This window comes from Microtus oregoni, unplaced genomic scaffold, assembly GCF_018167655.1.
Source record: "Microtus oregoni isolate MIOR12 unplaced genomic scaffold, Mior012 000017F_ref0000208, whole genome shotgun sequence".
NCBI lineage: Eukaryota > Metazoa > Chordata > Mammalia > Rodentia > Cricetidae > Microtus > Microtus oregoni.
The window spans coordinates 6,010,827-6,077,476 of NW_024543076.1; the positions used below are offsets into that span (position 1 = coordinate 6,010,827).

The 66,650-nt window shown below is 50.3% G+C and overlaps 8 protein-coding genes across 23 annotated transcripts in view; 5 read left to right on the forward strand and 3 right to left on the reverse strand.

Moving 5' to 3' along the window:
• The window catches only part of LOC121458428 (C-C motif chemokine 27-like), a 4,483-nt gene extending 1,977 nt beyond the window's left edge, over positions 1-2,506 (forward strand). For 2 of the 8 annotated variants that reach the window (XM_041667717.1, XM_041667714.1), the window contains exons 4-6: positions 837-916; positions 2,025-2,157; positions 2,332-2,506. In XM_041667717.1, the coding sequence (XP_041523651.1) occupies positions 837-916; positions 2,025-2,157; positions 2,332-2,488 (370 nt within the window). In that variant the 3' untranslated portion in view covers positions 2,489-2,506. Of the gene's footprint in view, positions 1-761; positions 917-952; positions 1,898-2,024; positions 2,158-2,331 lie in introns of those variants that run through there. The other 6 variants (XM_041667718.1, XM_041667715.1, XM_041667716.1 and 3 more) reach the window with 5 other exon arrangements.
• A 10-nt stretch (positions 2,507-2,516) lies between these two features.
• Positions 2,517-12,067, reverse strand: Il11ra (interleukin 11 receptor subunit alpha). Of its 5 annotated transcripts, none has more exons than XM_041667729.1 (13): positions 11,971-12,067; positions 8,849-8,948; positions 8,501-8,561; positions 7,474-7,643; positions 7,233-7,347; positions 7,045-7,077; positions 6,774-6,940; positions 5,622-5,785; positions 4,448-4,589; positions 3,997-4,110; positions 3,789-3,885; positions 3,456-3,470; positions 2,517-2,924 (listed from the first exon to the last, which is right to left on the reverse strand). In XM_041667729.1, the coding sequence occupies exons 2-13, from the start codon at positions 8,946-8,948 to the stop codon at positions 2,849-2,851; spliced, it is 1,254 nt and encodes a 417-aa protein (XP_041523663.1). In that variant the 5' UTR covers positions 11,971-12,067; the 3' UTR covers positions 2,517-2,848. The 5 variants fall into 5 exon arrangements, with proteins under 5 accessions (XP_041523663.1, XP_041523660.1, XP_041523661.1 ...); XM_041667726.1 differs by having other exon boundaries at positions 3,456-3,538; XM_041667727.1 differs by lacking the exon at positions 11,971-12,067 and adding an exon at positions 10,066-10,089 and having other exon boundaries at positions 3,456-3,538.
• Positions 12,068-14,076: 2,009 nt separating this feature from the next.
• Galt (galactose-1-phosphate uridylyltransferase) lies at positions 14,077-17,270 on the reverse strand. Of its 3 annotated transcripts, none has more exons than XM_041667594.1 (11): positions 17,096-17,270; positions 16,620-16,789; positions 16,326-16,401; positions 16,187-16,235; positions 15,944-16,073; positions 15,761-15,817; positions 15,477-15,599; positions 15,124-15,256; positions 14,940-15,023; positions 14,527-14,681; positions 14,077-14,258 (listed from the first exon to the last, which is right to left on the reverse strand). In XM_041667594.1, the coding sequence occupies exons 1-11, from the start codon at positions 17,175-17,177 to the stop codon at positions 14,178-14,180; spliced, it is 1,140 nt and encodes a 379-aa protein (XP_041523528.1). In that variant the 5' UTR covers positions 17,178-17,270; the 3' UTR covers positions 14,077-14,177. The 3 variants fall into 3 exon arrangements, with proteins under 3 accessions (XP_041523528.1, XP_041523530.1, XP_041523531.1); XM_041667596.1 differs by lacking the exon at positions 17,096-17,270 and adding an exon at positions 16,947-17,086; XM_041667597.1 differs by lacking the exon at positions 17,096-17,270 and having other exon boundaries at positions 16,326-16,404; positions 16,620-16,761.
• A 5,606-nt stretch (positions 17,271-22,876) lies between these two features.
• Sigmar1 (sigma non-opioid intracellular receptor 1) lies at positions 22,877-25,118 on the forward strand. Its single transcript, XM_041667536.1, has 4 exons — positions 22,877-23,132; positions 23,264-23,464; positions 23,592-23,684; positions 24,736-25,118. Exons 1-4 carry the CDS (start codon positions 22,970-22,972, stop codon positions 24,960-24,962), a joined length of 684 nt encoding a protein of 227 aa, XP_041523470.1. The 5' UTR covers positions 22,877-22,969; the 3' UTR covers positions 24,963-25,118.
• A 4,319-nt stretch (positions 25,119-29,437) lies between these two features.
• Positions 29,438-31,772, reverse strand: LOC121458539 (nucleolin-like). The gene has a single exon (XM_041667867.1). It carries the CDS (start codon positions 31,685-31,687, stop codon positions 29,534-29,536), a length of 2,154 nt encoding a protein of 717 aa, XP_041523801.1. The 5' UTR covers positions 31,688-31,772; the 3' UTR covers positions 29,438-29,533.
• A 6,492-nt stretch (positions 31,773-38,264) lies between these two features.
• On the forward strand, positions 38,265-44,346 carry Arid3c (AT-rich interaction domain 3C). Of its 3 annotated transcripts, XM_041667881.1 has the most exons (7): positions 38,265-38,573; positions 40,272-40,344; positions 42,000-42,183; positions 42,317-42,606; positions 43,124-43,306; positions 43,519-43,608; positions 44,036-44,346. In XM_041667881.1, the coding sequence occupies exons 1-7, from the start codon at positions 38,265-38,267 to the stop codon at positions 44,134-44,136; spliced, it is 1,230 nt and encodes a 409-aa protein (XP_041523815.1). In that variant the 3' UTR covers positions 44,137-44,346. The 3 variants fall into 3 exon arrangements, with proteins under 3 accessions (XP_041523815.1, XP_041523816.1, XP_041523817.1); XM_041667882.1 differs by lacking the exon at positions 43,519-43,608; XM_041667883.1 differs by lacking the exon at positions 43,124-43,306.
• An 896-nt stretch (positions 44,347-45,242) lies between these two features.
• Positions 45,243-53,377, forward strand: Dctn3 (dynactin subunit 3). The gene is made up of 7 exons (XM_041667787.1): positions 45,243-45,388; positions 46,947-47,031; positions 47,827-47,913; positions 50,872-50,955; positions 51,884-51,942; positions 52,836-52,895; positions 53,063-53,377. The coding sequence occupies exons 1-7, from the start codon at positions 45,293-45,295 to the stop codon at positions 53,150-53,152; spliced, it is 561 nt and encodes a 186-aa protein (XP_041523721.1). The 5' UTR covers positions 45,243-45,292; the 3' UTR covers positions 53,153-53,377.
• Positions 53,378-53,524: 147 nt separating this feature from the next.
• On the forward strand, positions 53,525-56,147 carry Rpp25l (ribonuclease P/MRP subunit p25 like). The gene is made up of 2 exons (XM_041667788.1): positions 53,525-54,704; positions 55,348-56,147. Exon 2 carries the CDS (start codon positions 55,388-55,390, stop codon positions 55,877-55,879), a length of 492 nt encoding a protein of 163 aa, XP_041523722.1. The 5' UTR covers positions 53,525-54,704; positions 55,348-55,387; the 3' UTR covers positions 55,880-56,147.
• Positions 56,148-66,650: the final 10,503 nt, after the last annotated feature.

Sequence of the window (66,650 nt, forward strand, 5' to 3'; positions counted from 1 at the left end):
CTCTAGATTGACAAGTCCAGAAGAGCTCACAAATAGCAGGCAGCTAGCTAACAAAACAAATAGACAGGATGATACAACTGGGGATTTGGGGGGGGGGGGGGGCGGTGCTACATCCAAGCCATGGAACAAAGGTCTAGAAAGGGATTAAGAGATACCCTGAAGCTTCGGGTATCAAAACTTCAGGACGAGTAGCCTCTAGGATGTGGTTACTTCCAAATACCTAAAACTGTGCAAACTTTAGCTGTCTCCTCACGGTGTTTGCATCAAAGACCCCTTCAAAGGCTTTGTCTAGCACTGGGCCTCATCCTTCCAGACAGCCAGAGGCCTCTGAGACAGTGTCCAGAGGGCCTTTGGGTCTCACCCTCTTCAAGAGGAAGCAAGACTTAGATTCTCAGCCTAGCTATAGCAGAACAAGCTGCCCAAAGATCATGGCAGTCCAAGAGCTCTATCTACAGATGACTGACCTCCGAGCAGAAAACACAACATATAGATAAGGGGTGGATTCTTAGGGTTATGGCTCAGTTTGTATTTCAAATCCAGAACAAGACTTGAAAATTGAAGTTCCCAGATTATGCGTCTGGACCATTAACCCGACCAGCGTGCCCCACCCCCAGCAGATTATAGCTTTCCAGAAAGAACTGCCTCAAGATGAGCGGGGCTTTTGCCTGGAAGAGAAGGAAGGGAATAGTAGAATGGGGTGCTCAGAGTTTGGGGAAATGGGTATTTCTGAACCTGGGTTGGAAGGTGTATGTTCCTTCAAGCCCAGAGTGTAAAGAGGATGCAATTTGAATCAAAAGAGACCTAACTTAGTTCTTGAGTCTGATGTCTCCAACAAGCCAGAGACTAAGTCTGGAAACCCCCAGGCTCCCACTGACAAGCTGGCATCCGTGGAACAAGACCAAGCAGAAGCAAGAAGGTGAGATTTGGGGGAGGGGCCTTTTCATCGTCTGAGAGTTTTGTTTGTTGAGACAGGTTCTCATTATGTAGCCCAGGCTGCCCTGGAACTCACTATGTAGACCAGGCTAGCCTCAAACTCAGAGAGTGATTTGCTTCTACCTCTCAAATGCTGGAAATAAAGACCTGCGCCACGATATCCCTCCCCCTTTTGCCTGTTTTAACATCAGCAGTCAGGCATCAGAGAGCTTTTATTTCTCCTCATCCATCACCCTTTACCTCCTCTTCATGGCGAAAGTCTCCCCCCTTCACCAAGGAGAGTCTGTTTTAGGGACCCAGCCCTATCAATTTCTCCCGATAAGTAGGCAGGCCAGGGCAGAGAGTAAGGAGGAGAAGATAAAGGCAGGTTAGTGCTGGCCTGCCTTCGTTCCTACCCACTCATAAACTCTTCTGTCAGAATATGTAATACGATAGCACAGAGGGATGGTGGTGGAGATGCAAATGTATTGCAGTGGGACTTTGGGGGATAACTGGAGCTGTATGATTTTGTCTATGATTGTACAGTCATGGGTGTGACTTTATGAGGTTACGTGACCAACGTATGACTGGTGAATGTGTGGCTACGCGCATGATTGTAAATGCCTATTAGTAGATATCCCAGTGATCGTGGCTGCCCTAAGCCGCTGTAGCATCAGCCCCTACGTCACTCACTACCCCTCTTCAGTGTTCTCTCTTCGGGGCTTAGGAACCCCTGGGAAATGATGATGGTCCGAGAAAGGGCTGGCTGGGGACAGTGACAGCGGGCCAAGAGCTGTCACAAGATAAGCAAGGTATTGCCACCTGTCTCTGACTCACCTAGTGCCCCAGGCAAAATGCAACTAGATAAAAGGTAGGGAGAGGAGGAGAAAGAAGCTAGCAAGGAGGCTGAGCGGCATGGAGGGGCTCTCGCCCACCAGCAGCCTCCTGTTGATATTGTTGCTTCTGAGCCCAGAACCTGGAACAGGTAAGTTCCCGGAGGGTATAGAACGATGAATGGATGGACTAGAAGGGATGGGACGCAGAGAGTTCAACTTTCATGGAGCAGCTGTGGCTCCAGACCTTTCTGAAGACAGGGCCCTGTTGTTCTGCAGGCTTGCCACTGCCCTCCAGCTCTACCTGCTGTACGCAGCTCTATAGACAACCGCTCCCCAACAGGCTACTGAGGAAGATCCTCCATGTGGAACTGCAGGAGGCCGATGGGGACTGTCACCTTCAGGCTATTGTGTGAGCTCTGCCCCCAACCCTGCTACCTCTAACTGCCTCTAACTCCTAATCCCAGCCCCAATGCTAATTCTGGTGCCTCCTCAAGTTTTCATCTGTCTCTTGCCCCTAACCCCTGAACCCCACCTAAGCTCATACCCCAAACCTGGGCATAGCTTTGGACTTTTCCCTCCCCAGGCTTCACCTGCCTCGGCGCACTGTTTGTGTCCACCCTCAGAACGGCAGCCTGGCTCGGTGGTTTGAGCGCCATGGGAAGAGTCTCCAGGGGACTCTATCCAACTTAAATCTGGAACTACAAATGAAAATGTACTCGAGCCCCCAGCAGCAAAACTAATAAAACAACATTAGACAACAATCCAAAAACTTCTTCAGTCTCTTTATTTCAACTCTTCACAGTCCCCACAAGGGCCAAGGCCAAGGTCTGCACACACTCTCCAAGCATCTATATACACACATACAGAGAATGTCTGTTCCTTATCTCACGTATGCACAGTCACAGGTGGACACAGACATGCACATCTCTACACACTCCTCGGTGAACTTCCACCTCAAGGATGACATCAGAAGTCCAGGCACCATTCAGCTGGCAGCAAGCTTGGAGTATAGGGTCTCAAAGAAAAGGGCTTCAGACTTCCAGCTGAGACCTCCATCCTTAGGGGTCCACACTGCTCTGCCTCCTTTTCTGCCCGTCCGTTTAACCACCCCAGCCGGACAGGATCACAGGTGCAATCAGCTGAAGTTCTCCTGGGTCCTCTGCAGGTTTGGAGTGCCTAGAAGAGCGGGGAGCAAGTCAGACAGCAGGACTGGGTCCCCGGCGTGTGGGGAGGGAGAGTGGTGCTCAGTGGGTGAGGTGTGTGCCGGACAAGCAAGTCTAATGACTTGGGTTCAATCCCTGGGACCCATGTAAAGGTGGAAAAGAGAACTCCACAAGTTCTCTGGCCTCCCAGCATATGACACATGTCATACACACACACATAACACACAGTAATAATACAATTCAATTTTTCAAGTCAGGGAGAGGAGCAAACATCTATCCAAGACATTTAAGGGGGAAGGGGTGATACCCAGTTCTGAGACCTTGAAAATGAAGCTACCTGGTATTCCCAATACTCCAGGAGGGAAGAGACCCATTTCTGAGACCAGAACTGAAAAATGAAAGGTCTACCCTTTCTCCTCTTGCCTAGATATAAAAATGAGGAGCACCCAACTCCAGTGATCCCCAGTACCCATAAAATTGCTAGGGCATCAAATTCTTAAGCCAGACACTCGAGTGGGGGCATGCATTACTTAGTGCTACTCACCTGGAATCCTGTCCACTGGAATCATTGGTGCCAAGAACCCAGGTTTTTGAGGTCCATCCTTCCCACCCCGTCTCAGCCTCAGCCTGAAGCATAAAAGGGCAGCTGTCTCCCCAGGACCATGTCTTTTGGAGGATTTATTAGCAAAAGGGGTGAGAAATGAGTAAAAATCATGAGGGAAAGGACAGTTGGGGGAGAAGTGATTCCCAAATCAGACAGGTTCAGTAGGCAATCAGCAGGAGGCCCTTCGGGTGGGAATGGATGTGGTCTCTGGGCATCACAGCAGCTGTTGGGGTGGGGGGTCACAGCTAAGGAACCAGTGGCACTCTCACTCACCAGAGCCCCAGTGCTAGGGCTCCAACAGCCAGGCCAAGGAAAGAGAAGATTCCCAAAGATGCTAACACAGCCACTTGCTCCAAGGGGTCTCTGTGATCTGAGGGAGAAGGCCATGTGTCACTGGGAGAGAACGTTAGCTGTGCCTGGTGACACCTTCTCTCTTGGACTTTTATCCTCCATATGCCTTTACCAATCAGCCCGAACTTACCAAGCGGTCTTGGGTCTGGCTGCAAGGATGGCCTTGGAGGGGTGGGACCGTCCTCCTGACCTACTACCTCTTGCTGCTGTTTGTTCCCATCAGACATCTCATTCTGCAGGGGACCTGAAGGAAGACAAAACCTGAGAAGGGTACTTAGAAGCTTCTGCCTCTAGAAGGCAGGGCAGGGACTAGAACCTAAGTTTGAGGTGGGGGCCTAAGAAGCAGTTTCAGAGGGTATGGTCAGTTTGTGGGGATCTGGCTTGTAGACTTGCAGACATAGAGTCTAGAAGTGCAGCAGTAGGGACTCCGGGCTATAGTTAGGACAGGGCTGCAGGCCACCAAGGCTATAGCGTAGGACAGCAATAGCAGTGCCTGAAGGAGCCTGACAAGGGGATGTGTAAGCTGTCTAGCTGACAGCTGATTTGGGGGTAAGGGCTCTGCCCTTTTCTTTGTCTCTCACCAGTGCTAGGAGTACCCCAGGCCTCTGGGCTCCAGGCACTCCAGGTGCCAGCATCCAGAAAGTCCCTGGCACTGACTCGTACCGCATGGGGCAGCCCAGCCACGGCATCCGTTATCACCTCCTCCAAGCCAACTGGCTCGACCTGGAGGCAAAAATGGTTCCTCAGGATGTGGTTCAAGCTGTTAGTAGAGAGCCTGCCCAGCCCCAGCCACACTGCCCCCATCTCACACTGCCCCCATCATCAGGTAGAGGGTCTAGGCCAGGCTGGGTGGCTGGTGGGACAGATTCTATGTCTGGGGTTAGGAAAATGGAAGCCTGCAGTGGTCACTTTGAGGGACTATTGTATCAGTCTGTCTATGTTCAAAACCTTGTTAAGCTACTTGCTGAGTGGTTTGGGGTCTCTCTATATCTTGAATTCTTCATTTGTAAAATAGGAGTGAATACCTCACAGAGGTAACATATATAAAATGCATAGCAAGGTACTCTGCAGGCAGACAGCTCTGAATGCAGATTATAAACAAGTGGGGTTCCTCCCAGGACAGATGCCGACCACTCTGTGGGGAGATTCACTAGTTTCAGCTAGACATGAGTGTTTATATGAGGGGTTCTCTGGGTGAGATATACCCGCTTTCCTAGAAGTTATTATTGTCTGGTGTGTATGTGTTCGCACGCACACGTGAGCAAACCCAGCATGCATGTGGTTGTCAGAGGACGAACTCTGGAGTAAGACTTTTGGTGTCTACGTTGTTTGAAACAGGTTGCTGTTCTTAGCTGCATAGCCAGGCTGGCCGGCCCAGGAACTTCCTGAGATTCTGGTGGATTTGCCTCCCATCTCTCCATGGGAGCACATGGCGTCACCTGGCTTTATGTGGGTTCTGAGGATCCAAACTCAATGCTTGCACAGCAATTGCTTTCCACGCTCATCCATTTCCCCAGTCCCTATAAGTGATTCTTAAACCCATTTCTGTCTTCTCACACATGCTTGCATTATTGTTAGTTACCCAGGACAGAAGTTTCTGTCCTGCCAGGGGCAACTCCAGCCTGGGAACACTATAAAGGGGGAAACCGGGTCTTCTGAGACCTGCCCATGCCTGGAAGCTATACATACTATTCAAGATCTCAAAACAAGACACAGAACCTGAAGAGAAAGATTGAGACACACTGCAGACCTCACCGTGGACCATGCTGGATGCTGTGCTGGACGATATTGTAGCCGGAACCTGAGCAGGAAGTAGGGTTGGCGGCGCCAGGAAGCAGGGTATGTCCAGCTTGCATGCAGGCGTCTTGGGTAACCAGGTACTGATTCCACCCGCAGTCCCTGGGGTGGATCAGGACGCACTAAGGGTAGCCAGACACGAAGTTCAAGGTGAGTGACGAGTATTCACCCCTTCCTCACTATTTCCCCCACAGTGTATGCGGTGTATACCATGTGTGCTGTGTGTGTGTAAAGACGCGTTAGTCAGACACTCCCAGGAGGGCGGGAAAATGTCAAATTTGGTTACTCATCTAGCTTCAGGACCTATCTGTTATCCTTGTTATAAAATAAGCAGACATTTGATAAGTTTGAGTGATAAGGGATTCTTCTTTGCATCCACAGAAGATTCACTAGTCCAAATTCCAACCTAGTTTTATGGCCATCTCCCCTCCCACACGCAGATCAAGAGAAAGGGACCAGCAAGCCTTTCCCCTGGGCAGGGAGAGCATGAGACTGGACTGCCCTCAGCATAGGGTCTAGAAGCAGGAGTTACCTAGGCAGCCAAGAAGATAGTTAGCAACTAACTTGTAGAGAGTGGTAGCAACCTCCAGAGCAGTGGTTCTCAGCCTTCCTAATGCTGCAATCCTTTAACACAGTTCCTCATGTGGGGGTGACCCCCCACACACCATAAAATTATTTTCATTGTGCCGGGCAGTGGTGGCACACAACTTTAATCTCAGCACTCAGAAGGCAGAGGCAGGCAGAGCTTTGTGAGTTTAAGGCCAACCTGGTTGACATTGTGAGTTCCAGGCTAGGCAAAGCTACACAGAGAAACCCTGTCTTGAAAAAACAAAACAAAAAAAAAAAAAGTAAAAAAAAATGTTTTTGTTGCTACTCTATAACTGTAATTTTGCAACTGTTATGAACTGTGATGTAAATATCTGATACGCAGGATGTCTGATGTGTGATCACCCACTGGGTCGCGAACCACTGCCCTGGCATGTGTACCCATCCCTGTGACTACTTGCTCTTTATGTACGAGAGGGAGAGGACCAGTTGGAAGTTGGGGCAGGGAGGGTGGGAGTCTGTTTGGAGTCTCTGTGATGGGAGTCTGGGGGTTGGGGTACTCACAGATGCTCTGTAATCTCACGTCCAGTAGGCATGTGCTGGCACCCAGTGGGTTCACCTCAGTCACATTGATCCGGTACTCACTCCAGAACTCTGCCCCATGGACCACACATCGGAAAGCCTCTAGAGGGTCCTGTGGGCATGGCCAAGGCCCTGTGGATGAACTTTCCCTAGGAGGGAGGATATGGTTTTGCAAATAGGTCACAAGTTAGAGTACTCTTTCTCTCTCTCTCTCTCTCTCTCTCTCTCTCTCTCTCTCTCTCTCTCGTCCTACCTCTCACTCTCAGTTCCTGGTAGGATCTTCTTCCTGATGGAAAGGGTGTCATGTGAGGTCAGGAGGAAAAGAGAGCCCCCTGCCTTCTCTGAGAATTTGTCAGAACTTCCCTCCCTTGCCCGCCACACCCATATCGTGCCAGCATCCCAAGCTGCATGAGCACACATACTACACATGCACACACATACCTGTAGGAAGTAAGGTAGCGGGTGGGCAAACCGCTGACCTGGCTGGGACTCCAAGTACAGGAGAAGTTTTCATAGTCTACTGCTTGGCAGGAAACCTCGGGACGAGCTGGGGGAACTAGACACACAGGGTACCGCTACAGACTGAGGCATCCCTAGCTCCTCCCTATCCCAGAGAGCTTGTTCAGGTCCCAGGGCCCCTTGGGAATCCAATGGCCCCTCACTGCCACCTTCCCTAACTCACAGCCCAGCTTCAGGGTCACCATGCCCCCAAATACACCATCCACGGTCTGGCAGACGTAAGTGCCCTCGTCAGTGCTGTCCACATGGGCCAAGAACAGTCTGTGTCCTAGTCCGGAGTCAGGTCCCTGAAGCAGCCTTAACTCCCCATCCCGAAACCAGGACACTGGCGTCCTGAAGGTGAGATGAAGTGATGATACAGAGAGAGGAAGTCAGGCCAGGCAACTGTCCTCGCAGAACCTCTAAGCACACTTGCAATAAACCACACCCCCATGCCTGGTGCGGTGGTACATGCCAATTATTTCAGGAAGCTGAAGCAGGAGACTCATGAGTTTGAGGCCAGTCTGGGCCACAGAGCAAGTTCCAGACCATTCCCAGGTAGCAAAATAAATAGATAAAGTAATAAAGTAAATGCAAAAAGAGACTAAACCCAAATCCAAATCCCCTTCGCTTTATGCTTTATCAAGCCCCTTGTGGTCTAGCCTTTGCCTTCCTTTCCTGGCTCCCTCACCCTTCCCTCCCCACAGGCCACATTCTTTTCCTCAGTTCTTTGTTACTAAGGTCAGTCCCACCTCAGGGCATTTTCACAAGCTGTGGCCAGGTCAGGAGTGTGCCTCCTCTAACCTGTGCATGCCTGCTCCTTTTAGACCTAGCAAGATTCTTGAGTGCTTACTGTCTGTCCTCCTCACTAGGATGCAACCTCTTGAGGACGTGCATTTTGCAGTTATCTCAGAGCCTGCAATAAACAGACCAGGCACTTAGCAGGTACGCAAACACTACTGGCTAGCTAACTAAGTGATGATTTTTGGCACTAGTATCAACCCCAAGGCCTTAGATGTGCCAGACAGGAGCTCTAACATGGAGCTACATCCCCAACACTGGCTGAATTTTCTACTGAATAAGTACAGTTGGAGGGTGAGGACACAGAGGCAAGAACTATGACAGAAGAAGCAAGTGTCGGAGGAAATGAGGTCTGGGCAGGGTCAAGGAAGGGCCGTTCATATGAGATTAGCGGGTAGGTGAACACTTACCCCGCATCCACTCCAGGACAACACAGCATCACGGACCTGCCCAGCTGCCCATACTGGACCCCTGTGGAGGACATTCCTGGGGTGAAGCACTTCTTTTAAACTCCCCTCCCATTTATGAGACTGGTAAGGGTAAGGAGCAGGCTGCTAAGCCCTGGGTGGGGTCACTGTGTCAAAATATTAAGTTATACTTGCAAGCCAGAGATGGGACAAGCCAGAGAAGGGACCCAGGTTGTCAGAAATGGTGTGTGTGTGGGGGGGGGGGGGGGTCTAAATTAGGCCACAGGAATGGGCCAGAGTGAGAACAGTAAGTTTCCTAAGGCGGTCACAGGGTGGGTGGCATTTTCTTACCTGGAGGACCCCAGGCTTGGGGGCAGGGGGAGGAGGAAGACACCAGGGCTGTAGCCACGGCCACCAGGACCCTGCTCAGCCCTGAGCAGCTGCTGCTCATCTGTGGAGAAAAGGGGGGCTTAGGAGTTCCCCATCCATGAGCTGCATCGAGAGAAACGAAGCTATTGGAAATGACTGAGGATTCTAACCTGAAGTCCCCTTTCCCACCAAATGCCCAGCGCTGTATAGATTTGTCCTTGTGTGTGTACGAGTATGCACACGAGAGCACACACACACAAACACAAAGTTCATCTCAGTTCTGGGCTTAGGGCCCAGAACAAAAGCCAGCGGCAACAGACTGTGCCAGGATTACATACACACGCACACATACACACACACACACACACACACACACACACACACACATCACCTTTGGCGCCCACCCCTGGCACTAAGGACTGGCACTGGCTCAGCCTCTCCCATTAACCCGTGCAGTCCAGCTGCTGGGAATTCTGGCTTTCACCCCCAAGCTGACCAAGGCTAATTACTGCCTCTGGCCAACACACAGCAGTGAGATAAGACTTCATCACTTTAAGATAAAGAGCTGACAAGATGGGTCCAAATGCACCCATAATCGCAACAGGAGGCCTAGCCTTGCTCTGGCTGCCAAGCCTCTGGCCTGAGTCTGGCTTCTTACTTCAGTACTTGGGCCACTCCGATGGGCCTGGCTTGAAATCTTGTTGGTCTCAGCCTGTGGGGCTGGATCGAGCTAGGGTGCCGGCTGGGGCTGCAGAGTTAAGCGGATCCAGATGCCCTGGCTGCTGCCAGAGGCAGAGAAACGGGCCAGGAGCCAGCAGATGGAGATGGAGTCGGGGTGGCGGAGAAGCGAGGGGAGCTGGGAGCCTACAGCAGCAGGCGCCTGGTGTGGGGGGCCATAGCACCAAGTAGGGGTTAAAAGAACAGTGTTTAGGACCCAAGGCAATGGTGGTAAAGGCCAGTGTGCAAAAGTCTGCAGTGGGGGCAGCAGAAACGCAGTCTGAGAAATGTCCATATAGAGGAGCGGGGTGCTGGAAGGAAGGACTCTGGGCTGGAGGTGAGCAGCAGACTGAAGGCAGTAACGACGGGGTACTCCAGAGTAGAACAGAATAAGGCCTCCACATATCTGTGTCACCCTGAATGTCTTATTGACCCACCCCCAGGGTCCCCAGTCCCATTTACCCCGTGTAGCCACACCCTACCTCGATAATCACAGTGGCTGAGTGTCCATGGCCTCCAAGACTTCCTCCTACAGCCTCCAGCACTGTTTCCTCTCCACTCAGTCCTGGGACCCCAGAACCATCCCCTCCTTCCCATTCCCTGCCCCGCCCCCTCTGGGCCTTGAGCTTAGCCACCCCTAGCCAGGCCCCCTCCTCCCACCCCTTCCTCTTCCCTCCTCTCTCATTCCCTCCCACCCCAGGGCCTGGGAAGGGAAAAGGCCTCCCCCCTCAAGCTGGAGAAGGAAGCCAGAGACACAGCCAGGACCAAGGGAGAGAGGAGAGCTGGCTGCTTCTGCCTATATCCCTGTCGCTAGAAGATTAACTGTGTTTTCACAGAGCCACCCAAACCATATTTACTCAGGCACTCACTAGGTACAGTGAACTAACACACATGTGGACACAATTTTAAAAAATTAACGCACACACACACTCATTCCTATTCTTTCCATTCTCCAACGGATGTTTCCTAAGGGCACAGCTGACTGTGTTTCCAGGGGAAAACAGGCCTCACACTGGAGAATATAAAGAAAGGCCAGAGTCCAGTTCCCCACTTCCCTGGAAGTTCGGGTCATTTCTATTCTCCCCTTTCACCCGTTGGGCCTCAGCACCAGGAAATGCCTTTGATCCCTTGGTGCCAGATATACAAGACTCACGGCTACAAGACTCAGACTCATATTCTTGGATACGATCACTCACAGTCACCCTGACACACTCAGACCCAGACACATTTACACATCTCAGTCTCCTAGTGGTCCCACTGACACAATGACACACGTGTTAAAAGCAACTCCTCACCACAAGGAGCTCACAAGAACTCTTAGTGACAGATCAGCATCGTACCAAGGTTACAAGCCCTGTGTGGCCAGGAACAAGAGCAAACAGGGAAGCCAAGCAGAGGGACCGAGAGACGGCTTGGCCACACAGCTCGGAAAGCAGAAACACGGAGACACCTGGGAGGAAAGCTGTAGGGAGACACAGAAAGCTCTCCGGAAAGATAATCGTGGGGATGAGGCATGAAGCAGAAACTTCAGTAGACCAGGGACCTAGGGATATAGCTCACTTGGGAGAGCTCGCCTCACATGCACAAAACCCTAGGTTTGATGTCCAGCACCATATAAAAACAGATGTGCCACACCTGTAATCCCAGCAATCCCGGGGCTTGGAGTCCATGTGGCCCTGTCTCAAATAGGAGCCCCCAGTGATAAGACTTATTTCTCAGCACTGCAGACGCAACCCAGGCCCTGGCTCACCCTAGGCAAGCACTTTACTGCTGAGCTGCATTCTCAAACCTCCCCCCCCCCCCACCACCACCCCGCAAATCTTGGGCAGGGGAAGATGGAGAGCCATGTGCACTGGGGGTGGATCTGTCTATGTTGCAGGCCCCGTAGAAAAGTCAGTCTCCCTCAACAACTGAAGTTTCCCGGAATATAAGAACACAGCTTCACTCCCACACCGTCTAGGCGAGGACACGGGACACACTGCAGTCACAAGTCTCTTGCTCTCCCACTTCTGACGTCGCACGTTATCACACAGAAACCCAGCCATCCACTCTCACACTGGCAGACCCCACAGGGCTTCCCAAAACACATTCCCTGGTGTGGTCACAGCCCCTCTCACAAACGAACACCCACCAAAAATTACCCACTGACTGCTGTGCCACAAGCAGACACAGCTACAGTCACACTCTCAGACAGACGCAGCCACATTCGCTGACAGACACACCAGACGACAGCAGTTTCGGAGCCTCCACACACTGACATCGTCACATACAGACAGACACTCACGATCCATCAGCCACTCTCCGCCCTTCAGATCACACACCACCCTGCCCCGCCCCCTCTTGGCAGGACTTGCGAGTCAACACACCCGGGTCCCTGCAGGTCTCACCTTCCGCGGCAGCCGCCGCCAGCGCCCTCCACCCTCGCCCTCTGCCCCGGCCACTACTCCCTCCTGAGCTGGGCTCCCGCAAGTCGGGGCGGCTCCTCCAGGCGCCAATAGAACGAGAGAGGTGAAGAGAGGGGGCTCTCGGCCCATTGGAGCCTCCAACTGCCAATCACTTCCACCTCCTCCGGACACTTCCTGTCCCGTCTGGAACTTGAGAGGAGAGAGTACCAGAGTAGGATTCCTAGGACAAAACCTGAAGCTGCATTCCTTATACCTCTCGTGAAGGCCTGTCCTCCCCGGGACTGCAGGCCTGAAGGTGCTCAGGCTCTTCCCCTCCCAGCCGTCCACGCAGCCTCAGGTCCTCTACTGAACCACTGGGCAGCTGACTGCATTTGTTGAAGGTGCCCTGACTTCAGATAAGATAGGAAACGGAGGGTTGGTTTAGTTCTCAAACGTTGTCGAGTATCGTACCTTTAAAACAGTCAGGTCCCATTCCATGCCAGCTAAATCACAATCTCTGCTTGTTGCATCCAGACCCCAGTACTGTTTTTAGAACTCCTCAGGCGATCCCAAATACAGGCAAGGTTGGGGGTTTTTATGTATGCCCTAAGAAACCAGCTAACTACCCGGGGAGTGTCAAGGGAGATGCCTACTTTGATTTCCCAGACCTTCACAGTACTCCCAATCCCAGGCACCCTTCATTTCTCCAAGGTCTCAGGAGGAAGGGCCCTAGGTTAGAAGGCAGGAAAAGGAAGCCAGGGTTCTTCTAGGTCAGCCGTCACTTGTCCAGGTTTTATGTGCGGACTTCTCATCCCTACGACCCAGTTCCCATGGGAAACAAAGGAAGAAAGGCATTCTAGCCTCCCTGACGTCACTCACAACTCTCAACCTTGCCTTAGAATCTGGAGAACACTGCGTTACATCTGCTGTCATAAACTGAAAAGCCTTTGTTCCTCCACTATCTCAAGGAGGAAAAAACCCCAACAGATCCAGAAAGGAGAGGGCAGCCTCTGGGGCTACCCTGGCGTCCTCTCCATGCCTGAGCAGCTACTGTTTTATCAGCACAGCTGAAGCCACATACACTGCACATAGAGGCTTGAGGAAGCCAAGAACACCAAGCCACATGCACACTCCCAACCCGCCCCTTTAGCCCCTGTGGTCTGGAGCAGAGTCTAGCTGTGGCCACTCACAAAACCAGGGTTCTGGCCAGCAGCCCAGCGTCTGGACTGACCTCTGGGACTAGGATTCTGTTCACCCTCTCCCCACCAAGCTTTGAGGCCCAGGCTTGGTGAGCTGACAGTAATAAACTCGGTGATACGAAGGACACTGACCTTCCCGAAGACTCTGCAAAGCTAAGAGCATGGGATTTTAAAATAGTCTCCAAAATTAGAATGATGTTTATATCACAAGAGGATCAGATATAATAGTGAATATTCTTCAGAGATCAAAGGTACAATTTTTTTCCCCAAAAAAACTAAGCATTGAACACAGAGCCTCACATATACCAGAGAAATACTCTATCACTAAGCTATTTCTCAAGACAGTCTCTCTAAGCTACCCAGGCTTGCCTTGAATTTGCAATCCTCCTGCCTCGGCCTCCTGGGTAGCTGGGATTGCAGACCTGCACCACTAGGCCCAGTTTGGCTTTGGTTTCAGAGATTAGGTGTTGCTAGGCAACCCACGCTGGCTTCAAACTCACAGTCCTACTTCAGTCTCTAAGGTGGTAGAATTACAGGTGTGCACCATCCCTCTGGCTTGGGAGGGAATTCTTTTTTTTTAATATTTATTTATTTGTTTATTTATTATGTATACAATATTCTGTCTCTATGCCTGCAGGCCAGAAGAGGGCACCAGACCCCATTACAGATGGTTGTGAGCCATCATGTGGTTGCTGGGAATTGAACTCAGGACCTTTGGTAGAACAGGCAATGCTCTCTTAACCTCTGAGCCATCTCTCCAGCCCTTGGGAGGGAATTATTGCATCAAATCTTTCTGGCCTACATTGTCAACACCTGTAGGCAGGAAAGAATGTGTTTGGAGTCACACTTAGCCTTGCCCCTAGCCTCCAGTATGTAAGAGTTCACACTCTTCTGGTGTCAGAAAACATGGTTGAAATCTGAGATGGAGTTTTTATTGATGTCACAGTTGCCCAAACTCCAGGTCCCAGTTCTCTCGGGCAGAAAGATTCAAGGCTCTGCTGTCATCACAAGTCAAGCCTTGGTTGCTGTTTCCTTGTCTTTCTTTGCCAGGCGATAATGTACCTCAGGGAGCGCCCTTAATCTTTCTGCAGCCTAGAAGGGGACAAGGAGAAAACACGGAGAGTAAGGGTCCCCCAGAATGGTATGGGGTTCTGGGCCCCAGAATTACTGGGGAGTGCTTATGGTATTGGAAGACTGGTAACAAGGACAGCTGAAGTCACAGGGGTTGGGGTTGAGCAGCAACCGAGTTCTTAGGAATACCTGTGTTTTCTATGAGGACCCCCAGAATCATGACTGTTGAGGTCCCTTGAGAAAATTTAGGTGAAAGGGGCTATGAAGACCCAGGATGCTGAGCCCTGACCTGTTCAGGAGTTAGGTCCCGCTGAGCCTGGGCAAGCATTTCATAGCCGACCATGAACTTGCGGACAGTAGCAGAACGTAGCAGTGGGGGGTAGTAATGCGCATGCAGTTGCCAGTGCTCATAGGTGGCTCCTGTCTTTAATCCCGTGGGAGCCCCTGGCAAGAGAAAGATGGAGACGATCCGGAAGGCTCTTTTTCAAGTCTTCAGTCTGGTCCCTCCCCTAAAGTAGGCCAGGTACCTAAATACTACAGTTCCCAGTATTTTCCACTAGGGAACAATTTCATCAAGTGACTCCACCCTCAGTCCCAGCACCCCTGCTCTGGATATGTCCACCAAAAGTTTTAATGCCTGGTAGGATGCAGTTCCCTAAGCCAGAAATAGTACTAGGGCTACCCTACCACCAAAAGTCTTACCATGCCAGCCCATGGAGTAGGGAAAAGATGTCTCAAATAGGTTGTCATATTTGGTCAAGAGCTTCTTCATGATGGAAGCTAGATCTGGAATCAGAGCCTGGTTTTCAACCTGGAAATAGGTGCTGGACCCATTAGGGTCCGTCTATTCAGCACCCAGTCCCAGGGTCCTATGTGGGATCCTTACCATCACGTTCAGCAGGGGTCAGCTCAGGCAGCCGCCGCACATGCCGCCGGGGCAGCAGTAGAGTCTGGAAAGGCCACACTGCCCAGAAGGGGACCAGGACGAGCCAATGCTCACTGGATAGGACCAAGCGTTCCTGGACACACAGAATGGAAATGGGGTGTACATGTAAGAGGGGGAAGGGGACGAGTATCAGGAAGGCAAAAGGGAAGGATCTGATTGTGTCTCTCCACTTTCGCCACCACCCTCGTCTACCTTCCCGTAGGTGACTGCAGGAAGTCCATCCCCCTTCTGTGCACTTTGACAGTCAAAGGGTTAGAGACTCCTTGGGAACACAGGGCCTGGAGCTCCCCCACCTTCCTGAGGAGCTCTTGGTGGCCATATTCCAACAACAGAGGCTTTCCATGCTGGCTGTGAAAGCTTTGCTGAGATCGCTCTTCACGCTGGGCAACATCTGGCAGGAAGCTGCTGGCCCAGACCTGTCAAGGGGCAAGAGCAAAGAAGGGCAAGCGAGTCCGTTAGCGCTAAGCCTCCACATTGCTAATGCATTCCTTTTGATCCGTCCCTTAATCTAGTTCTGTCCACAATGTCGGCATGGAGACTCGGCCAGGAAAGCCATTACCAGCCCTGACATACTGACCTGGCAGTGGGGGTGGGGGTTAGAACAACCCATCATGGCTCCTTTGTTTTCAAAGATCTATTGGGTATAAGTAGAGAGGGTTAATAGTCGAAGAGACATCAAGTCAACCCGCTCCTGACTACACCCGGTGGAAGCAGTAATGGTACTCCCCCCAAACCAAAGTTCTACCTCCCCCTCACAGACCTGCACCCAAGGGTACTGGGCACCCAGCTCCTCTGTGACTGAGGCCCAGGCATCGATGACAGCTCGGATCTCAGGGATGGACATGAGTGGCAGCGTCACATCCGACCAGGGGTGGAAGCACATGACTTTACTGCGTGGGGAGGGGAGACGGGAAGACAGAGAGATAGGGATTGGTTGGTCCAAGTCCAGGTCTTAGTCTTTGACCCTGGGCTGGAGGTTGTAAACGGGGCAATCCATAGTTACCAAACTCCTCTGGCGGCCTCTGCACGGAAAAGAGGATGATCACTGGGTCCTGAGATAAAGGAGCATTACTCTCTGCGGCACAAGTTCCCCTGAGAGAGCCAGTCTCCCTTGTCCCCAACACTGGTTAGATTGACGGTACCTGGATCTGGAGCATTGGGCTGCAGAGCTGGGAAGTCATTGTCAAACAGGAAGGTGCCATCATAGAGTGGATTTACCTACTGACAAGAAGAGGCTAGAAATACTACCACCTGGCGGGCTTCAAGGCCCTACACAAGCTGCTAGAGGGCGAGGAAGGCCCACTCTAGGGATCAAAAATTGCTTGACGGGATATGACCCAAAAAGAGGCGCACTGCTCCCTCTTGTGGATGAAGGGCAGCAAAAAGAGAGAACGATTTCCTCCTATCTCACTAGGGGGCTGTGCATTCGTGCTTACCTCCCCGTTGGCTCGTGTGGCCCCGGGACACAGCGGGTTGAGTGGGTCATGGCGAGGCACTGTCTCCAAAGGCTGAGGCTCCACTTGTCCTTGCCAGGGCCGCTTCATGCGATGGGCCGACACTAACACCCACTCGTCCTGGAGCGGATTGTAGCGAATATGCTGGTGTTCTGGGGACGGTCAGTCAAGATCAATTAGTAAAGCTCCCTGTCTCCCACTTCTTCCCTGAATGGCTCTAACGCCCTAGCAGACCCAAGCTCAGGGGCGCTCGCTGGGCGAAGTGTTTCTAAAGGCTGACGGAGGGAAGTTAAAAGGTTAAACCCTTACAGTGCCACATGGGCCAAGCCCTTCCTTCCCTCGGCCGGTCACCCGAGCTTCGGGTGGGAGTGCCGACCTTGACGTTGGGACCAGAACTTCCTACAGAAAAGGTAGGCTCGGCTGCACGCCGCAGTGGGTCCAGGCCGCCCCGCAATTACCGCTCGCCCGGAAGGTCACTGCCATGGCATCCGCTTCTGACGCCTGCTGGCTCTGCTCAGGATCAGCTCCGTTTTGCGACATTAAGCCACCCGAAATGACCTGAATTCAGACAGGATTGTCCGCTAGGCCAGAAGCACCCTTCGTTTGCTGTTTCTTGCCCCGCCCTTCCTAGATGATTGGCTAGCCGCCAACATGTGACGGGGTCCGCCTGACACTTAGGGGCGGGGCTCAGGACCGCCACCAGCTGGCCACACGGTTTTAAAAGAGAACCCCCTCTTCGTCGGGTAGGAGCCACTTCTCTGGGAAGTGTCTGTGGAAAACTGGTTGCTGTACCCATTCGTCTGGCCATGAATTCAGCAAATATTTACTGAGGGGGCAGGGAAATTTTCACACACGAATGTAATGACTTTTGGTCACCCACTGGAACTTTTCTTCCCAGTAAGCCTCCCTACTTTCAATTCTTTTTCTTTCTTTTACTTATTATTATTATTATTATTATTATTATTATTATTATTATTATTTGGTCTTTTGTGACCCACTGAAATTAGTTAGGGTTGCTTGCCTGAGCACAGAGGAGGGTATTTATTGGAGCATGGACTACGTATCAGCTACACCACTGAAGAACACTACTCCTGCCAGCAACCTTTAACTGCCAATAGCCCCTCAAGGAGGGTGGAGCCTCATGAGTCCTTCCCCCATCCCCATCCAGTAAGAAAAACTGATGAGCCAAATCTCGGATTTTTTGCAGGTAACCACAGTTGCAGTGAGTGCAATGGCCCAGTCATGTCAAGAAGACATTGCTTTTACCAAACATCTGTTTTTCACCATAGCCACTCAGCAGGTGACCCAGGTCTTTGTGAGCCCAGGATGCTACTGTTCTTTGCCCAGGGGCATCTCTATATTCTACATAGAACCTAGGTGTCTGATATATGGTTAAAATGTTTAGTAAAGCTGGGCCATGCAGGCCTTTAATCCTAGCACTCTGGAGGCAGAGGCAGGCGGATCTCTGTGAGTTCAAGGCCAGCCTGGTCTACAGAGCAGGTTAGGGTAGAAGGGACTTCATACTTACAGATGAAGCCTGGTCCTTCAGTATTGCCTGGAGGTGGGAGTACTTCATTGTAACAATACTTCCATCCTCATCTGCAGTCTTGGTTTAAAAAAAAAAAAGAGCTAAGTAATGGAGCGTGAAGTGTGGTGGTGTACACCTCTCTCTAATCCCAGCCCTCTGGAGACAGAGACAATAAGCTTACAAGTTCAAGTTCAGCCTGCACAGTTCTACACAGCAAGACCCAATCTATAAATAAATAACAAAAGTGATATATATATATATATATGCATATGCCAGGCACAGTGTTGTGTTTGCCTGTAGTTTCAACTACTCTAGAAGCTGAGTCAGAAGATCATTTGAGCCCACGAGTTCTAGACCATCCTGGCCAATATAGTGAAGTCAGTCTCAAAAACAAACAAAAGTCCAGACAAGGAAGTACATACTGGCGTTTGGAAGGCAGAGGCAGGTGGATCTCTCTGAGTAACCTGGTCTACAAAGAGGGTGCTAGGCAGCCAAAACTACTTAAAAGAGACCCTGCCTCAGACAATCAAATAAATGGGGGAATAAATAAATATAAAAGAATCTAGGAAATAAAAAATATTTTAAAAAATCTCTTTTTTATGATTTGTTTATCTTACTTTATGTGTGTGAGTGTTATACCTGTGCATCCTGGAACTGAAGACGGAGGTGAGCCACCATATGGGTGATGGGAATTGAACCCAGATGCTCTCTAAGAACAACAAATGCCTTAACTACTGAGCCATCTCTCAGGGCCCCCAGAGGTATTTTCTATAGAAAGTTTGATTTTGTTTGAAGGGAACTTTTTTTTTTGAGTTGTTTTCATTTCTTGTGAGACAGCATCTTATATCTCCCAGACTAGCCTTGAACTCTCTGTGTGAAAGCATGAATTTGAACCCCTAATCTCCCCGATTCCACCCCTGACTACTGGTATTATAGGTATGTCTCACTATTCCATTTCTGCAGGCTACACAGAGGCAGGCATACTGGAAGCTGAGCTGCAAGCATTGGGACATTGGTGTTGACCTCTGCCCTAGAATCCTCGGTCTGGAATGTGAAGAGACCATTAGGTAGAGGGCAGAGGGCATGAACTGCAATATGAGTTTTACCAGGCCAGCGGCTACTCAAAGTACATCAGAGGATGAGGACAGGAAGAGGGAACACGCTCTCTATCCCTTTAGCTGTCTCTCAGTGACTAGACTGTGGCATTGCATTTACGCAGGAAGAGCGATGCTTCAGTGTCATTCCCTAGATCATGCCAACTGACTCTTGCCACCCGTCAGGAACATCTTCATGCCTCTTCTCTCTGTGTCTTTCCAGACACCTCTAGTGGGGGAAGAGGAGGATGGTCTAGATAGGGCCTATCTGGTCCTCTCCCTCCCAGAACCCAAATATAGGATCTCTGCTGTGACGTGAGGAGAAAGTGGCTGTCATTCTCATCCCCTCAGTTCCCTCCTGGAGTCACGCAATGGCATAGGGTTTTCTTTAAAAAAAAATATTTATTATGTATACAATATTCTGTCTGTATGTATGCCTGCAGACCGGAACCATCCGTAATGGGGTCTGGTGTCCTCTTCTGGCCTGCAGGCATACACACAGACAGAATATAGTATACATAATAAATAAATAAATATTTTTTAAAAAGAAAAGGGAATTAACTAGAGGGTTCTCAGTGGTTTTAGAGGATGGTCCATTTAGGAAGGACATCAAAGCCAGAGACTTCAAAACTTGTTTCCTCAGTCTTCCATCCTACACTAAATTTCTCAAAACCAAACAAAGACACCATAATCCATCTCCCCGGCCTTTACTCTGAGCTGCACATTATTTTGCAATGTGGAAAAACCAAGGGGCAAGAGAGAAGAATTTATTAGAATAACCTACAGGCTGTGGTCCAGCTCGTTCGACAATGGCTGTCTACTAATGGAAGGACCAAGAATCCAGTAAGTGTTCAGTCCACAAGGCTGAATGTCTCATCTGGTCTTCAAAATACACTGGAATCCAAAGAAGAAGGCTCTAATGCCAGTGAAGGTGATGGCACTCTCCTGCCATCGAGAGTGAGCAAGCAGAAATGAGAGAGCAAGCTTCCTGCCTCCATGTCCTTTATATAGGCTGCCAGTAGAAGGTGTGGTCCAGATTCACAGTTATCTTCCTACCTCAAAGATCCAGATTAGAAGTAGGTCTTCCCTCTTCAACTGATTTAATTAACAATAATAATAATAATAATAATAAACCCTCACAGGTGTGCCCAATCATTTGGGTTTTAGTAAATTCCACATGTAGTCAAGTTGACAGACAAGAGCAGACATCATGATACGCGTTGTGTAACAGTTTCCTCCTGGGATTGAAATGTCCCATCCTGCAGGAAGCTCCTTAAGCAAGAAGGTAAACAACTCAAACCAGTTTCAGGAAGTCCCTGAAACCTACCTAATTCACTAGGCCCTGCCTTGCCATAGTAAGCAGTAAAAGCTGGGCGTCTCTCTTAGCTAAAGTGAAGCTGAGCTGCGAAGAAAACTCTGAAGAGTAGACCAGTTTCCTGGAAGAAGCAGAAGCAGCTAAGCTGCCTGGAAGAGATTTGAACTGACTGAGTTACTTGGAAACGACGCTCTCCAGCCTGCTGAACTATCTGTAGACTGCAGTGTGCTTCAGATGCCCAGCTTTTTTGAGATGTCAGTCCTGTTGGAGTGGGCTTTGGTGATGCAACTGTCTTTTAGTCATTTTTTTCTCCTGTAAGTAATCCCAATAAAACTCATTGGTTCATCAAATTGGATTTTGGTGGGTTTTGTACTTTGGTCTGCCGTGGGTTCCCTATCTGGGGTGAGTAGACTTGTGTTTTGTGCCTCTCCAGGAGACATTTCGTCACACAACAATAGGCCTTTTTTAACTGGTCAAAGGTGAAAAGAAAAAAGAGGTGTGATAGAATTTCACGGTCTTTTAAATTTTATGTGTATTGGTGTTTTACCTGCATGTATGTCAGTGCACCATGTGTGTGCAGTTCCCACAGAGGCCAGCGTCGGCGCCACTGGAACTGGAGTTACACACAGCTGTGAGCCACCATGCGCATGCTGGCCATCAAACAGGGTCTTCTGGAAGAGCAGCAGTGTTCTTAACTACTGAGTCATCTCTCCGGCCCCAAGAGGTCACATGCTTTTAGAAACTAGACCTGGAAATGTTATACGGTGTTTCTGCTCCCATTTTACGGTCCAGAATAAAATCGCATGGCACATGGCCCTATCTGACTATAGTGGAGATTGTGGAATGTACTCTGATTGCTCGAGAGCAAAAAGAAATGTCGCTGCAGGGCTGGGGAGATGGCTCAGCGGTTAAGAGCACTGGTTGTTCTTCCAGAGGACCCAGGTTCAATTCCCAGCACCCACATGACAGTTAACAACTGTCTGTAACTCCAGTTTCTGGGGATCTGATATCTTCACACCAATTCACATAAACTAAAGTTAAATATATATATATATATATATATATATATATATATATATATATATATATAGAAACGTCCCTGCTGTATACTCCTACTGAAGAATCTGATCGGCATTTCCAAGTGTTTCCTGAATCCCTCCATTACATTTGACTACTGTGATCCTTCATTCCCTCACTTCTGTGTAGAAGTCTAATTTCTTCTAGTTCTTTATGGTTTCTGTTGCTGTTCTTGTTGTCTCCTGTGACCTATGCTGACTCTGTAGCTAAGGGTGACCTTGGACCTTTACTTCCCAAGTTCTAGGATTACAGATGTGTGCCACCACTCTCAGCCTTATGTTGTCTTTTTCTAACTAACACATAATCCTAACCATGTGCCAGGCACTAATCTCATCATAATAAATGTATGGGCTATGAAGCAGATACTTTGTATTCGTTTATTCTATGTTACAGATAAAGCTGCCCATATATGCTCTTAAATGCTGAGACATCTGGGCAGTGTCCAGAGTTAGTTAATTTGTTTAGTGAAACAAGATCTCTCTAGGTAGTACTAACGGGTCTCTTACTTGGACCCTAGTCCAATTTTGCTCCCCTCCAAATGAAGCCCAGTACCATTCTGTGGCAAAATTGAATCCCATAGCTCCCCAGTGGATAAATTTATCGGTTTACAAGGCCTTTCGCATTTTTGTGCTTCAGAACATAGAAGAATAAACTAACTGTAGGCTCAGAGAAAACACTACTCTAAAGAAGCATGGTGGTGCACGCCTTTAATCCCAGCACAGGAAAGGCAGAGAGGCAGGAAACTCCCGGTGAGTTAGAGGTCAGCCTAGTCTACACTGCGAGTTCCAGGCCAGCTAAGGCTACGTTGTGAGACCCTATCTACAAATATATCTACATACTCCTCCCTCTTTGACTCCTGGAATGCTTCCCATCAGCAGCAAAAGCCCTTACTTATCTCATAAACACTTCACGTGGCCTTTCCCAGTGGCACTATCTCCTCCCTGCTTCTGTACTAGCAATCACGAGTCCTAGAAAGTTCTACTTCTGGAACAGCCAGTCCAGGTGGATCAGTCCATTCTGGGTCTCCCCGCAGCTCTCCCCCACAGAGTGTGGTACCGGGGGACACCAGGACAGAAAACTCTAGGGCTACAGCCAGGAGGTCCCGCCCCCTCACCTCTCGTTTGGACCGCGCCACCCAACCTATGCTCTCCCCGTTATAAAATGGTTCAATCCAGAGGGCGGTGCTAGGTGCCCCGGACATTCCGATTGGCCCAGGCGAGCCGTACCATGGCGGCGGGGGCGACCGTGGGCAGCGGTTTTTGAGTCTGTATGTGCTTAACCTGAAGCCATAGCTGTCTCCTACGCTGGTGGTGCCAGGATGCCCGCCAGGATGCAGTGGGCCGTGGGCCGGCGGTGGGCATGGATCGCCCTATTTCTGGCTGCCCTCGCGGTGCTGACCCAGGCCGTTTGGCTATGGCTGGGTACGCAGAGCTTCGTCTTCCAGCGAGAAGAGATAGCGCAGCTTGCTCGACAGTACGCTGGTGAGCGGGTGAGGGCGGGGAGCCGGGTGGGCCGGCCTGGAGCGGCTCGGAGCTGCGTTTCCCGAGGGCTCCTTCCCCGCCGAGCCCCGACCGGGGACTGGTCCCACCCACGCCACTCCTCTTTGCATCAGGACTGGACCATGAGCTGGCCTTCTCTCGGCTGATCGTGGAGCTGCGGAGACTGCACCCAGGCCACGTGCTGCCGGATGAGGAGCTGCAGTGGGTGTTTGTGAACGCGGGCGGCTGGATGGGCGCCATGTGTCTTTTGCACGCCTCGCTGTCTGAGTACGTGCTGCTCTTCGGCACCGCCCTGGGCTCCCGTGGCCATTCGGGTCAGTGCTGGCGGTGGGCCGGGTTGGGAGGCTGTTCGAGGGCCGATGCCCTCTATTCTGAGGTTTGGCTGGGCGGTGTGTTGACTAGGATACCCTGATGGACGGTGTCTATTTTACTGTCACTCAGGGCGATACTGGGCTGAGATTTCTGACACCATCATCTCTGGCACCTTCCACCAATGGAGAGAGGGCACCACGAAAAGTGAGGTCTTCTACCCAGGTAAGGAAGTTCTGTCCGAGGGGGCGCCCTCTAGGCTAGGGAAAGGCCGAGAATGCGAGGAAAGGGCGTCCCGAGAAGGCCTACCCAGATATCCTTCTTTCCCTCCGGTAAGCCACAGGTGTTTGGTTAGGATAGACCTGAGGAGGAACCCTGTCGCTTTCAGTTGTTAAAGGGAAACAAAACAAGGCAGTTCCCCCTCCTAGGGGGCTGATTTTACACAGCCATTATTTCAGCAATTGTTTGGGAGATACTCTAATGGTTTCCCATCCTTATTTTTAACGTAGTGAGACAGTTGTGGGTTTTGTAATTTTGTTGTTGTTTTTCAAATGTTTATTTACTTTTACGCCTGTGGGTGTTTTGCCTTCTTGTGTGTTTGTGCACCTCTTCAGTCAGTGCCTGGTGCTTTCAAAGGCCAGAAGAGGGCGTCTGATCCCTGAGACTGGAGTTAGAAAGTGTTGTGACCCATCATGTGGGTGCTGGGTCCCCTGGAAGAGCAGCCAAGTGCCCTTAACACTGAGCCATCTCTCCAACTCCTGTTGTTTTTTTAAACGGACTTCTGCATCCATATAAAAGAAAAGGTTTGGACTTGCCGGGGTAAGGCTAATCATTAAACTTTGTGATCGAACAGCTGAGTTTCCCAGAAAAGCCTGGCAAGCCTTGTAGCCCGCGCCCTTTCAAATTAGCCCAGCTCAGGGGTTAACAATATTTCTGTTTTATATGAGTGAGACTTGGGAATGCAGATGCCCATGGCTTCTATATATTAGCCTTCTATATATTAGATAGCCCTCCATAGTCTTCCCCAAGAGAGGACATGGGCCAGGTGGTGCCATAGGATATTTAGAAGTGGGCGGGGTTTTTTTTTTTTTTTGTGTGTGTGTGTGTGTGTGTGTGTCTTCCCCCTCTGATTAGACAGCCAGGCCAATGGGGTTTTGGTTTTTGTTTTCCTTTCTCGAAACTGTCTTTTCATTCCTCACCTCTACATAGAGAGCTCATAGGCTGTGGAAAGGTCAGGGCTGGGCTCCTCACGAGGATCCTTCCTGTCTGTCCCCAGGAGAGACAGTTGTGCATGGCCCTGGAGAGGCAACGGCTGTGGAGTGGGGACCAAACACATGGATGGTGGAGTACGGCCGGGGTGTCATCCCGTCCACGTTGGCGTTTGCCCTGGCTGACACTGTCTTCAGCACCCAGGACTTCCTCACTCTCTTCTATACCCTTCGCTCCTACGCTCGGGGCCTCCGGCTTGAGCTCACCACCTACCTCTTTGGCCAAGACCCCTGACCAGCCAGGACTGAGGAAGACCTGTGGATGGACAGGAGCGGGCAGGACCACACCCATCTCCTTGCTGGAACTCATGTGCACCGACAGCAGCATATACCACGCATATTAAGTTCCTGCTGTATGAGGAAGGACATGCATAGTTATACATCCAGATACAGCTCTTTGGGAGCAAATGAGACGCATAGAGATGCTAAGATTTGTATGTACTGTAAGGTCATGCACTCCCATCCATCCAGAGAGGGTCCCTACATATATACCAAGGGGGTCTATCACGTCTGAACACCTATCACAAGCTTGACTCGCTGACTCAGGCTTTTCCAGAGCTTCCTGTGGGCATTCAGGGCTCTGGGATTAAGGATTGGGGTGGATGTTACATTCTTCCTTACTCTGATGCCTCAATCCAGTAGTGATTTCGGGCGAAGGAAAAGTGGAGCTGCCCCTGGGAGGCCCCCTTCACCGGCAGCCGTGATGTCCTTCCCTTCATCTCCCCTTCCCTCACCATATGCCTTAGCTCCATTCCACTCCCCTGCTATGCAACTGCCCTCTGGCTTCTCCTCCATGTCCTCAGCCACCCAGCTCGGCTGGCTGGGAAAACAGAGGAATGTACAGAATGCTGAAGAGAAGGTCTTCCATCTCAGAGATCCCTGTTGGGGGTGTACGGAAAATGCTGGCCTCAACCCCGGGCCTGCCCCCAAGAAGAGGGCCTGGAAAAGGAATCCTGGGTCCAAGGAGCCACCTGAGCCCAAAAAAGCCTTTAGTGTATGTGCATACCCCTCCGTTTCCAGACATTTCTGTTACATTCTCTGTCTACCTGTCTGTCTCTGTCAATAAAACTTGTTAAACAGTTCGTTTCCTTGTGTGTGTGAATATCAGGAAAGACCACAGCCTCCTGGGACACTTGAAGAAGGCCTCCTGTGCAGTCCAGTCTGCAGGGCTTGTTCTGGACAGAAGGGGCTATATATTTGAATGTGTTTTAAAGAATTACCTAGGAGTCAGCCTTTGTAGAGGTGGGTGGTGTTGGAGTAAGGTCTTACTATACAATAAGTTTACTTACTTACAGTATACTATACTATACAGCCTTGGCCTCCTGGAACTCAGAAATCTGCCTGCCATTCCCTTCTGAGTGCTGGAGCTAAAAGTGAGCACCACCATATGCAGCTTTTATTTTTTTAAGCTCAAGATGCGTTGAATTTATGAAGTTGAAATCCTGATCCTCCTGCTTCCTTCCTAGGGCTGAGGATTAAGGCCAAAGAACTTCATGCATACTAGGCTAGCATTGTACTGACCACAACCCTAGAGGGCCCCGAGTCTCCTGCTGGCTGGGCTGCATCTATAGAGGTCAGTTTTGTAATATGAGGAATTGAATCGGGTGAGGTGTGACTACTGCTCTAGCCAGTTCAGTTCTGAGGATGGTCCTGAGAACTTAACCATATGTGGCCATGGGGTGGCACTATACTCCCACGTTTGAGTTGAAACAGTCTCAGCTAGCTTTTTGGGGGCTCCCAGAATATGGAGTGCAACTCTATGTGAAACAATAGGACCTCTGCTCTAGTTTGCCTTTTACCCAGCACCTAGGGGAGCCCTTGCATGGGGGTGGGAACCAGGCACCGTGCACAGGCAGACCGAGCCAAAAGACACTCTTTCCTAAGGATCTCAACAACAAAAAGCATCAACAGTTTAAATGTGTGACTCTGAATGAATGTGAAATTCAGGCAAACTGGCCATCTTGATACCCTCCCCAGCCCTCACTACCACCATGTTGGCTGTGACAAGCCCTGGCTGAAGTCTCTCTCGATCATTAGGGGTCTTCCCCTACATGGTACCCAGCTCTGGCTCTAGTCTAGGAACACATGTATCTCAGTGAGGTCCAAATAGCCCATCACCCATCTTATAAAGAACTCTCCTTCCAGTCACCACCATTTTTGTTGTTAAAGCCAGTGGTCATTTCAAAGGTCTTACCTTTTCTATTGATACTGGGTTCAAATCCAAGGTCTTGTACACACTAAGCTCATGCTCTACCACTGAGGTAGTCTCGTGGCCCTCAACTCCTGTTTCGAAATTCCTAAAATTTGGCTTCAAGGACATTTTTTCTTTATTGATAGTTTTTTTAAATTTATGTACAGATCTTTATCTCTGTAACTTTAAACGCCATCTACAGGGCTGAAGAGATGGCTCAGGAAGTAAAAGTACATGCTACAAAGGCATGAGGGCCTGAATTCAGATCCGAACACCCTTGTAAAAAGCAAGGCATTAGCCATGCACGTACCTATAACCCCAGTGATGTGAACAGTGTAGATAAGGTTGTTGCTGGGATTTGCCAGTCCACAGCCTACTTCAGAGACACACCCTGTCTCAAGGGGAAAAGGCAGAAAGTGGGCGGAACCCATGTCATCCTCTGAATTCAGAAGATGCGCACAACATACACTCAAATAAGTAACATCTACATATCTTTTCTTCTCTCATGCAATACACCCGACCCCAATTGCCCCTCTCTCCACCCCTCCCGGTCCCCAACCTTCCCTCTCCCCCAGATCACCTCCTCCTCCCATTTCCCTTCAGAAAAGAGCAGGTCTCCCAGGGGTATCAACCAAACACATAACAAGTTACAATAAGACTCATATCAAGGCTGTATGAGGCAACCCAGTACAAGGAAAAGGGTCCCAATAGCAGACAAAAGTGTCAGAGACACCCCCCTACTCCCACTGTTGGGGGAGACCCACAAGAACACCGAGCTACACAACCATAACGTATATGCATAGGACCTAGCTCAGCCCCATGCAGGCTCATGATTGACACTTCAGTCTCTGTGAGATGAGACCCTATGAGCCTTGCTTAGTTGATTCTGTGGGCCTTACTCCCCCTCTTCTGAGGGGTTCCCAGAACTACATCTACGTATCTTGACTCCTATGCTGTGTTAGCCTAAATCTCTTCCCCAAGCTTCAGTTTTGGATGTCTTAGTCTCTTTACTCCAAATCTCCACTTGATGGTTTAATAGGCATCTCAAACTTAGAATGTCCAAAGCAAACTGATTTCTCTCCCGATCCTATGTGACCCCACCACCATGCAGTATTTGCTGTCTTGGACTAAACGCTTTGAAATCCTGATGGTCTCACAACCCACATTCAGTCCATCTACAAATCCTCAGTTTTATCTTGACGACATATCCAGACCTCACTGGGCATGGTGGCACACGGTGGGTATGCAGAAGCCTGTGATCCTAGCACACAAAAGCAGGAGAATTCTGAGTCCAGGCCCCGCCTGTCCTACAAAATGAATTCTGGACTGGGCTGGGATATATAGGAAGATCCTGTCTTGAAATAACAATAAAACAATATGCAAATTCTAACCATTTCTTGCCATCTCCGTGCTTATAAGTCTGGTTGAGGATACCATCCTCTATTAATCATGCTTGCCTCTATAGTGGAGGTGCCTCACAAAAACTAGAAGCAGACATTCATTTTGAAATGTTCTCACTGGCTTTCCATCTCGTTTGGTTCCTCTTTTCCCACCACTCTACCCCAAGGCCAAAGTGACCTGTGACCAAATTTCCAGCTACTCACCCCCAGATGCCCACTGCCAGCCCCTGACCTCTGATTTTCTTTCAACCCATTAGACACCCCTCCACCTCAGGATATCTGCACTGGCTGTTCTAATGTCGAAGCTCTTACTAAGATACCCATATAGCTTTCCTTCCCTCAATTTCTCCTAGTGAGTCTCTCCTTTAACACAGCAACACCTAACATCCTTTCTGCAGTGGGTTCCAAATACTTCCTCGTGTGCGTGCATGCGTGTGTGTGTGTGTGTGTGTGCATCTGTGTGTGTGCATCTGTGTGTGTATGTGTGCATCTGTGTGTGTGCATCTGTGTGTGTGTGTGCATCTGTGTGTGTGTGCATCTGTGTGTGTGCATCTGTGTGTGTGTCTGTGTGTGCATCTGTGTGTGTGTATCTGTGTGTGTGTGCATCTGTGTGCGTGTGCATCTGTGTGTGTCTGTGTGTGCATCTGTGTGTGTGCATCTGTGTGTGTATGTGTGCATCTGTGTGTGTGCATCTGTGTGTGTGTGCATCTGTGTGTGTGTGCATCTGTGTGTGTGCATCTGTGTGTGTGTGCATCTGTGTGTGTGTATCTGTGTGTGTGTGCATCTGTGTGCGTGTGCATCTGTGTGTGTCTGTGTGTGCATCTGTGTGTGTGTGTGCATGTGTGTGTGTATCTGTGTGTGTGTATCTGTGTGTGTGTATCTGTGTGTGTGCATCTGTGTGTGTGTGTGCGCGTTATGTGTAGGCCAGAGATCTACTCAGAGTGTCTTCTTCAGTCTTTCTCTACCCTATTTTTTTTTTCAGAGTTTAGGACTTTTAATTTGTCCTAAAGTCACTGAAGCAAAAAAACAAAACAAAACAAAAAAACCATGATAAACATTCTTTTACAACCCCCAACGCAAAAAGAAAAAAAGACTGTAGGAAAAAAAAACTTCTGGAAATGTCCTTAAAAGGCTCTGTCATTTTTAACAGGTAACAGTGTAAAACCCCAGAGTCCTTTCTTTAAAATGAATCGGGAAAGATTGGGATGGAAGGAATTATTCAAACTTCGTCTTCTTTCCTTGTGGCTTGAAGTCTCCCCCTCCTCCTCCTCCTCTGCCACCTCGGAAGCCTCCTCGACCTCCAAAGCCTCCCCGGCCTCCTCTGCTGCCAAATCCGCCTCTTCCTCCTCTGCCACCGCCTCGTCCTCCGAAACCTCCTCTGCCTCCTCCTCGGCCACCAAAACCACCCTCACCCTTAGGTTTGGCCCAGTCCAAAGTAACTTTGTTTCCATCAATTTCTCCATCTTCCATGGCCTCCTTGGCAGCTTTGGCATCTTCCTCACTATTGAAATCTACAAAACCAAACCCTTTAGAGGAACCTGTTTCCCGATCTGTGACGATTCTTGCACGAACAGAGCCCTCAAATGATTCTTTTAAGGTCTCCTCAGTGGTATCTTCAGAAAGACCTTTGACAAACAGAGTTTTGGATGGCTGACTTCTTGCATTAGCTGATCCCCTGGGTCCTTGTAATTCCAGCCTGATTGTTCTGCCCTCGATTTCCATTTTATTACAGGAGCTTAAAGCTTCTTTAGCATCTTCAAATGAAGCAAATTCTATAAATGCATACCCTTTAGATTTGCCTTGTTGGTTCTGGGGCACTTTGATAAAAGTTGCTTTCTCAAATACCTCCTGAAGAGTTTCTTCTGTTGCACTGTAGGAAAGGTTACTTAAAACCAAAGTTTTTGATTCACCACTCCAAGTGCTATTCTTTCCAGGTCTTTCTTGCCTTTGTTGTCCTTTCTCCCCAGTGTAGTAGAGTGAAACAGACTGCCCATCAATTTCTGTCCCCTGCTTCTCTTCAAGGTTTTTCTGTGCATCAGCTTCAGACTTAAATTCAATGTAAGCAATCCCTTTACACCTCCCATCTTGGGTAACCATTCTGATCTCCACAGCATCTTCAAATGCTTCTTTTAAATCATCCTCAGTGATGTTGAATGAAAGGTTTTTTGCTAAAAGTGTTCTTGCAGCTCGAACTTTCTTACTATCTCTTCCTTTTGGTTTTTCTAGTTTAATTTCATTGCCAAACACTTTTAAACCAGTGAGTTCCAAAGCCTTTTCTTGGTCTTCAGCAGACTCAAAGTCCACATAGCCAAATTTCCTATTTGTACCAGTTCTGACATCCACAACAGCAAGATCATTTTTAGCAAAAAGTTCACTGATGGCATCTTTTAATTCTGCAACAGACTTGTTTGGATTAAGGTTTCCAATGAAGAGATTGTAAGGTGTTGTTGATTCCGAGCCTTCCACCACTTTCTGTTTCTTGGCTTCGGGGACTTCTTTCTGCTTGGTCATTTCCTTCTTCCTTTTTCCAGGTGCTACTTTAACAGGCTCTTCCTCCTCTTCTTCATCTTCATCATCCTCTTCTTCATCTTCTTCCTCCTCTTCATCATCATCCTCATCATCTTCATCATCCTCATCATCCTCTTCAGCCACAGCCTTGGTTTTCACAGGAACAACTTTTGCAGGAGCTTTCTTTCCTTTAGCAGGTGTGATCTCCATAGCTTCTTCCTCAGAGTCATCATCTTCTTCTTCATCATCATCATCATCTTCCTCATCATCTTCCTCATCTTCATCCTCTGAGGCAGGAGCAGCAGCAGCTACTTTTGCTGGCTTCCCTCCTTTCACTACTGGTGGTTCAAATTCATCCTCTTCCTCATCATCTTCATCCTCATCACTGTCATCTTCTTCATCGTCATCATCATCTTCATCTTCATCACTCTCTTCCTTCTTCGCATTCTTACCATTCTTTGCGCCCTTGGCTGGTGTGACAGCTCCCTTTTTACCAGAGGCTGCTACCAATGCTTTTCCTTGTGCGATTCCCTTCTTACCAGGTGTTGCAACTGCTTTGGCTGGTGTAACTGCCTTCTTGGCTGGTGTGGCTGCTGCCTTTTTACCTGGGGTAACAGCAGCTTTCTTAGCTGGTGTGGGAACTGCAACCTTTTTTGTTTGTGAAACAACTACCTTCTTTGCTGGAGTTGTAGCCCTCTTGCCTTTTTTCTGAGGGATGACAACCTCCTCTTCTCCACTGCTGTCATCTTCTTCATCTTCTGACAGTTCTTCATCCTCACTATCTTCTTCCACTTCCTTTGGGGGAGGAGCCATTTTCTTGGATTCACCGTGGGTTTTGCCGGCCTTTGCGAGCTTCACCATGGTGGCGGATGACGGCGGCGGCGCAGTGAGCAGCTCAGAAGAGCCCGGGAGAACCGACGCGAACTCGACGGCAGCGGCGGGCACTGAAGACACTCTACCCTATTTTTTGAGAGAAGGCCTCTCACTGAGCCTGGAGCTCACCAACTCAGTCAGACCCATGGGTCAGAAAGTCCCAGGGATCCTCCTGTCTGCCTCCCGGGCTGGGACCACTGACAAGTGCCATTACTCTTGGTTTTTCATATAGGTTCTAGGGAATGAACTCAGGTCCTCATGCTTCTGCAGTAACTTTATCTCCCCAGCTTATCCCAATCTGAGAACATTTTTTGACACCTTGTCCTTCAAGAGACAAAGCCTACCGGCTGGGGAGCTAACTTCATGGTTGAGTGCTTCCTACTCTTGAAGGGGATCTGAATTGTTCTCAGCACCCACACCAGGTGGTTTACTGTGGCTCCAAAGGGATCTGATGCCCTCTTCAGGACTCAGAGGGCACCTGCATGATTGCAGTAAGCACACATACATGCACACGAAATACTCTTACACATTGTAAGTTAAATAAAAAATTTAAAAAAAAGGGCTGGAGAGATGGCTCAGTGGTTAAGAGCACTGCCTGCTCTTCCAAAGGTCCTGAGTTCAATTCCCAGCAACCACATGGTGGCTCACAACCATCTGTAATGAGGTCTGGTGCCCTCTTCTGGCCTGCAGGCATACACGCAGACAGAATATTGTATATAGAACCTTTGGAAGAGCAGGCAATGCTCTTAACCACTGAGCCATCTCTCCAGCCCCTCCTCTCTACCTCTTGACTGAGGATACAGTGTGACCAGCTGCCTCACATTCCTTCCCCAATAACATCCCTGCCACAATGGACCAGGGTAGCCAAACCAACCCTCCCTTGGGTTGCTTTTGTCCGGTATTGTGCCACAGTGACCCGGAAAATAACTAACAAAAACCTCACATGGCAGCTGGAGAGATGTCTGGAGAGGTAAGAGCACCGAGTGCTCTTCCAGGGGACCCAGGTTCCATTCCCAGCATTCACATGGTGTCTCATAACCATCTATAACTCTGATTCCAGGGGATGTGGTGACCTCTTTGACCTCCTAGATACTAGGCATGTATGTGGTGCATAAATGGGCATGCAGGCAGAACAAACACATACATAAAATAATTTTAAAACCTCATAAGCAAGGACACACACACACACACACACACAGAGAGAGAGAGAGAGAGAGAGAGAGAGAGAGAGAGAGAGAACCATTCTTGAATCTCTGTTCACAAAAATATAAGAAAATAAGCATTTTTTGTTTCAAGTTTCTAAGCCTGGGAGAATGATAATTTGCTAAATGCCAAATGAGTAACTACCAATACACTCCTTCCTTTCCTATTCCCGCAATCCAAGAAGTAATTTTTCCCTCCCCGATACTGGGGTTTTAGCCTAGAACCTTGGGCATGGTGGCTACATACCCTCTACCATTGAACTACATTTTTAGCCTTCTTACCTTTTATCTTGAAACAGACCCCCACCAGGTTGCTCAGGCTGACTTTGGTTTTGTTTGTTTGTTTTTTAAATTGTTTTTATTGAGCTATATATATTTTTCTCTACTCCCCTCCTTTTCTCTCCCCTCCCCTTTTACACTCTCCCATGATCCCCATGCTCCCAATTTACTCAGGAGATCTTGTCTTTTTCTACAGCCCATGTAGATTATGTCTCTCGTAGGGTCCTCATTGTTGTCTAGGTTCTCTGTGATTGTGAATTGTAGGCTGGTTTTCTTTGCTTTATGTTTAAAAAACATTTATGAGTGAGTACATGTTATATTTGTCTTTCTGGGTCTGGGTTACCTCACTCAACATGATGTTTTCCAGATCCTTCCATTTGCCTGCAAATTTCAAGATGCCATTATTTTTTCTGCTGTGTAGTACTCCATTGTGTAAATGTACCACATTTTCCTTATCCATTTTTAGGTGGAGAGGCATCTAGGTTGGCTACAGGTTCTGGCTATGACAAACAATGCTGCTGTGAACATAGTTGAGCACATGTTCTTGTGGCATGATTGAACATCCTTTGGATATATACCCCAAAGTGATATTACTGGGTCTTGAGGAAGGTTGTTTCTTAATTTTATGAGAAATCACCACACTAACATCAAAGGGGTCGTAACAGCTTGCATTCCCACCAGCAATGCATAAGTGTTCCCCCTTTCCCCAAAGCCTCTCCAGCATAAGTTGTCATCAGTGTTTTTGATCTTGGCCATTCTTAAAGGTGTAAGATGGAATCTCAGAGTTGTTTTGATTTGCATTTCTCTCATGACTAAGGATGTTAAACATTTCCTTAAGTGTCTTTCAGCCATTTTAGATTCCTCTGTTGAGAGTTCTCTGTTTAGGTCTGTACCCCATTTTAAAATTGAATTATTTGTTCTTTTGATGATCAATTTCTTGAGTTCTTTGTATATTTTGGAAATCAGACCTGTGTCTGATGTGGGGTTAGTGAAGATCTTCTTCCATTCTGTAGGCTGTCATTTTGTCTTGTTGATCATGTCCTTTGCTTTACAGAAACTTTTCAGTTTCAGGAGGTCCCATTTATTAATTGTTTCTTTCAGTGTCTGTGCTACAGGGGCTATATTTAGGAAGTGGTCTCCTGTGCCAATGCGTTCAAGTATACTTACCACTTTCTCTTCTATGAGGTTCAGTGTGGTTGGCTTTATGTTGAGGTCTTTGTCAGCATCATTTTTGAATATACTTTCTTTTTTCTCATACTTTTTGCTTCTTTGTCAAAAATATGGTGTTCGTAGGTGTGTGGATTGATATCTGGGTCTTTGATTAGTTTCCATTGGTCCTTCGGTCTGTTTTTGTGCCAATACCAGACTGTTTTCAGTACTGTAGCTCTGTAATAGAGTTTGAAGTTAGGGATTGTGATGCCTCCAGCAGTTCCTTTATTGTACAGGATTATTTTGGCTATTCTGGTTCTTTTGGTTTTCCATATGAAGCTGAATATTGTTCTTTCAAGGTCTGTGAATAATTTTGCTGGGCATTGTATTGAATCTGTAGATTGCTTCTGGTAAGATTGTCAGGCTGACTTTGAACTCACTCTGTTGCTCAGGCAGGCCTTTGTCTTGGTGATCCTTCTGCTTCAGCCTCTCAAGTATCTGGGATTACATGTCCGTGCCCACCAGACCCAGATACAATTACATACTTCCATCTGACCCAGTATGTATTTCCTCCTCTGGAGTGATACCATGTCACAGTGACGCTGTCTTAGTTGGGCCTGTGCCTAACAGTACCTACCATAGCACTCAACAAATGTGTGTTGGTTTCTGAAGGTCTAGGTCATTTGTCCTGTCTCTGAGGAATGGAAAGCCTGTATGTGGTGGGGGAAGATGCAGCCTTTCCTTTAAAACCAGATCCTAGGGGCTGGAGAGATGGCTCAGAGGTTAAGAGCTTTGCCTGCTCTTCCAAAGGTCCTGAGTTGAATTCCCAGCAACCACATGGTGGCTCACAACCATCTGTAATGGGGTCTGGTGCCCTCCCCTCTTCTGGCCTACAGGCATACACACAGACAGAATGTTGTATACATAATAAATAAATAAAAAACTTTAAAAAATAAAATAAATAAAATCAGATTCCAGTAGCCTATTTCTCTCTTTCACTCCTTCCGAGTTGTAGTTTTTCTGGTCCAGGTCCCAAAGGTGGGTTCATTTCATTTGACTCTTATTTGGAGGTGAGGGAGATGCCTACTTTTGTACCCCCTCCCATCAAGACCCACAAAAAGTCATCTCCAGCATCTCAGAACTGGAGTTTCCCCAAACCAGTACCTACTTTCCCAGGGAATCTTAACATCCTTATCTCCAGACACCTCTAAGCAGGCAGCAGAAGCTAGAAGAGAAAGGAGCAAGCTGGACTCCAGAGTTCGGTACACACATCTCTACCTTTTACCCTCCAGTCATCCACAACACCCCAGGACATGACCATCTGCCCCTATGCATGCACTAATCCCACTAATGCACCCCTTTGTGAGCCTAGCACAGTGGGGCATGGGAGTTCTGCAGGAGAGAATGCATCCTCAGACATACACGAGTACGGGGTGAGATCTCACTACAGAAGATGAGGGGGTCATCACGGATTGGGGGCTTGGAAGGGGATTGGGACTGGCTATGTGATCTGATATGTGAGGGGAAAGACACAGAGCCCCAGCATGGCCAGGGATGGCCACCGAGAGCAAGCACTTGGTGCTACAATAGGAGCTGGATTTCAAACAAGGTGGACGGTAGAGGCAGGCAATCATGGGTGGCACCAGAATGGCGGGTCTGGGGCTAGGGCAAGCTGAGACTAAGAGGAGGTAGCCAACTGGAGGAGACTGAGGAAGGAGGAAGGTCATGACAGATTCCAGCCATGTAGGCTTGTCTGTCCTGAGGCATATGTGCTCCACTGAGTGTGAAGTCTGAGGATAGGGTTTGGTGAAGTGACATAGCCATTCAGCTGTCGTCCCTACAGACATTTGCTGCTCACCCAGCTTGTGGCGATCTCATGCCTTGGCAGGTAGGTCTCTTTGGCCACAAAAAGCAGCTCAGAGTATATGAGGGTTCCTTGAGAGGACTAGGTTCAGACAGGCTGCTCAGAGGAGAAACTGTGATCTGCCAGTCAGGACTCCCCAATCAGAGAACTAGAGGGGTAGGATAGGCCCAGGGCAGTTGGCTCAAGGGGTCTGGGCACACAGATTTGGAAGTCAGGGACACCTGAGTGGAGAATGTGTGTGAAGATGGGCAAACTGCTGATCGCTGGTATAAACAATGAGAAGTCAAGAGTCATTATACTCTTCTCTCTTCCATGCATGCTTGGAAATCCTTAGGAGAATGTCGAATGAGGTTTTTAAAAAGAGATGTGTCTATGCCTGTATATCTCCTATGGAGTGTATATTCTAGTGTGGGTGTGCAGGCAACCCAGAGACCTCTGAGTGTGTAAGGGCACAGACATAGGGCCACTGGCCTGTGCATACCTGTATACAAACTGGCACACTCTTGCACTTGGCGATGACACGTGAGCAAGGCGCGAGGCGAAGCTCTGTTCTGGCCAGGCTTTCCACATTCACCCCAACATCCTGCAGAGTGATTTCGTGTGATCACAGTTTGCCCAGGCCCTTGACCCTCTGGTGACCTTTAAACGGAATGTGTAAGATTGGGCCTGAACTTGTGACAAGATGTGTTAATGTGTGACGGAGGGCACTGATTGTGGATTTGGGGGGACACTTGTGAGGCTGGGCGGGGCTATGGGTCGGAGTTTATTAGCTGTGGACTCCTCACTCTCCCATGCGTGATTTCCCCATAGCTCTCCGGCGCCCCCTCCCTTGAGTCTGGCTGTAAGGAAGGTGGGAGACACCTGTTGGGGGGCTAAGAGGGGCTGAGCCCACCCTGGCCTGCCCCGCTGAGCCCTCCCGCCAGCGCCCGCCCTGCTGGACTTGGGTCCCGCCCCCGGGAACGCAGGCAGCCGAGCGACCGCCAGTAAACGCACCGCGATCAGAAGAGCGCAAGGCGGCTGGAGCGCACAGCGGGGGACCCTGCGCAGGAAACCCAGAAAGACAGGAGCCGCCCGAAAGGCGGTGGGGCAGAGGGGCCGCCGTGGAGACACCGGGGGCTTCGGGCGGTGCCAGGCAGGTGAGTGTAGCTGCAGAGCGACCAGAGCCCGAGATTCAGGCGCAGTGACCCGCGACCTCATGCCCGTCTGGTACTGTCCCTGTCCCAGACCCAGCCACTGCTGCCCTCTTTCTGTACCTCTTCGATTCTTGATTCTCATCTTTTACCTTTCTATCCCGTTTTTCCGTCAGTGTCCTCTATTTTCTGACTCTTTCTAGTCTTTTCTCTCTCCTTTTGCGTCGGTCTTCCCGCGTCTCTCTCAACCCATCTTACTGTCTCTTTTCAGCTCTCTGTCTCTCTCCCTCTTTCTTAGGTATCTTCTCTCTCTCTCTCTCTCTCTCTCTCTCTCTCTCTCTCTCTCTCTGTGTGTGTGTGTGTGTGTGTGTGTCTTTCTCTCTTTCTCTCTGTCTGTCTCTCCCTCCCTCCTTCCCTCCCTCCCTCCCTCCTTCCCTCCCTCCCTTCCTCCCTCCCTCTAACCCTCCCTTTCCTCCTTGGTTCTCCTCAGCCTCTGTCTCCCCACCGATCTCTCCTCAAGTCTCTGTCTTCGTATCTCCCTGTCATTGTGTCTGTGTGTACGTGTGTGTGCCTGTGTGTGTGTGTGTGTGTGCGCGCGCGTCCCATCTCTCTGCACCACTCTTCCTTGGTTCCTGTTACTCTTTCCAATTTGCATGGCCTCTTCCTATTCTCAGTCTCTGACCATGTCTGACTCCCTAGATCTGGTCTCTTGTCCCTTTGCTCCCTCTATCCCTCTGTCTCTATTCAATTGGATCTATTTGCCCTTTCCTTAGAGCTCCATGTATGCCCCTGAATCCATGCGCATCTACCCTTTTGTCGTAGGGTGTGGGTGCAGCGAGGCCCAGTACTCATAATTCCCTTCCCCACAGACGGCCCTTTCCTCAGGGCCCCGCCTGGTACCAGGAACACCCCCAGCAGGGGGACTGCGCCTGGAAGCTGTAATGGAGGCCCTGCAGAGGCAGCAGGCAGCTCGGCTGGCCCAAGGGGTGGGGCCTTTGGCCCCTCCACGCCTACCGCTTCCACAGCCTCCTCTGCTTAGCGCCCAGACCCTACAGGCTGAGGGGGCTTTAGGAGTGGTTAGGGCTGACGAAGAGGAGGACGCTGAAGAAGATGAGGAGGGAGAGGCACCCTTAGCAGAAGAGGAGGCAGCGGAGGAGAACCATCCAGAAGCTCGGTGTCCCAACTCACCTTCCTACCAGCCCCCTGGACTCCAACCACATGAGTGGACCTATGAGGAACAGTTCAAGCAGGTAGGAATCCTTTCTCCATCACTGCCAGGCTGTCTCTCCTTCCTCCCCACTGACAAAAGCGGTTCACACATCCCTACCAGCCTCTGCAGGATGTAAAACTGAGACCCAGAGAGCGAGAAGACTGGAGGATAGTGATGAGTCAGGAGAGACACCCATGGAAACATGGGGAAAGTGCACAGAATTCATTAAGAGGTATAGGAGATCCCAGAAACATGGGAACTGACCCTTGGAGGCCATTGATGAGTCTGAAATGGAGGCAGAGTGAGTGTGAGGGCCTTTGAGGGAGGGAGACCTGGAGTCTGAGGAACCCACGGCAACACAACCCTAGCTGCCCTTTCATAACAAATGGCAAGGACCAGAGAGAGAGTCTCACACTGTCCACTGTCTTTGGACGGAGGATAGAGGTTTCTTCTCCTTTTCGCAGGCTGGTATACCCGCCCTCTTTCCTGCCACACTTCTTTGCCATCCAGTTTTCCCCCCTAGCCTAAATTCCCGGGTGTCAGCTCCCAGCTTGTGCTGGTCATTTCAGCTGCAGTGTATCGGAGGCCCCTGTGCAGAATGGGCACTACAGGTCTCTATGTACATGACCTTTTCTGAACCCTTCCGGTGTTATTCTAGGGACAGTAGGCCAGGCTGTCACCATCGTTACTCAGGGCTGTGGTTTCCAGGTGTGCCGTTCTCATGGTGTTACTCATAGGGGGTTGGTTTGGGGTATTTTCTAGTGCTGGTGTTCTGTGGCATTAGCGTAAAACCGTGAGTGTCACTCAGGACCTTGTTACCTTGGAGATTTCTAGTGGCTGTTTCTTTAGGGCTTTGTTCTGGGCTTATGACTGAGGAAGTGTGGGTGTCATTGTAGGTACCCATGTGAGACTTAGAACTCTGGGTCATGTGTGTGGTCCAAAGCTATGTCTCTGGGGTTTGATACTTATGGGAGGGTTTTACTTGGAGAGTTGTTATTGGGGGATGCAATGTTACTGTCTTTGCTACTCACAGAGGCTGAGACACTGTTTCTCTGGACCAATGACTCCATTACTCCAGAACTGTTCGTTTTAGACTTGGGAGGTGATGTTGGAGGTGGTGGTGACCAGTAGATTCTTTATATTCTGACATCTTAGATTCCGTGTGTCATGTAGCCAGTGCCTGTATGATAACTTCTATGGTAGACACAGTAACCACCTCTGGAAGGGGATCAGACAAGATGGCGTCTATATGGATCTTCCCTTCCTGCCTGAACTCACCCTAGTTTGTATCCTGGCCCACAAGGATATACATGATGTCCTTATACAGATGAAGAGGAATGAATAAATACTTCAGATACTCATCAGTCTTCTGGGTGTGGTGCTTAGCCCCAGCCTGGCTTCCGTCCTGAGACTCCAAATATCCATCCTCAGGATGGTCGAGACTCTGTCCTGAAGAGCAGACCGAGCCACTGAAGTGTCTTCCTGTTCCCTCCCCACCCCCATATTTGTCAGATGCAAGGTTTGAGCCACCTAGGGTACCACTAGCTAGGACAGGTCTCTCGAATATATTAGATTCAGGCACCCTGCCTGCACCTGGGAGTGGGTCTGAGGCCAGAGAGTTCACATTCAGGTTCCATTCACCCTTTCACCAAGAACTCTTGTCCAGGGTACCACCTGAGTTGGGGTTCCAGGAGGGAGGGGCCAGTGGATGTGGAGAATGACCTTGGTCCTTCCTCAGCTGTATGAACTCGATGCGGACCCCAAGAGGAAGGAATTTCTGGATGACCTGTTTAGCTTCATGCAGAAGAGAGGTGAGTAAAGTGTTGGGGGGCACCCTGGAAGATCTCAAGGCGTAGTCCCCAGGTGAGGTCCTCCCTGCAGAGCCCTGAGGTTGGTGGTACCTGTCCTTTGGGCTCTCGATAGCATCCTTAACCTCTGACCCTGCCTCCCTTCTCCACCAGGGATTAATTAGTGCCCAGCCCATAGGCAGGTTAATGAGTGTGAGATCAATTAGGAAGGGGTGGGGGGAGAGCTGGTTGGGACTGACTTGAGAGAGGAGGGTCCCAGTACTTAGGACCAACCAGAATCCTTGGTTGTATACAGTAAACCCTCCCCAGCCTTCTCTACTCCATTTCCCTTAGCCAGGGCACTTCCTACCTGTTCTGCAGCAGGAAGGACTAGGATTAGACTGAAGGAAGGCTTTCCTGAAGGATGGCCTGAGGCCGTATGAATTGGGCAACAGAGAAGGAATTGCTCTCCAGAAAACCTCAGTGTTGAAAGAACACAGAAGGGGTTCAGGAGGGATAAGGGTGGGCAGCAGTCCATCACTTCCGCCTCTCCCCAGATTCATGGGACTGAACACTGACTCATTATCTCTCTCTCCAAAGCTAATTAACTCACTCAGAAAGCAGCCTGATAAGCCGCTAATTAACTGTCCGCACTGCCCCCCTCCAGTACATCTTCTGGCCCAAGTCTCCCCAGTCCCCAGTCCAGCACTCAGCAACATTTTCTGGTCCCTTCCTTCCTAAGAGCCCCGTGTGAGGACCCCAGGCTTTCTTGCTCCCCAAGGACACTTGGTCGTGGTAGTCTTAGTGTTCCCTCTCTGCACCCTTCGGGGGACCTTCTCTCCTGGTAACGGAGTGGTATGGTCTGACCGCCGCTGCCCACACTCCAAGCCCTGCCTCCCTCTGCTCGGCTGCAGGGGGAGGAGGTCTCGCGGGGCCGATAATTTCCCCCCATTAATCAGGCCGCAGCTAATTGTTCGGGTCCAAAGGCGCTGGTGGAAGGGGCCAGGGATCGGTAAGGAATTAACTGGGGCCCATCGCTCAGCTCAGACAGGCCCCTTTGTCAGGACCGGCTGGCGGGGGTGGCTAGGCTGAGGAGGTGGCTGGCCCAGGCAGGAGCTGATTCTCCTGCATCTGCTGTCCCCTGGCTTACTGCAGCCTCCCAGGGTTGCTGCTTTGAGGAATATAGCTCTTGAGCACAGACGGAAGTTCTTCCTACAGTCTGCCCAGCAGACTGAACTAGTTTTCAGGCCGAATCTGTCAGTCTGGTAGATTCGAATGGCTTTTCATGTTTCTACATATTTAGAAAACAGACTTAAAAGAGGTAAAACATTTTCAGGCTGTGAGATTCTAATTTCAGAGCCTGTGAATAAAAGTTTCATTGGAGCACAACCATGCCCCTCCTCTTAGATATCGTCTAAGGCTGTTCTCGGGATACAGCTGCAGAGTTAGGTGTCTGTGACAGGTACCCTTTGGCCCACAAAGTCTAACCATTTACCTTCGGGCCCTTTGAGGACAACTGAGCTGATTTCTTGTCTTAGTTTCCTGTTCTTCCTCCTACTTCAGTCCTTTCGGTTGCTGTATCCTTACCCAAGCCTCATGGAGATGATCTTCAGTCCCCAGAGATGACCTCAGACGAGGCCTAATCTTGGTGTCCTGACTTTCTACTCACTTCACACCAGGGACGCCAGTGAATCGGGTGCCCATCATGGCCAAACAAGTGTTGGACCTGTATGCGTTGTTTCGCCTAGTGACAGCCAAGGGTGGCCTGGTAGAAGTCATCAACAGAAAAGTGTGGAGAGAGGTCACACGCGGCCTCAGTTTGCCAACCACCATCACCTCTGCCGCCTTCACACTACGCACCCAGTGAGGACAGCAGAGGGCATGGGCCCTGGGGCAAAACAAGAGGGGCTGGGTGGGGCGGAGGAGTGAAGAGCGGGGCGAGGGAGGAACGATCCGTCCGGGTCCAACCTCCCACCGCCCATCCGTCCGCCCTTAGGTACATGAAGTATTTGTACCCATATGAGTGCGAGACGCGGGCACTCAGTTCCCCAGGGGAGCTCCAGGCTGCCATAGACAGCAATCGCCGTGAGGGCCGTCGCCAGGCTTACACCGCAGTCCCGCTCTTCAGCTTAGCAGGACAAACACCTCGGGGAGCTCCTGGCCCCGCCTCGGGTCATGGCCCCGCCCCGGCCGCGATCCCGAGCTGCCCCGGTCCTGCCAAGGGTTCTGCTACAGGCTTGCCTGCCCACGCGTGCGCTAAACTGAGCCCGAGCCCTGTAAAGAAAGGTGCGAGGGGAGGGGGCGGAGTTTGGGAAATGGCGTCTCTGAGATCTATGAAAGCACTGAAACACAGGGAATATCAAAATATAGGTACTCGGGTGTGAGAAGCGTTGCCATATGAGAGCAGCAAGATCTGATGGGGCTAGGTTTTGGAATCTCTAAGTTAGTGATCCCGAGCCTTGAGGTCAAGAAAGTCGTGAGAAACGTGGGGTCTGAAGCTCAAGAGAAGGTTCTTCATGGCAGCTTTATTTCACAGCTGTCCACATGGGGTCCCATTTGGATGTAGTTTGCTACCCCTGTAACTTGGATTATTTAAGGACAAAGAGCAAGGAGAGCTTGCACATTCTCTGACATAAACCAGCCTAGACCACTATGCTGGCCCTTATTCTCCGCATCTTCAGAACCTCTGGATGGGAGGAGCGACTTAACCTGTTTATTGGTCCCAGGCCTAGAGGAGAATCAGATACAAACACAGGTAGCTTGGGCCAAAGGAGCCTAGTGACTTGTTCTCCCCTCCCCCCAGAAGAGACTGGGATTCCACCCCCTCGTCCAGCACTACCTGTGGGCTTGGCCTTCGAGGCTGCACGGGAGAAGCTGGCCCCAGAAGAGCCTCCAGAGAAGAAGGCTGTGCTGATGGGCTCCGTGGACCCACCACGACTGGGGGCACCCCCCAGTTTTCTGCCTCGTGGCAAAGTTCCTCTAAGGGGTGAGGAAGGGCTTGTTAGTGAAGGGTTTGGGGCTTGTGTACTGAGGGAAGATAGACTTCACTTGATGGATGTTGGAGGTGGTACAGACAGATCCTCCTATAGACAGCCACATTGTTATGGTAAGGGATTCAAGTGAAATGGGGGCTATCCATAGGAATAAGTGCAAAATCTCACTCCCCAAAATGTGACTCCCCTGCCTTCTTCTGGACAGAAGAACGATTGGATGGGCCCCTCAATCTGGCAGGCAGTGGCATCAGCAGTATCAACATGGCGCTAGAGATCAATGGGGTGGTCTACACTGGTATGGGTACTATAGGCTGTCTACACTGGCATGAAGTTGGGGTTTAGACTGGCATGGGGATTTTAGATTTTCTCTACTAGCATGAGGTTCAAGGGTATCTGAACATGCATGGGGGTTCAGAGAATTGTTCCACTAAAATGGGCTAGAGAGAATGTCTGCATGGCATGGGGTCCCAGCATGGTCTCTGCAGCATGGTGGCCATGGGATGTCGGCTTTGTCATGGGTCTCTGCGTTAGTATTTATTGTTTATCCACTTACGGGTATCAACATTGACGTAGAAGCTTCTCACTGGCCAGAGGGACTTGTCCTCGGTAGTGTGTGGCAAGGGATGTTGTGGTTCTCTAAGAATCCAGACACCTTTTTGGTTTTGGGTCCCACCCTCTCCTGTTTATGTTTGCATTTTACTCTCTCTTCGCCCCTTTGTCAGGTATCCTCTTTGCTCGCCGCCAGCCTGTGCCAGCTTCCTTGGGGCCAACCAATCCTGCACCTCCACCCTCCACAGGACCCCCCTCCAGCACCTTGCCCTGAAAGCAGCTACTGAGAGCTACGAGTCCCAGTATCACTGCATGGGAGAGAAGGTACTCTCCCATCTTGATTCTTTCAGGCTATGATGCCCACTCTGGGATCCAGTCCTGGGAGATGACAGCATGCCACCTCCACACCAAAGGGATGTCTTAGTATGTTCCATCTACCTCATTTTAAAAGGATGACACCACCCCCTAGCTGATTTCAGCAGCATCTACCAAAGAGTTCTTCCCCCAGTAACCCCTCTCGTCTCCTCATGTGAGCCCTATCCATCTATGGTACCCCACCTCTTTGAGTCAACTCTGCGCCTTTTCAGGGGGCAGGTAAAGGATTGGATTTAAATGTGAAGGTGTCCCTTTGGGTCGCATCTGGAAAATAAAGTTGTACTTCCTCCATCTCTCATGCCTCCTCTTCGTACTTGGGTCTGGGAGGTGAACGGTACACAGGCTGCATTGAGCTGTCCAAATGGAAGGGCAAATGGCAGAGTCCGGTGAGAATAGAAGGGCACTTTTTAAAAAATAAAACAGACTTTCGCTGTGTTGTCTCCCGACCGGTCTTGAGTCCACTGTGTGGAACAGGCTGGCGTCAAACTTGAAGCGATCCCCCTGCTTTCTCTCCTAGTAACACCACACAGAACACCGACTCAGATCGGACTGGTGTATGTCCTGACGATGAGAGGCTTAGGTGCAATTCACTTGAGCCTTAAAAGATTCCAAAAATGTATGGTGTCTCACCCGGGAAGCTGCCTTCTGACCAGTATTAGTGTGTGGCAAGGGATGTGTAGAGTTCTCTAAAAATCCAGCCACTTCTGCTCACGTTTTTTGTTGCGGGTGGGTATGAACCTGTCCTGGAATAATGGGTGTATTTATACGCGCACCCTCAGGGAATGGGGTGGAAAAGACTCTGTATCCTGGAATTAGAACACTAAAAGTCTTGACAACTAGGCCCTGGAAACCAGGATAAGGCCGAGACCCAGAACGTTACCTAGGTAACCAGATTGCTTTGACAGCTGTCTGGTTACTTCCGACATCCAAAGCCTAAACGGTGACGTCAGTTCCTTCAAGGAGCAACGGTGCTCTAGGATTGGCCAGACTTCTTCTTTGGGCGGACGTCCCACCCTCTGGCTGTTTCGGGCCGCTGAGGCCCGGCTGCAGAAGTGATGGCGGCTTTGACCGATGTGCAGCGGCTGCAGTCCCGAGTGGAGGAGCTGGAGCGCTGGGTGTACGGGCCGGGCGGGACCCGGGGCTCCAGGAAGGTGAGCGGTCCGGTCCAATGATCCGTTTCTGGGGCAGGACAGGAGCGGGCCAGTGGTCCTGCCCTCGGGACGGATGCAGCCACTTCTGTTCCGTCGTCCGCAGCCCAGCCTTTGAAATAACAAAGATCCGGGACCTCCTGGAACGAATCGGACCCTCGGGATCCGTTCTCGAGGGGATTGGGATGAGCGGGGGTGAGGGACGGATACTTAAGCCTGTTTGAGATGGGCTCAGTGAGAACTTTTACTAAAACTCCACCCTTGCTCTCACAGGCGCTCGAAGGAGATTAGACAAATTCAAAAACTGATTAATGGGAGTTTCAGTAAGAGCTGAAGGCCGTAATGGAGTGTGGTTCTGGGACCCTGAGAAGTTAATTGCACGGGGACGAGAGCCATACAGGCTGAGCACAGATGGATGAAGAAGCCTCCAGGGTTCAGAACTGAGATCTGAGTAGGCCCAGATAAGGGAGGTTAGGAACTGAGTGCTGGGTGTTCAGATGTGGGCGAACATAGTGTCTGAATTTTGACAAAAAGCTTAGGTACCCTTAAATCCCTTTTTATGATGGGGAAGTCATTTATTGGAGAACGTCTGGTAGTGTCAGGGATGCTTTGGAGCTAAGTACATCAAAGGTCTATGTGCTTTTTGTGCAAACATCACCAGCAGATTGTGTTCCAACTTGAGAACCAGCTTTTCAAAGCACTCTATCCTTTGGCATCTATGACCCTCCTGATTTTCCTTTTCCTCTTGTCTCTGGCTTCTACTGTCAGTGTTGTGTGTGTCCTCGTGTATTTGTTCCTTTAGTATTAGTATTCCTCACCTTCTGCAAAAACAAAAACCTTGACAACTCATCTACCTCCTCAGCCTCCCCCCCAGCTGACCACTTACTGTTGGAATATTGTACTTTTGAGCCCTCCGCAGGCCCCTTTGCTTCCATAGGTCCAGTTGCCCCTCTCACGCCGTCATGTCTCCAGTGTGTATCTCTGTGCTCACGATTTAGCTAAGCTTATTTGCAATGCAAGATTTAGACCACTTGGGATAGAATGTTTATTAAAACATTTATCATATGTTCCTTGCTTAATATTGCTTATGTTGTTTGTAATTTTATATTTGATATCTGTTCCTATTGAATATAGTTTTGTATTGGGTTTGGATCGCTCTTGTTTAGACAAACGGGGGGGGGGGGGGGAATGAAGGAGAAAACCTTGTTAGCCAATTATCTTTAAGAGGTGGATCTAAGTTAAGGCGTGGCTTCCAGGACTGAGGGAGAACTGCAATCACTCCCCAGGGGCTCTCTGAGTGATTCCCATGGGACACAGCGGAACTTGGATTTCTTGTTTCCTGTTCTGTGAGTTTTTCCTCTTATAATAAATAAAAAATATAATTGTTTTATCCCTTAGCTAGCCTGTTTATTTCTACAGAGGTTGGCCTCTAATTCACAGAGATCTGCCTGCCTCTGCCTCCGGAGTGTTGGGATTATAAAAGCATGACCCACGACATCCGGGTTCTTGTAAATCTTAATTCAAGTGTCTAACTTTGGAATTAACCTCCACTTCCTTTCAGGTGGCTGACGGTCTGGTCAAGGTGCAGGTGGCTTTAGGGAACATTGCCAGCAAGAGGGAGAGGGTGAAGATTCTCTACAAAAAGAGTAAGTACTTCTGTTAGGCGTCCAGTCGCTCTGCCTCCCTGCCCTTCAGCCCGTCTGTCACTAGAACAGCCCCTCGAGAACGGAAGGCACGTGACTGCTGATGTGGTAGGCTGGGGCGTGCTTTCTTAGGGAGAATGCCAGGCCTATGCCCGGTGTCCAGGGTTGGCAGCTGGAAGTAAGCTCTTCCACAGAGCTCTCCCCGGTGGAGAAGGGGGACAGGGTGCGGCATTTCTCTAGGCACTGTTGGTTCAACCAACATTTTAAATGATTGTAGCTGGTAATTTTTTCAGTAACTCGGAATTAGACAAAATGCTAGCTTGTCTTGTGGCACTGAGGAGAAGGGTACCCTGGTGAAGACTAGGTCAGCGGGAATCTGGGGGGAGGGGTGCGGTAGAGCGGTGGCAGTTTTTTTGGTTTTGGCCCCAAAGCATGAGGTCAGCCCGCAGATGGTGATGCTAGGTGATTTGGGGAGTAGGGGACCCAGTGGGTGTGCTCATCTGGCACTGTGTGGCCAGCTCATAATTCAGGGATCTCCCCAAGGATTAGCCCTTCCCAAACGTAAATATTTTTAACATTTATGTGGTGTGTGTGTGTGTGCGTGTGGTTAGAGGACAACCTGTGGGAGTCAGTTTTCCTTTCACCATGTAGGTTCCAGGGATCAAACTCAGATCACCAGACTTGGCAGAAATTACCTATACCTGTTCAACTATTTTGCCAGTCTCTAAATTTCCTTTATAAACTAAAGTCCCGTTTCTGTTTTGTTTTTTTTTTTTTTCTTTCCTGAAACTTTGCTAGTTGAAGACCTGATCAAATACCTGGATCCTGAATACATCGATCGCATTGCCATGCCTGATGCTTCAAAGTTGCAGTTCATTTTAGCAGGTGATGCTAGACTCTGTGCACAGGCACCTGAGGGTATTAGATGTAGTTCATCTTAGCAGGTGATGCTAGACTCTGTGCACAGGGACCTGGGGGTATTAGGTGCAGTTCATCTTAACAGGTGATGCTAGACTCCATGTGAACAGGCACCTGAGGGTATCAGCTGTGGAGGAGCCTGCAGTGATGGCATCCCTCTTCCATGCTACCATACAAATAGCCTGCCAGCTACCTTCTTTAGCCTGTCCTGGAACTAGCTCTTGTAGACCAGGCTGGCCTCCCAACTCACAGAGATCCGCCTGCCTCTGTCTCCCAAGTGTTGGGATTAAAGGCATGTGCACCACTACCACCTGGCTCAAACTACCTTCTATTTATTTATTTATTTATTTATTTATTTATTTATTTTATATACAACATTCTACCTCCATGTATGTCCACACACACGCCAGAGGAGGGTGCCAGATCTCATTACAGATGGTTGTGAGCCACCATGTGGTTGCTGGGAATTGAACTCAGGACGTCTGGAAGAGTAGCCGGTGTTCTTAACCACTGAGCCATCTCTCCAGCCCTCCAACTACCTTCTTGAACGCAGGCCTTGCTCTGGGCTAAGGCCTATGGTGATCCTGTGAGTTTGTAGTCAATGCTGGGCGTAGTGTCACCTCTGGGCCTGCAGTACTACTTCAGTGTCCTCTCAAAGGCCCGTCATAAAGGACTTTCTCCTTTATGATCTTCCTCACTGCCCACTGGCAGAGGCTCTTCCTGGGAGGAGTGGGCAAGAGAGTATTGTCACTCAGGAGAAGCGAGACTATCTCATCTTTTGTTCTTTACGGTCTGCATCCTTCCTTTCTGTTCGTGAAGTCATAAGTTCATAGGCAATGGCTTAGTGCTCAGGCCCCCTTCATATCCTCAAGAGTGCCTCCCTGTGGGCAGTCTGCTGCTCGGGTTGGACCAGGTGCCGTTCTCTGACTCCCTCCTTTGATCATTTCCCTTCGCTCTTGGCAGGAAGCTGTCTCGGCTCTGGTAGTGTTTAGTATGCAGGTCACACACTGATTCTCTTGGCAAGAACTTTGCCCTTAACTGTCTGCAACAATGCCAACAACATGCCGAATGACACTGTGGCGTGCTTTGCCATGATAACACAGGACATTCGTTTTTGAACAATACCTATTCCTTGATGTCGACAATATTACCTTTATAGAGTTACCTATATGTGGCCAAAGGAACAACTTCTTAGTAGGTGGTTGATTTTTTTTCTTCCTTTCTTCTTTAAGTTTTTGTATTGTTTTGTTTTTTTGGGGGGCAGTTTCGAGGTAGGGTTTTGGAGCCTGTCCTGGAACTCACTCTGTAGACCACGCTGGCCTCAAACTCACAAAGATCCACCTGTCTCTGTCTTCCAAATGCTGGGATAAAAGACGCATGACACTACTGCCTGGCAAGATTTATTATTTTTTAATCATGTATTGGTGTGTGTCTAAGTATAGGTGTGTGCACTTGAGCGCCGGTGCCCATGGAGGCCAAAGGCTTCATATCTCCCTAGAGCTGGAGTTACAAGTAGTTGTGAGCTGCCTGACATGGGTGCTGGAAACTAACTCAGGTCTCTGGAAGAGCAGGCGCTCTTAACTGCTGAGTCTCCTCTCCAACCCCTCTGCTGATTTTCTAGAAGGTCTAGAGAACATACAGCCGGTTCCTTTCCTCTTTCTCCTTCTGTTTGCTATTTTAGCAAATTATGGAAGAGGGTGGCTCTCCCCGAAAGAGCAGCATCTTCCCTGGGAGAAGTCTCTGGGACTTCAGTCGGTCATTCTACAGGGAGAGTTTTCTGAGCACCTGTATCGTTCATTCACCTAGCTGGGCACAGTGGGCATGTGACTAGATTCCTTCATACTTGGGAGACTGAGGCAGGAGGATTACGAGTTCAAGGCTACCCGAGTCAGCGTAGCATGATCCTGTCTCAAAAAACGATAAGGAAGAGAAAGCAATATAAAGGGAAACAAAACATTTACTGCTCATACACTGTGACCCAGGCTTTATTCTGAGCACGAGATATGGATGGTGAAATCAGAAAGTCTATGTCCTCGTGAGCACAAGCAGGGGTCCTTGTCCCTGCTTTGGGAACCTGAGAGATGATGGCTGTATATACACTCAGGACCGGAGGGAGGAGGGGCAGCTCCTGCTGAGGGGGCTGTCAGAGGGCTCCTAGATCCAGTACCATGGCTCAGACCCCCAGTTCCAGGAGTCTTCCCGCTTCCCCACCGCTTCTTGTGCCCTGCCTTGAGAAGTGGGCATCCACAGACATGTGGACAATGGCAGTTTCCTCCGTCACCTTCTTTTCCTTTCTGAACGCTATCCCATCTTCACAAGCTTTTCCATCATGTCACAGGCCTGCTTATGAGCCCCAGTGTCGGCTTCTCCTTGCTAGGATAAGATCCTCACACTTTAGCCTTTCAGTCTGCCTCCCTGCCTTCCCGGCCAGCTCCGTGAATTCTCTTCTCTGATGGCCGGGTATGCTTTCCCCCAGTCGTTTGTACATGACAGCCTCACTCTCGAGCTCCTTCTGCTCTACGGAAGAACCCAGATCCTGCCTCTCTCTGCCCTGGCCTCCCCCAGTCCATCTCAGTTCTGAGGGCCCATGAGCAGAGCTTGCCCGACACGGTCTGCTGCGTGTCTCCTCTTTCAGATCTTTCCTGGAGCCCTTACTAAGTGGTCAGTAGGAGCTTGGAGAAGAAGGATCTGGGTTGAAACTTGGGGGCGGGGATTTGTAGAATCTGAGATGCTCTTAGGCTCAGGATGGGTCAGGCAGGGGCACCCAGGAAAGGCCGGGCGGGATAGGAATGAACACCCAGGGGAGGGGACCAGTGGGCACAGTTGCTGCTCAGAGCTTTGGGGCCCAGCCTTGCGCCCACTGGGGCAGGGCTATAGCAACGCCCATGCTCGCCTCACCGCTGATGTCTTTTCTGTGTCCCGCAGAGGAACAGTTCATCCTTTCCCAGGTGGCACTCCTGGAACAAGTGGACGCCTTGATGCCTATGCTGGACAGCGCGTCTATCAAAGGTACCCCTCTGGGGCTGCAGCTCCATTCTCGTGCTTGGGGAAGTGGTTGGTGGGGCCGAGGCTTCCCTGTGTGAATGCGGAATCTGCTCCTTATCATTTCCCTACCCTGTGTATAGCTGCCTCCTGACTATGGTTAAAATCCGCCAGTAAGAGCCTAGGTCCAGGGCCTCAGGCAGTTTGGGCCTTGGACACCAGCACAGGCTCCAGCAGTCCCAACTCCGGAGATTCCGTCTGCTTTCTACCCCTAAGCATCTCCTTCAGGGTGCTGCAGAGCCCAGGTCTTATTGTCAGGGCTCCTGCCGGCTGTGTGAATGTTTTCTGCTTGCTTTGCTAAGAGAGTTCTGGGCCTGGGCTTTGACAAGCAAGCAGCAGCTTTAATTGAATCCAGATATCCATCTTGTCTGTCTCTAGAGGTATTTCTCTCAGCTCCCTTTCCCTGTCCTGATCAGCTACCCGCTCGAGTATCTGACAGCCTAAAGCTGCAGGCGTAACATGGTGGCCAAGGTTCTTGGTGTCAGAGCCCAAGGGGCCAGTGTAGGGACCTGGTATCATTCCCAGCCTACCTAAGTTCCTTATCCCTTAGGCCAGGAAGCTCTAGCCCTGCTGGGCTGAGAGCAAAAGGAGCAGGCCCTATAACAGGTAAAGCTCTCTCTACGCGGCCCTGCCCTAAGGAAGCAATACTGAGGGCTTTATGCATCTGCCTTCCGGGTACCTGTTCTCCCCTTACCCCCACCCCGTGGGTCCTGGAGTGAGGCTGGGGTGGGCAGGGAGCCCCGCCATCACCTCCAGCTTACAGGGGTCGATGAAGCCTGGCGTTTGTTTAGCTTCTCTACTCAATACTCTAATCCTGCCGACGACCTAATAGACTATCGAGCAGTCCCGGGGGAGGGCACAGGCATCACTGGGCAGCGTGCGTTGTGTTTTACAGCCGTTCCCGAGCATGCTGCCCGCCTGCAGCGCTTGGCCCAGATCCACATCCAGCAGCAGGTATGGAACGAGAGGGGACCGGAAGGGAAGGTGGAGACGGCGTCACCATGTCTGCTGACACCGGGGAGGCTCCTAGACCCTTGTGTGGTCAGCGGAGGAAATGTGGGAGAGGGGAAGGACTGGCTTAGGGCCATCTCCAGGTCTCTTGCCTTCCACAGTAGAGGATGAGGTTGAGAGGAACCAAATAATCCCTGGGAATTTGTTTCTGACTATGGGTGAAATATCTCTCAAGTTCAGAGACTTTTTAGAAATAGGGACAAAGAGGCTGGAGAGATGGCTTGGCCCTTAGGGTTACTTGCTCTTGCCAAGGGTCTGGGTTCAGTTCTATACACCCACCTGGCCCCTAAAAACCAATCTCTGTGTAGCTCCAATCCCAGAGGATCTGACGCCCTCTTCTGGTCTTTTTGGGTATAGCCTGTACATGCTACACACATACAGGCAAAACACCCAAACACATAAAATAAAAACAAATAAATTCTTAAAAAAACATAGGGACAAGCCGGGCGGTGGTGGCGCACGCCTTTAATCCCAGCACTCGGGAGGCAGAGGCAGGCGGATCTCTGTGAGTTCGAGACCAGCCTGGTCTACAGAGCTAGTTCCAGGACAGGCTCCAAAGCCACAGAGAAACCCTGTCTCGAAAAACCAAAAAAAAAAAAAAAAAAAAAAAAAAAACATAGGGACAGAAGAGGAGGGGATGTTAATGTGTGGAAACCTTGGGCTGCTGTCTAGGGCACAAGGCCTAGGACCGAAAGTACCTGTTTGCAGTTTGCTCCTTTTCCTCTGGGTTCTCTAAGCATCGTCCTCTCTAGGTTTGGAGGGAATGATGAGGCAGGCAGTTCAGTGTGAGATGGGACTTTGTTCTACTCCTTTCTGAGCCATCCTTTGGCCCACAGGACCAGTGTGTGGACATCACCGAGGAGTCCAAGGCTCTGCTGGAGGAGTATAACAAGACTGTATCTTTCGTGCTTGTGGGCCTAGTGGGTGTTCTCTCCCAGCCTGTTTCTGCTACCCCTAAGCTCTCCTCCCATTCTGTCCTCTCCTTCCCCCACCCCTCTGGGCATATGCACAGTCTCTCTGCTTCCTCATTCAGACCCCCGTTATCACCTTGACTCAGGAGCAGACAATGCTTCTCTCCAAGCAGTTCGTGCAGTGGGATGAACTGCTCTGCCAGCTCGAGGCTGCCAAGCAAGTGAAGCCAGCAGAAGAGTGACAGTGGCTGGCCAGGCCAGACCAGGAAAGGTGGCAGCTCCAGGGTCCTGTGACAGCCAGCCTGTCTTTATGAGGCAGAGGCAGCTTTGTATTTATCCAACGCAAAGACGTCCCGTGTGTGCTTGACTGGGGCCCAGCGTTCAGAGACCAGATTACCTTAGCGTTGTGGTTTGCGCGCCCCATCTGTGTATTTATTCCACCGACAATAAACCGACCCCTGAAGGAGTGTGTTGGCTTGCCATCTAGGATGGGCGTGGCTGTGAGAACGGAGTGGTGACAGGGAGAGCTGTCAACCCCCATCAGGGTGGGCTGGGGAACTGTATTGGTTGGTCTAGCTTGCTGAGAGATGTAGAACGCTCATCTGATTGATACCGTGGGGCATTGTATATTTATTTATCTCACATTTGCCAACTGCCCTCTAAGTACCAGATCCCATGGCAGGTAACGAGGGCACAGGTAGGATCACCTAATCTGTGTATAGGGTTTGGGGAAAGACCAGGGAAAGTGGCAGGCTTACCAGGTGGGCCCACCTCCCTGGATGGTCATGGAGGAAAAAGCAGGTACGTTTAGAGCAAGGCAGCATGGCTTTGTGACTACCAAATATCAGTAGCCAGAAGAGGAGCCCAAAGGTTTGGATGTAGTAAATTTCAGAATCTGGGGGAGGGAAGGTGGAGCAGGGACTATGGATAGGAAAGCCGCGCTCCACCAAGTGTATGCTGCCCTCTTGTGGTCCGAGGGACCGCCTCGGCTTCTTCAACTGCCTGTAGACCACGCAACCCGAGTGTTGCTAGCAGGCAAAATGCGGCGTGTCCAAAATAATCGGAAACTAGCAATCATCCTCAACTATTCCAACCAAATAGTTGCCGGCTCTTCCCCAAAATTTCCTAAATTTTAATTTTAACCAAATTAAAAGTTAATTTCTTCTCAATTCTTCTTGCCATTTCGGTGATTAATCAGCATATCGCTGGACAAATATCGGAGAGCCTATTTTACTCTAGATACTGTACTAGGCTCTGTGGGCCCCCGGGGCCGAAGCGCTATGATGCAGGCCCTTCCCAGGGTCACCACTACCGGATCCTCCCAGCCTATACGCCAATCTTCTGCGGGCAATGAGTTGTGCACAAGCTAAGGCTTAGTCCCTACTGAAGATCGCCAGGGTTGCCCAGTGTCCCAGGAGTTCAGAACTCCGTAACTAAGGGTCTCTCCTTAGTTTGTATCCACCAATGCTTCACCTTCACTGATATGGTGTGTCAACGGTGACGCGCGCCATCCATCATTTAAGGGCACAAATCCGCGTTCTTCAGGCGCAGGACTCCTCCGATAGGTGTTCCTCTCCCGGGCATCACCTCTGCAGGCGCTGGCGTGCTCCGGCATCACCGCGCGCAACGCAGGAGGCTGGCGAGGTGCGGGTACCAGCTCAGCTGAGCCGCACGGCCTCCCGGGTTCTCCTCAGGCCCCGCCCCCTGCGTGCGCGGCCCCGAGGCCCCGCGCGCTCCCGGTCCGCGCGCCATCTTGATTACACCGGGAGGTTCGAGCGTGGACTGGCCACAGTGGTAAGAGCCAAATTCCAGGGGCTGGGGACTCAGACGTGGGGAAAAGGGATATCTGCTGCCTGGGACAGCGACCCACGACCGGGGAGCTCGCCGGACCGCCCACGATTGGTCCGAGCAGTCCTCCGTGCGAGCGCCCACTCTCGAGTTCCCGGATGGCCTGGCTCCAGCCCTCCAACCCTCGTAATCTAGGGATGAGGTCTGCTCGGCCCGGCCGAGAGCCCGGAGGGGTCGGGTCTTTCCTTCGGGAGTCCTTTGTGCGAGTTTGTGGCTGTGCCCCAGACAGCCTGGTGCCAAGAGACTTGTTCCTGTTCCCTGAAGGCACAGCGAGGGACCCTTGTCCCAGTCCTCAGAAGCCTAGTGAGGCTCTTGTTCTTAGAGTTGTGGATGAGGGGTCCGGGACTTAGCCCAGAAGAGTTTGAGATGATGAAGCATGGCCCAATCCCAGATAGCTTGGGTTGGGGGGGGGGGGGATTTGGGTCTGTCGGTGTCTGAGACTCGTGCAAGGACTTAGAGAAGGCTCTAGGGGTAACTCTTGGCCCCAGCCTTGAGAAGCTAGGGTGAGGGGTAGATCCCATGTCCTGAACGGAGTGATGGAGGACGCACCTGGTCATATTCCTATCTCTCATTTGGTCCTCTCTCCCAGTGCACAGCAAAGAGAAGTTCCCCAAGACCACCGGAGCGGAATGGAACATTACCGGAGGGCTGGCTCTGTCGAGCTGCCGGCATCCTCCCCGATACCCCAGCTACCTCCCGACACCCTGGAAATGCGAGTCCGAGATGGAAGCAAAATCCGAAATCTGCTCGGACTGGCGCTGGGTCGGCTGGAGGGGGGAAGCACAAGGCACGTGGTGTTCTCAGGCTCCGGCCGGGCTGCGGGAAAGGCCGTCAGCTGTGCGGAGATTGTTAAACGGCGGGTTCCCGGCCTGCACCAACTCACCAAGCTTCGCTTCCTGCAGACTGAGGACAGCTGGGTCCCAACCTCACCAGACACGGGCCTAGACCCGCTTACAGTTCGACGCCATGTGCCGGCAGTGTGGGTGCTGCTCAGTCGGGACCCCTTGGACCCCAGTGAATGTGGCTACCAACCTCCGGGAGCACCCCCCGGCCTGGGCTCCATACCTAGTTCCAGCTGTGGTCCCAGACCCCGAAGAAGGGCTCGGGACACCCGGTCCTGAAGACCGGCTGGACCTAACTGGACTCTAAACCTGATATCTGTGCCTTCTCTCGGAAGCACTTGTGTGACATACCAGCAAGGCTTGCGACCACTGAAGTCCCGCCTCCCTTCCTCTGGAATGTGGGGTGCACTGCTGTGAAGAAGGGCGGGTGGTGGGGTCAGCGCTGAATTAAAGACTGCTTGAGGAGGAATTCTGTCTCCATCTGCAGTATGTCTCTCTTGCCGTTTGGACATCGGTCCAGGCAAGGGAAATAAAGATTGTGCCCATATGTCTGGCCTGCTCTGTGTACGTGGGATTGAAGGAGTGTGAGGCCCACCTTTCCCCGGAACTCCTGAGATGGAGGCAGAAAGGCTAGCTAGAGGCTGGTGCTAGGTGGATCTGGTATCAATACATTGCAGGCAGTAACCTGGATGGCTTTTTGCCACCTGCTTTAAGCTGGTTTGGGACTCGGCCAGGTCAGGCATTTCTCCCATCTGTGACATATGCTTTAGTATAGTGGGGTCATGAACTTAGGCTTTGCCTGTCACGATCTTAATCCTGGCTCTCCCACTCACAAGTTACTGCTTTGTGGTTTCGGATAAAGTTACTTACTGGGCCTTAGTGTTCTTGTCTGCAAAATGGGGGTATAGGGATGCTTACCTCATTAGGGTTCTTTTTTCTTAATAATTTATTTAAATTTATTTTATGTGCATTGATGTGAAGGTATCAGATCACAGAGAGTTGTGAGCTGCCTTGTAGGTGCTAGGAATTGAATAAAAAACAAAACAATTATTTCATTTTATGCACATTGGTGTGATGGTGTCAGATCCCCTGGAACTGAGTTACAGACAGATGTGAGCTGCCATGTGGGTGTGGGGGATGTTTGAACCCAGGGCCTCTGGAAAGGCAGCCAGTGCTCTCAACCGCTGAGCCCCTCATTAGCATTCTTATAAAAAGGCATACATATTGGACACTTAGGTGTCATCTGAGCACCTGGTGCTATATAAATGTCATAAGTGACTTAAGTTTGCAAACATGCTATTCTCTTATCTTAAAAGTAGACCTTTAATCCCAGCACGCCTTTAATCCCAGCACTTGATGGCAGAGGCAGGTGAATCTCTGAGTTCGAGGCCAGCCTGATCTACAAGAGCTAGTTCCAGGACAGGCTTCAAAGCTACAGAGAAACCCTGTCCCTCTTCCCCCACAAAAGTGGGTTGGAGAGATGGCTCAGAGGTTAAGAGCACTGACTGTTCTTCCAGAGGTCGAGTTCAATTCCCAGCAACCATCCATAATGAGATCTGGCGCCCTCTTCTGGCAGAACACTATACACAATAAATTTAAAGAAGAAGGCCTCAGTCTCATCTTTCTCTGGGTAGCGCGCTGGCCTTTCTTCCCATTGCTGTTTCTTCTGCCTCACTTTGACCTTAGGTTCAGATTTACCGCAGGCATCCGAAGAGAGAGATTGGCTGGCTCCAGGTCATAGAGTGGGATCATAAGCAGCAGAGGTCTCGAGAACTGATCAGCTTCACTAACTGAATCAAGGTTTTCTCCAGTGTGTCTGGTAACCTAGATGTCCAATTATGAACAAGTAGAACTGGAGCTCTTCCGGGTTCATGTAACAGGACCCGGTGAGGCGACAGTTTGGGGCAGTTTTTCTCAGTCTATGGATTTCAAGGAGGGATGAGTGACCATAAGACCATCAGACTTGGACTTTAAACACTCCATCCTCTTCAATAGGCTGTCCCTCGGTGAGAAGAGGGCACTAGGGAAGGGGCAGGCCATGATAATGGGCCATTGGAGAGGTGAAATCTCAGTAGCTACACTCTCAGGCCCTTTAAATACAGAGGGTCCTGAACCATCTGACAACTGCTGAAGACAGTCAAAGCTGCTGCTGTACTGCCAACCACTGCTCAACCTTAGCTAAATTCAAGCCTTCGGCTCCTCAGCTTCCTCCTCCTGCTCTCTGTGACCGTGTGTGTGTGTGTGTGTGTGTGTGTGTGTGTGCGTGTGCGCGTGTGTGTGTGTGTGCGTGAGTGCGTGTGTGCGTGCGTCCGTGCGTGTCAGTGTCACCATGTTCTGCTCTGATTATCTTCAGTTGTGTATATTTTGCTATCTGCAGTTTCTCCAGAATTTTGATCATTTTTGACCTAGCCTCCCACCCTGATCACTACTTTGGCGTGTTGAAGAGATCACATGTAATAAAATAGAACTTAGCTGCGAGCTCTGGAGGTCAGGAAGGGAATCCCAATTGCTGTTTAATCAGAAATCATCAGAGAGGCCGGGCGGTGGTGGCGCACGCCTTTAATCCCAGCACTCGGGAGGCAGAGGCAGGCGGATCTCTGTGAGTTCGAGGCCAGCCTGGTCTACAAGAGCTAGTTCCAGGTCAGGAACCAAAAGCTACGGAGAAACCCTGTCTCGAAAAATCAAAAAAAAAAAAAAAAAAAAAAAAAAAAGAAAAAGAAATCATCAGAGAGGTCCAGAAAGGTTGGAGAGGGAAACACCTGTGGTTAGAAGCCCTTAGGAGGAGAGGTGCTAGAGTGCTTCCCCTAACCTTTGGCCCCTAGAGAGTCTGCCTGACTCTGACATCTTCAGGAAATGGAACCAGAGATGAGGCCTGGGGAGTGTGCTCAACCTTAGGAGAAAACCTGAGCATTGTATGTGACTCCACTCCCGATTCCTCCTTAACCCACTGATTTGTGACACTTGCTTCCATAATGCCTTACAAAAGCTTTCCCTTGGGACAGAAGGGGAGGTGGGGAGGTGAAGTGGGCCCAGGGGGTTTGCTCTGCTCTGCTGGAGGACCCAAGTTCAATTCCCAGTGCTTCATGGCACCTTACAGCCAGCTTTAACTATATACCCGTAAGATCCGGTGCCCTGTTCTGGTGTGCAGATGTACGAGCAGACAAGACAGCCACAACCATAAGTAAGGAAAACAAAGCCAAAAAGCACTTGTTCAGTTCCTAGGATCCACAAGTCAGCTCACAACTGCAACTCCCATCCCAGGACATCTGCTGCCCTCTCCTGACCTCAGCAGGCACCAGGCACCTGTGATTCACATACCGGCCGGAGCAGGGGTCAGTGAGATGGCTCAGAGGATGGACTCTCTTGTTTACCATCCATCCTAACCTGATTTCAATCCCAGAACTCATGTGGAGGAGAAAGACTGACTCCCATAGGTTGTTCTCCAGGCTCATCCACATGCACACACGGGCAAGCAAGCTTGCAGATGGTGTGGAGATGACGGTGGGGATGGGAGAGCTCAGAAGTCCTTTCTTCGTGAGGCAGGAGGGTTTCCACGGATGGGAAGGAAGCCTGAAATCGTTACAAGAGAGAGAGATGGCACGGTTCTGCGAGGCTCTAAACCCAGTGTGGGCTGATGACCCTGAGCTTGGAGTGTCAGTGGCAGGATGTGGGCTCCAGTAGCATCCGAGAGACAGGCGAGGGTGCCCCGTTTTCTACAGAGAGCGACACAGGAGCCAGTGAAGGACCAATAGTAACTGAGTAGGGCCAGGTGCCCATGCTGAGTGGGAAGGAAAGCTAAAAGAGCACAGGCTTCTGTCACCCAGAATCCCTGAGCGGTCTGGAGTGGGCGAGGTGGAATACCACAGCCATGGAAAGTGCAGCTGTATAACAAAGTGACATCTCACAGTTCAAAGGGCTTTTCTATTTATTATATATTTATTTATTGGGTAGGCATGGATGAGCCGTGGCTCACAGAGGTCAGAGGTCAACTTGCCAGAGTCATTTCTCTCCTCCCATCAAGTGGGGCCTGGGAATCAAACTCAGGTCTCGGAGTTAGCAGCAAGTACTTTCCCAGGGCGCAGTCGTACCAACCCTGCTCCCTTTATGTCGTGCATTTTTTATTTTTTTTCCTTTTAAATATAATTTCCTTCTTTAAAATAGTATTATGGGGGGGGGGCTGGAGAGATGGCTCAGTGGTTAAGAGCACTGGTTGCTCTTCCAGAGGTCCTGAGTTCAATTCCCAGCAACCACATGGTGGCTCACAACCATCTGTAATGAGATCTGGCGACCTCTTCTGGCATGCGGGCATACATGGAGGCAGAATGTTGTATACATAATAAATAAAATCTTTAAAAAAAAAATAGTATTGTGGGGACCTGAGCGCTGGCTGCTCTTTCGGAGGACCCTGACTTGATTCCTAGAAACCACATGGTGGTTCACAACCATCGGTAACTCTAGTGCTAGGGGGTCTGACGCCCCCTTCTGGCCGCCTCAAGCTCCAGTCTTGTACGTGGTGCACTGATATAAAACACCAGTCATGTATGTGGTGCGCTGATACAAAGCTCCAGTCATGTATTGGTACGCTGATAAAAAGGCAAGAAAAAAAAAAAGGCCATACACATAATTTTTTTTTAAAAAAGTAAAGCATAAATGAAGTAAAATAGAACTTTTGTTTATTGTCTGCTGCTTAGAGTGTGAGTCTAGTGGGCAGATGTCTGCTTCATTTGCTGAGGTCACCTAGGAACCTCAAACGTGATTTGCACACAATAGTTGTGCAATAATCATCCCATGAAGGGGTAAATGTTGAGCCCCCAAGTGTGAGGACACACCTAGCTCTGACTCCGTCACACCCTGTTCCCTTGGCCCTCCTTCCCAGATGAGAGGACGAGATCCAGATTTATTCATGGACTAGCCTCAGGGACCCTTGCCTGCCGTCTTTGTCCTTTGGTTTGGTTCTTGTCCTCTGGGTTGAGCATTCCGATGCCCCGCCTCCTCCAAACATGATTATATTTATTTTCCTCTGATCTTTGTTTCAGAAATCCTCCCTTACTAAATTCAAGACTGTTCAAAATCAAGACTTGGGAGTCCAAACCCTAGCACTTGGAAAGCTGAAGCAGGAGGATTGCCATCTGAGGCCATCTTGGGTAACACAGTCATTGCCAGAGACGATGTCCCAAAATACCCGGAGAACTTCTATCTATGGCCACAAGGTGGCAGCATTCACAAAGGGATAGTCCAGCTAGCCTTTGTAAATGTACTTTGCTAGAAGCCCCCAAATAGAAGCAAAACAATCTAGGCTTGAAAATCGGTCCTTGAGTGACATCTCAACTGTTCAAAAAGACAGTTAATGAAAATCCACGGTGTGGCAAGCCTAGTCTCTGTACTCAGAACCTCCTGTCTTGTGTGATCTGTAGACCGGTTCCATGATTTCAGCATTTCCCTTTAGCTGAGATGTGACAGGCGCAATAAGCACACAGATTCAGGAACTTCTTCAGTGCAGAAATAAGAGCCCCTAGTCCAGCACTTAGGGACAGGAAAATCTCGAAGGAAAGGGAGGTAATGCCTGTGGAGAAGCTTGGAGACCAATTGGCTGGGAGAGACACGGGAAGGACTGGGACGAAGGGAAGTCGTGAGCTGAGGTATAGGAGCAAACAGGAAGAATAAACAGAATTTGGTGAATGAAGCTCAAGGAAGGGCTGTGAGGAGTGGGTCTCAGGGACGGCTTGCCTGGCCAGGGAGTTCGTACTTTACCTTAGAGTAATGAGACGTCCCGGAAGTCTCTGAGAGGGCATGAGGTAAAATGCCAGACTGTTTTAGAATGAGACCTCTGGATGCTGCGACTTGCTGCATGGAGCAGGCAAAGGGCCGAAATAGCAGCGAGGAAGCCAGGAAGACATATATTAGCAGGCCAAAATTCTGACTGGGGTAGGCCCTAGGGAGTCGTTTCCAGCCCACAGCGCCTCTCCATGCCTGTTCGCTGTTCTGAAAGTGCTGTTACCCTATGCTCCCTCTGCCCCAGGCTAGGAGCTACTGGACCATCTGTTCTTTTCAACTCTGCCCTAGCTCCTCTGGCTATCTTGGCCAGAACCAGGGTCTTGGTCAGCTTCCATATTGAGAGGCCACAGCATCTACATTCCTGCCCGTTAGTAGTTCTGTCGACTTTCAGCTCACCCTGCATCATAACGTCTCTCAGTGACCCTCACAGTGTCCTCAGTATGGCCTCCTCTACTAGGGAGCCAGAGTATTGGCCACGCCTTGCCACCTTCTACCGGAATACACTCACAGGCCTGCGTGCGCATGCATACTTATGTCGAGGAGGGATCCCCCCAGGAAGAGGGGCACAAGCCAGAGAAATGCCCGGAAGTGGGAGAATAAAAGGCACGTTTGGAGGGGGAAGTGGGAGGGAATGTCGTCTGCCAGGTCTCACAGGTTCAGGTCAGAGCCATAACCACGTACTGCCAGCAGGGGGCACCAGAGTCAGCCTGTGAGTTGGACTTGAGGAGTCACCTTCATTCCGTCTCATGAATATGCACAAACCTGTTGAATTATGTAGATAGGAAGGATGTAAATGTGTATGCAAATTTGGTGCTGTCCTCGTGGTTGCTATGGAAACAAGTGAATAGCAAGGAGGGGCACACCCTGGGGAGACCTGGGCGGAGAGACTGAGACCAGGAGATTTTGCTGGGCCCCTTTCTTCCCCACCATAGTGCTTTTGATCTGTTTCTTTGCTTCCTTCTGTCTTTGTCTCTCTGCCTGACACTCCTTCCACTTTTCTACCTCTTTTGATCTCTCTCTCTCCTCGACTGGTTTTTTTCCCTCCTCTGAGTTTCCCTGCCTGATTTTCTCCATGCTGTTCTTTCTCTCTCTCTCTCTCTCTCTCTCTCTCTCTCTCTCTCTCTCTCTGACTTCCGGTCTCTGCATCTGGGACTGCATGACTTCCCCTCCTGCGTCTCCTGTCAGCCTGCATCTGTCTCAGATCTCTGACCATGTCTCTGGTGTTTGTGCCTGGGTCTCTGGGGTTCTTGGTCTGTCTCCTCTCAATTGCTCTCGTCTGCCTTTCTGGACCTTGTGTCCCACCACTTGTCTCTGATGGGAAAGACAGGACATCTGTCCTGGCCTGATGGGATGCACCACCCCGGATCAGCTGCCCACATGTCCGAGGATTCCTAAGCACTTTCCCCACATAAAATCCTGGTTTGGATCTGGCCCTTGTCACAGCACTGACACAAGGTCCCCGTGACAGGCCTTGGCAGGCTGCCAGGATAGCAGGTCTTCTGTCCTAGCCTTTGCCTGCTGTGTGACTGTACCCAGCATCCCTGCCTCTCTGGGTTCCCACAAGCGCGCCTTGAAGCCAGTGGGCACCTTGAGGCAATGATGTACTGAGAATAGGGAAATGAGGGAAGAGGCTTAAGATCTGGCCCTCTGCCCAAAAGCTGACGTGAGGAGGCTGGCTTAGGCCCAGGTGTGGAGGTGTCTGGGGCCAGTTGAGACCTATCCTGGTCCCCAGTAAAGACTCCTCGCTGAGCCACAAAACTGAGCGGCAGCCTCTCTGTGGTCTGCCCATGCTCCTGCCTGCTGTCCCTCGGTCATCCACTTCGTTATTTGGGGCCCTCTAAGCCTCTCAGTCACTTTACACCATGGCCTGTATAGGGGCCTCAGTGACACAGGGCGATACCTGCAGGTTTTGTGCCTCAACACTAAGAAGGAGGTCTTTGGCCAGGTGAAGAGCCCCCCCACCCCACCCCCCACACTTTCCTCTCTCTGGCAGCCTTGGTTTGGGAATATAACAATGCAGATGCAAAAGTCAGGGGCTGGAGAGACGGCTCAGTGGTTAAGAGCACTGGCCGCTCTTCCAGAGGACCCAAGTTCAATTCCCAGCAACCACATGGCAGCTTACATCTGTCTGTAACTCTAGTTCCCTGGGATCTGACACCTTCACTCCAATGCACATAAAGTGAAATAAGTTATTTCTTAAAAGTCGTGGCTCAGATTTTGAGAGACAAACGAGGTCTAGGAAGGACACTTCCATCCCATCCAGTGTTTGGAATGGAGAGTGAGAGGTTCCAGAATGTTTTGAGAGCAAGAAACCACTCTATCTGAAGGTAGAGGGCTTCCCCCTCAGCCCTGGGCAGGTTGCCTTACCTCCAGGAAGGCTCTAGTCGTGGGGGATCTGGCCTGGACCCAGGTGTGGGGGCGGCTGAAGCAGTCAGGACAAGTCCTTCTCCTCCAAGAGGTGGTGGGGCCAAAGCCCCCATCTCTCCTACCCATCCAGAAAGAACCATATTCTTGGGTACTGGAACCACCATGATTCACCCATGTTCAGGCCCAGGCGTGATCCTGTTACCAGGAATCCCATGACTGAAATGTTAAAAGTCCCCCCTTGCCCCAGTCCACCCGAGCTGTGCCAAGGGATAGCAGAGAGTCAGACAGGGCTATGGGGTGGGTGGAGTAACAGGTTTGTAGAGCCAGGCATAGAAAAAGCAAAAGATTGGGAGAGAGATGGAGAGATAGAGACAGAAACAGAGATGGGAGATAACAGACAGTGAGAGAAAGACCTGACAGAGACAGGGATGATGTCAGCTATGGAAGGCTTTAGTACTGGCCAAACCTAGTGCTGAGTACCCTACCGGGCTGTCTCCTTTAACTGAATCTTTACAGCACTCTCAGAAAAGAGGTGGTGCTGTTATGATCCCATTTTATTCCTGGGGTAATTGAGGCTCATTTTCCTCCTAAAGTAATTGAGGCATTAAGTCACTTGCCTGAGGCTTCAAAGCCAGAGAGCTGTGGTGCAGGTATTCGAATTTTTCAGCTTGCCTGAGAGCCAGGGAGAGAGACAGACATAGAGACAGAGGTGGGGACAGATAAACTCCCATACCAACCCTCTTGGGTAATCTGGGAATCCGGGAATCTTCAAGCAGCTGTTAGGGGAGGGCGTTCCCACCAAACCGACAAAAAGCAAAGCAACTCTGGGTCTTCTTGTCAGTGATGGAGGAAGGGAAGGAGGGGGGAGAGGGGGGAGAGGGGGGAGGGATTCCTTAGCTGACCCTTCTCCTCCCAGAGCTGCTTTAGAACAGCCAGCCAAAGCCTCCTTGCTCAGGGCCCCTGACTTTGGGAATTCTTCCTTCTCCATGTATTTATTGAGCACCTGCTGGCTGCAGGACACTCCTGTCCCCACACCCACGTATCCTTTCCCCTTCACCCTAGAGAAACCCTTATTGTCTAACTTCACCCCCCCCCCTCAGTATAACCTCTGCAAAAAGCAATTAAGACTAGAATCTGGGACACTTCAAAATAAGGAGGTTAACCTGGTATACACTAGGATTCTTGAAGCCCAGAGGAGAAGTCCCCAAGGTCTGACTTGGGTGTCTCTGGTTGGAGGTCCCTTCTAGTTAGTTTGGAGAGGAGGGTCAATAGCCCAGCTGGTGGGGGCCTGAGAGAGCCAGCCTGTCAACAACAGGGGGGATCGGGGTGAGAAGAAAACCAGGAGCTATCCTGGGGGAGCCCGGGAGTTGGCGTTATGGTTTCTAATGTCTTAGCCCTGGTTTCAATTACTCTCAAGGTCCCCAGGGTTCTCCCACCACTGCAGACAGGCTCCTGAGCTTGAAGAAGGTTCAGGAATCTCTTGGGGAGACTAAGAAACTTGGGGCTCCGGGGTAGAAGCTCAGGCCTGGAGGGAGCCTTTTCAGACTCTTCTACATGACTGTGTGAGGCCCCCAGACCACACAGGGCTTCCAGAAATAGTGGGAAGCTGGGGAGGAGCGGTAAACGCGGTGCTTGTGAGCAGGGTCCATCCAGTTCCTCAGCTCCATCTTGGTCCTGCTGCCTCCAGTCCAGTCGTGCTGCTGACAGCTAGGGCTCCGTCTCACCCAGCTCTTTTTCAAGCCTCATAACAAACATTGATCCAAGAATTTTTGCTCTCAAGGCCATCACAACTCTTTTTTCTTCTGGGAGTCCCACATCTTCCTCTTCCTTCCTTTTTCTTTTCTATTGTTGTTGTTAAGTTGGTTGTGTTTTGCTCTTCTGATTTTTCAGGTAATATCTCACTTTGTAGCCCAGACTGGCTTCAAATTCATAGCCAGCCTCCTGCCTCAGCCTCTGGAGCACTGGTGGTTATCTATTCTGTTACATTTGTTTTGAGATGGATCTCGTGCGGTCCAGGCTTGCTTTGGGACTCACTGTGTGGCTAAGGCTTGCCTTGAGTTTCTGATACTCCTTCCTTTACCATTTAAGTGCTAAGATTGCAGGTGTGTGCCAGCATACCTACCCGGCACACACACACACACACACACACACACACACACACACACACACAGAGAGAGAGAGAGAGAGAGAGAGAGAGAGAGACTCTCTGTCTTTCTTGGTCTCTCTTTCTCTCTGTGTCTGTCTGTCTGTCTTTCTCTCTGTCTTTTAACAAAAGTTTACAGTTTCTATCTTAACCCTGCCCCATATCTTGTCTCATTCCATGCCTGCTCCCTTATTCAAATCTTGCCATCCCCAGCACTGTCATAATGCCCAGGTCAGTCCAGGACTTCGGTGAATACCTAAGCCTTCCCATGAGCTGGCACAGAGGGCCCTGAGAACTGTTGAGCTGGATCCCACACCTCCAGCCAGCTTGCCCTCACTCAGCTCTGAGGACATTCTCTCCCGCCCTAGCTGTGTCCCTGCCTAGCCATCATTCCACAGACCCTTGGGCTGAACATGTCAAGGCCTTGTGAATGGCACCAGCATCTCCCAGTCACTCATGCCAAAAGCCTGGGAGTCGTCTGTGCTTTTGGACACAATGTTCCCTCTGGGCCTGGCACACAGTAGGCGCTAATAAATGTCTGTTGAACTGAATTTAACTCAATTTTCTCTCTTGGACTTCCTCTTCTGCCTCTGCCTAATCCCTGGTACTTGGTGTCGCTAGAGTAAGTCCCCAGATCTTTTAATTGCCTTGGTCTTCCTAATCACCACTGTTGAATTTGGGGGCAGTCAGTGCTTCTTTCCCCTCATTTTCTACCCGAGGAGTCACAGGCTCGTCAGGAATGAAGGGGAGGCAAAGGGAGAGAAA

Coding starts and splice junctions, on each gene's coding strand:
- Il11ra (XM_041667726.1), bottom strand. CDS start 8,948: ATGAGCAGCAGCTGCTCAGGGCTGAGCAGGGTCCTGGTGGCCGTGGCT. Junction 6,941..7,044: donor CCAGGAACTGAGAGTGAGAG/GTAGGACGAGAG, acceptor CCTCCCTCCTAG/GGAAAGTTCATCCACAGGGC. Junction 4,111..4,447: donor CTGGGGTACTCCTAGCACTG/GTGAGAGACAAA, acceptor GTCTTCCTTCAG/GTCCCCTGCAGAATGAGATG.
- Galt (XM_041667594.1), bottom strand. CDS start 17,177: ATGTCGCAAAACGGAGCTGATCCTGAGCAGAGCCAGCAGGCGTCAGAA. Junction 16,790..17,095: donor AGTGACCTTCCGGGCGAGCG/GTAATTGCGGGG, acceptor GACCGTCCCCAG/AACACCAGCATATTCGCTAC. Junction 15,600..15,760: donor ACCCCCACCCCCACTGCCAG/GTCAGTATGTCA, acceptor GCCCCTTGACAG/GTCTGGGCCAGCAGCTTCCT.
- Sigmar1 (XM_041667536.1), top strand. CDS start 22,970: ATGCCCGCCAGGATGCAGTGGGCCGTGGGCCGGCGGTGGGCATGGATC. Junction 23,465..23,591: donor GGGCTCCCGTGGCCATTCGG/GTCAGTGCTGGC, acceptor ACTGTCACTCAG/GGCGATACTGGGCTGAGATT. Junction 23,685..24,735: donor AAGTGAGGTCTTCTACCCAG/GTAAGGAAGTTC, acceptor GTCTGTCCCCAG/GAGAGACAGTTGTGCATGGC.
- LOC121458539 (XM_041667867.1), bottom strand. CDS start 31,687: ATGGTGAAGCTCGCAAAGGCCGGCAAAACCCACGGTGAATCCAAGAAA.
- Arid3c (XM_041667881.1), top strand. CDS start 38,265: ATGGAGGCCCTGCAGAGGCAGCAGGCAGCTCGGCTGGCCCAAGGGGTG. Junction 38,574..40,271: donor ATGAGGAACAGTTCAAGCAG/GTAGGAATCCTT, acceptor GTCCTTCCTCAG/CTGTATGAACTCGATGCGGA. Junction 42,184..42,316: donor GCCTTCACACTACGCACCCA/GTGAGGACAGCA, acceptor GTCCGCCCTTAG/GTACATGAAGTATTTGTACC.
- Dctn3 (XM_041667787.1), top strand. CDS start 45,293: ATGGCGGCTTTGACCGATGTGCAGCGGCTGCAGTCCCGAGTGGAGGAG. Junction 45,389..46,946: donor GGACCCGGGGCTCCAGGAAG/GTGAGCGGTCCG, acceptor ACTTCCTTTCAG/GTGGCTGACGGTCTGGTCAA. Junction 52,896..53,062: donor TGGAGGAGTATAACAAGACT/GTATCTTTCGTG, acceptor ACTCAGGAGCAG/ACAATGCTTCTCTCCAAGCA.
- Rpp25l (XM_041667788.1), top strand. CDS start 55,388: ATGGAACATTACCGGAGGGCTGGCTCTGTCGAGCTGCCGGCATCCTCC.